At 43.2% G+C, this 60,948-nt stretch overlaps 3 protein-coding genes across 5 annotated transcripts in view; 1 reads left to right on the top strand and 2 right to left on the bottom strand.

Moving 5' to 3' along the window:
* The window catches only part of LOC106609961 (transmembrane protein 134), a 3,134-nt gene extending 1,536 nt beyond the window's left edge, over positions 1-1,598 (bottom strand). Inside the window, exons 1-4 of the mRNA XM_014209030.2 lie at positions 1,387-1,598; positions 425-690; positions 242-309; positions 18-104 (exon numbers count right to left, since the gene is read on the bottom strand). Of these exons, the coding sequence (XP_014064505.1) occupies positions 18-104; positions 242-309; positions 425-637 (368 nt within the window). The 5' untranslated portion in view covers positions 638-690; positions 1,387-1,598. The remainder of the gene's footprint in view (positions 1-17; positions 105-241; positions 310-424; positions 691-1,386) is intronic.
* A 3,449-nt stretch (positions 1,599-5,047) lies between these two features.
* LOC106609962 (plasma protease C1 inhibitor) lies at positions 5,048-12,666 on the top strand. Of its 2 annotated transcripts, none has more exons than XM_014209032.3 (10): positions 5,048-5,126; positions 5,573-5,620; positions 6,024-6,312; positions 9,671-9,994; positions 10,216-10,431; positions 10,649-10,792; positions 11,018-11,221; positions 11,368-11,507; positions 11,612-11,834; positions 12,202-12,666. In XM_014209032.3, exons 2-10 carry the CDS (start codon positions 5,573-5,575, stop codon positions 12,447-12,449), a joined length of 1,836 nt encoding a protein of 611 aa, XP_014064507.2. In that variant the 5' UTR covers positions 5,048-5,126; the 3' UTR covers positions 12,450-12,666. The 2 variants fall into 2 exon arrangements, with proteins under 2 accessions (XP_014064507.2, XP_014064508.2); XM_014209033.3 differs by having other exon boundaries at positions 5,081-5,219.
* Positions 12,667-15,537: 2,871 nt separating this feature from the next.
* LOC106609963 (double C2-like domain-containing protein beta) lies at positions 15,538-58,362 on the bottom strand. 2 transcript variants are annotated; one of them, XM_014209034.3, is made up of 11 exons: positions 58,212-58,362; positions 51,662-52,112; positions 48,846-48,925; positions 47,612-47,686; positions 37,390-37,499; positions 32,374-32,500; positions 32,133-32,189; positions 31,599-31,723; positions 23,179-23,260; positions 20,738-20,834; positions 15,538-18,237 (listed from the first exon to the last, which is right to left on the bottom strand). In XM_014209034.3, the coding sequence occupies exons 2-11, from the start codon at positions 52,092-52,094 to the stop codon at positions 18,098-18,100; spliced, it is 1,326 nt and encodes a 441-aa protein (XP_014064509.1). In that variant the 5' UTR covers positions 52,095-52,112; positions 58,212-58,362; the 3' UTR covers positions 15,538-18,097. The 2 variants fall into 2 exon arrangements, with proteins under 2 accessions (XP_014064509.1, XP_014064510.1); XM_014209035.3 differs by lacking the exon at positions 23,179-23,260 and having other exon boundaries at positions 18,105-18,237.
* Positions 58,363-60,948: the final 2,586 nt, after the last annotated feature.

Genomic DNA, 60,948 nt, shown 5'->3' on the forward strand with positions numbered 1-60,948 from the left:
TGTGCGTGGTTAATTACCCGCAGCAGTGTGCAGAGAGCTGGGTGACAGAACTCAAAGTGCTGAACGACCACTGGGAGCTGCAGTAAGACAGAGTCGCAGGATCACTGAGGGGGGCAAAAAATTGGAAGTTGAACATCTTTATTGATATCATAGAAAATAAGGAACACACATTTACATTTGAGGGTGCCATTCTCATCTAGGTAAAGCCAGATGCAATCACAACACGCCAATGAAGACAAACCTGATTTTGAAGAAGTTATTGAAAGAGGAATTGCCACTGCTGCCCAAGACGTCTTCATTTTCCAGATTCTGTGCGAGCAGAGAGAAAGAGAAAAATGATAGGTCACCACCACACATCATCACACCCTGATATCACTTCTATGTGTGTGTTACATCTATACGTGCGTGTATGATGGGGCATCACCTGGTACTTCAGACTGCTGCTGTGGTCGGGGGAGCCAGCCACAGCGGAGGGCGAGTGAGTCTGGGGTTTGGCAAAGGACAGGGGACCGAATGTCATCTCTCCCCCCTCTCTGTCTTTCTCTCTGCCCTTCCATCCTTCCTTCTCTCCATCAGACACCCCTTCATCCTCTCCCTCCAGCACAAACGCGTCATCGATGCTGAACTGCGTTTCCATAGCTGGCGTTTGCCAATACTCTCACACCTTGCCGCTGCTTTGGTTGATATACACTGTGGGTTGAGGGGGAAATTCAGCAAACAATGGAAATAAAATCAAATGTACAAAAGCAGATTTTCTATCCAAGGGCCATATGTGGATGTCAACATAGGGCTCTGATTTAGGCTAAACTAATAGCTATAGTGGACTATAGTTAAGCTAATAGTTAAGTGGACTCGTCTTGTGTTAGCAGTTCGACATGTGTGAAATCGACATCATACAGCCAGCCTTTGGGTTAATGATTAACCACATTGAAACTTAGGCTGCATGTCGTTTTCAACAAAGAAAATTCAGCGATATTTATTTAATTATTTTCCCTTTCGTATTTGTAACATTCATCTGAATTAAACAGATCTTGCGTAGATCTTTGATAAACCAAATTGTTTACAACTCCATCTCCACTGTACCCTCTAACCCTGCGACTTGCAAACACGTCTTTCGTAGATAAGGACATTAAGCGGCATACTAGTAACGTTATCCGGTTGAAAAACGTTAGCTTTGTGGTAGAAACAACATGAACAAAGAACGTTGCTAACTAATAAACACAAATGCGTTTACGTCAACGTACATTATTATCTGAAGCTCTTTATGAGATAATTATTGGAAACATTTAAAAGCTACTTTTAATATCTACTTTATCGGTTATGTCTACATTGTTTGGTTGCACTGCTCAGCTAACAGCTAGCAAATTATATAAGGAATAAACTTACTCTTTTTCAGGCAATTTGACTTAAATTTCACGTTTCCATGTGCACATTCACATAATTACATTATTTGCTGTAAGCCTTTGTTTGTAATATGTCATACGAATCAATACTGACTGCAAAAACTTCCCAAAACTTTAGACTTTCCTTATGCATCCGGTTTCCGATTGGACATGACTGAGTGAAACGTAATCGGATTCTAATACGCCCAAATAAAAAGGCTCTACTAATCGATCGCTGCCTTGCAATGTCGATTTATCATGTACTTAATAAGGGAAAAATGTATTATCCATAAAATAACACGAATGTTCATTTTTATTCGTTCATGTTTGTTCATTTTCATTCGTTCATGTTATGGTTATAGCGTAACAACAATCGGCACGCAGAAATATTATATTGATGTATATTTTTAAAAAGTTGACCTTATCAATGTTAATCAAGATGAATATACATAACTATAAAAAAAATACAAAGATAAACTATACTGAACAGAAATATAAATGCAACATGCAACAATTTCAAAGATTTTACTGAGTTACAGCTCACATAAGGAAATAAGTAAATTTAAATAAATAAATGTTGCCCTAAAATCGAATCGTACAACACTGGCTCCGACGCTCGTCGGATGTGGCAGGGCTTGCACACTATTACAGACTACAAAGGGAAGAACTGCCATGAGCTGCCCAGTGACACGAGCCTACCAGACAAGCTAAATTACTTATATGCTCGCTTCGAGGCAAGTAACACTGAAACATGCATGAGAGCATCAGCTGTTCTGGACGACTGTGTGATCACGCTCTCCGCAGCCAATGTGAGTAAGACCTTTAAACAGGTCAACATTCACAAGGCCCCTGGGCCAGACAGATTACCAGGATGTGTACTCCAAGCATGCGCTGACCAACTGGCAAGTGTCTTCACTGACATTTTCAACTTCTCCCTGTCCGAGTCTGTAATACCAACATGTTTCAAGCAGACCACCATAGTCCCTGTGCCCAAGAACACTAAGATAACCTGCCTAAATGACTACCGACCCATAGCACTCACATCTGTAGCCATGAAGTGCTTTGAAAGGCTGGTCATGGCTCACATCAACACCATTATCCCAGAAACCCTAGACCCACTCCAATTTGCATGCCACCCCAACAGATCCACAGATGATGCAATCTCTATTGCACTCCACACTGCCCTTTCACACCTGGACAAAAGGAACACCTATGTGAGAACGCTATTCATTGACTACAGCTCAGCGTTCAACACCATAGTGCCCTCAAAGCTCATCACTAAGCTAAGGACCCTGGGACTAAACACCTCCCTCTGCAACTGGATCCTGGACTTCCTGACGGGCCGCCCCAGGTGGTAAAAGTAGGTAACAACACACCCGCCACGCTGATCCTCAACACGGGACCCCTCAGGGGTGCGTGCTCAGTCCCCTCCTGTACTCCCTGTTCACTCATGACTGAACGGCCAGGGACGACTCCAACACCATCATTAAGTTTGCTGATGACACAACAGTGGTAGGCCTGATCACCGACAACGATGAGACAGCCTATAGGGAGGAGGTCAGAGACCTGACCGTGTGGTGCATGGACAACAACCTCTCCCTCAACGTGATCAAGACAAAGGAGATGATTGTGGATTACAGGAAAAGGAGGACCGAGCACGCCCCCATTCTCATCAACAGGGCTGTAGTGGAGCAGGTTGACAGCTTCAAGTTCCTTGGCGTCCACATCACCAACAAACTAACATGGTCCAAGCACACCAAGACAGTCGTGAAGAGGGCAAGACAAAACCTATTCCCCCTCAGGAGACTGAAAAGATTTGGCATGGGTCCTCAGATCCTCAAAAGGTTTTACAGCTGCACCATCGATAGCATCCTGACGGGTTGCATCACTGCCTGGTATGGCAACTGTTCGTCCTCCGACCGCAAGGCACTACAGAGGGTAGTGCGTACGGCCCAGTACATCACCGGGGTCAAGCTTCCTGCTAGGACCTCTATACCAGGCGGTGTCAGAGGAAGGCCCTAAAAATTGTCAAAGACTCCAGCCACCCAAGTCATAGACTGTTCTCTCTGCTACTGCACGGCAAGTGTTAACGGAGTGCCAAGTCTAAGTCCAAGAGGCTTCTAAACAGCTTCTACCCCTAAGCCATAAGACTCCTGAACAGCTAATCAAATATGGCTACCCAGACTATTTGCATTGTCCCCCCAGCTCCCCCCCACGCTGCTGCTACTCTCTGTTATTATCTTTGCATAGTCACTTTAATAACTCTACCTACATGTACATATTTACCTCAAAGCCGGTGCCCCTGCACATTGACACATTGACTCTGTACTGGTACCCCCTGTATATAGCCCCGCTATTGTTATATACTGCTGCTCTTTAATTATTTGTTATTCTTATCTTTTACTTTTTTTAGGTATTTTCTTAAAACTGCATTGTTGGTTAAGAGCTTGTAAGTAAGCATTTCACTGTAAGGTCTACACCTGTTGTATTCTGCGCATGTGACAAATACAATTTGATTTGATATGATCTATAGATTTCCCATGACTGAGAATACAGATATGAATCTGTTGGTCACCGATACCTTAAAAAAAGGTAGGTGCATGGATCAGTATCTGGTGTGGCCTCATGCATCTCCTTTGCATAGAGTTGATCATGCTGTTGATTGTGGCCTGTGGAATGTTGTTCCACTCATCTTCAATGGCTGTGCGAAGTTGCTGGATGTTGGCGGGAACACACTGTTGTACGTGTCTATCCAGATCATCCCAAACATGCTCAATGGGCAACATGTCTGTTGAGTATGCAGGCCATGGAAGAACTAGTTAGTTACTCTATAAATTACATTTTCAGCTTCCAGGAATAGTGTACAGATCCTTGCGACATGGGGCTATGCATTATCATGCTGAAACATCAGGTGATGGCGGCAGATGAGTGGCACAACAATGGGCCGCCAGGATCTCGTCACAGTATCTCTGTGCCTTCAAATTGACATAGATATAATGCAGTTGTATTAGTTGTCCGTAGCTTATGCCTGCCCATACCATAACCCCACCGCCACCATGGGGCACTCTGTTCACAACGTTGACATCAGCAAACCGCTCGCCCACACAATGCCATACACGTGGTCTGCGGTTGTGAGGCCGGTTGGACGTACTGCCAAATTCTCTAAATTGACATTGAAGGCGGCTTATGGTAGAGAAATTCAAATAAAATTCCCTGACAACAGCTCTGGTGGACATTCCTGCAGTCAGAATGCCAGTTGCACGCTCCCACAATACTTGAGACATCTTTGGCATTGTGTTGTGTGACAAAACTGCACATTTTAGAGTGTCCTTTTATTGTTCCCAGCACAAGGTGCACCTGTGTAAGGATCATGCTGCTTAATCAGCTTCTAGATATGCCACACCTGTCAGGTGGATGGATTATCTTGGCAAAGGAGAAATGCTTTCTAACAGGGATGTAAACATATTTGTGCACAACATATTAGAGAAATAAGCCTCTGCGTATGGAACATTGCATTTTATTTTATTTCAACTCGTGTAACATGGGACCAACACTTTACATGTTGCGTTTCTATTTTTGTTCAGTGTATTATGGGAGCTTTTGCCAAATAACCATGTGATTTTCGGTAAATCAGCCCGTACAAAGTGCAAACACACAAGACCACTAATCAAACAATAAACAGATAAGTCATTATTTTTGGTGAGAGGAGGGAAGGGAAGGACACACACATACTGAACACACGCAGTAGGTGAACCCTTTTTTTTCCAGTTGAGAAAATATATCATCATCATCCTCAGACTATTTCTGATGCTGTAATATTTGCAAGTGACCTGCAGTGTGAGTAAACTTTTTAGATGCCTTTTTAAAGATCTACCAATGACTCAATCACGATAGGCCTACTGTCATAGGGATATCATGGTTAGTTACTCTAGAAATAATATTTCTGATATTGCTTGTCTATGTTGTTATAACTGCAAATGCCATGTCTAATATTTTGCTTGTTGCACTGAGATATAGAGCACGAGTGAATGACCAATCGGATTAGGAAAGAATCCATGAATATGTGCCAAACTAGTCTTGTTTTTTTTGTTCTATTGATTTTTTTCATTCCCACTGCCCCTTTGCCCGCTGTGTCCCGCCATCCCTTCCTACCTCTTCTCTCCCCCTCTATCTTTCTTCATCTTCCCTAGATGGGAATTTCAGTCCTATCGTGTGTCTCCCTCCTGCTTGTCGTTGAGGTAAACACAAAGGGCCAGTTTCCTGGAGAAAGATTAAGAACACTCCTGGACTGAAAAGCATGCTAAACGGAGAATCTCTGTTGAAAATGCTTTTTAGTCCCGGGTCCGTTGCCTGCATTTACAAAGAGTAGGATTGCTGTTCGGCTTTAGCTTTTAGATCATAATGAATATGATAATATGGACAGGGCAGACCTGACGCTAGATCCGCACTCCTACTCTAAGATACTTTTTGAATAAGGGCCCAGGAGTGTAGGCTTAAATCTGGTTCTGGGAAACTGGCCCATTTTGTTTTGTAATATCAAACTCTGTTTTTTAGGACAAATGCTAATGTGGCGCAGACACCTCATGCACCTTACTGCCTCCACCTTCTTGTTTGGTTGTCCATCTCTGTCTCTCTATCCAGCTTTTCTCTTCCTCCGTTGGGGTCCTGCAAGGTGTACCTGGCTCCACCCTGGTCTTCCCATGTCTCCCCGGCCAAAACCAACAAAGCTTTGCTGGGGCTAAGATCACCTGGAAATACAACGACTCCCCGATTCCCGACTACCCAGAATCCTCAGAGCAACTCAAGCTCTCCAAGGATGGCTTCTATCTGGAAATCTCTCCTGTCAGTGTTGCCAACGAGGGGGAATATGAATGTGTGATCAAGCAGAATGATATGGAGTTGCAAAAAGTCCACATAGTTCAGGTTGATGGTGAGGACACATACTGTCACCTCCTATTTTCATCACAACTGCCTGTGACGTGATGTAGGCCTTTCTTGAAATAGACACTCCACTTCATTTTTACATTTTTCTTTTTAATCATGTTACAAGTTCAAACTCAATCACTGGTTCACTTTTCATTATTCTTACAGAGTGCCTACATGTTTATACTTAGTAATTCATCTTCAAGTCTATGTTGAGAAGAGAAATAGGACGACAACTTTAGCAGAGTGTCATGTCTTGGCTATCATTAATGTTACGACGATTGTTTTATCAACTCGATTAACTATGTTCAATTATTACGATGATTAAATGAATCCTGTAACAATTTACTCATTACCAATCTTGGGGCACCACGGAAAAAGTTTATTTAACGAGTTACCGTTTTTCGAATTAACGCTCATAGATACAAAGATCTCTTACATTTCAGTCATCAATCAGTCATTAATTAATTGTTACCTTCTATCAGTCTCATTCTGAATGTCGCAAAATCCTTGGATATCTGCACGAACCCTAGCATAAATGATGAATCAGAGCTATATACAAATTGGCTTAATTTTTATTTACTAACTAACTAAATAATCACACAGAAATGCATAAACAAAAACAGAGTAGCTTACACATTGATTACTACATAAAGCAATGAAAGGTCCCTAGGGTAATAAACCGATATGACGGCTTGCTACACAAAATGAAAAGGGAGAGGCATGTAAGAAAGAGCGGGAGAAAAGACAAAGGACTTCACTATCATACATACAGCTGATAACTATGCTCATGGAAATGCTAATACTTTGCACATGAACGGTCCGTTCATTCGAAAATAATTGCAATGTACATATTTACAATTGTATGCCTTTGTCTCTCTGTTGAAATTGCCGGTCCATTTTCTGGAGAGTCAGTCGACAGAAAGTCTCTGGTTGTCCACCAGAGGTCACCATGTCCTTTGCAGTCGTAGCTTGTCCAGCGGCTCTGTTCCTTAGAATAGGGTGGTGAGAGGAAATTGATCGAGTTTCCTAGACTATTTTACATATACAGCTGCAGACTGTGGATGTGTAGTCTTTAGTTTTGTAGATTTCTGAACCATTTGTAACGTATTCAGCTGGCGCTGCACATAGCTGGTCTATAGAGTCTAACCATTTGTGATGTCTGGTTCTCGTGATGTCTGGTCTTGTTGAGATTTTCTTCTTCTCTGATGAAAGTTTCAGAGTTTCTAGCCATTCCGTACCTTTCAGCTCACGCTGTCGGTCTCGCTGGCCTAATGTACATTTTGTCACGAGTCCTATTTAACCTGTCTGGGCTAGGGGGCAGTATTTTCACGGCCGGATGAAAAACGTACCCAATTTAAACAGGTTACTACTCTGGCCCAGAAACTAGAATATGCATATTATTAGTAGATTTGGATAGAAAACACTGAAGTTTCTAAAACTGTTTGAATGGTGTCTGTGAGTATAACAGAACTCATATGGCAGGCAAAAACCTGGGAAAATTCCAAGCAGGAAGTGGAAAGTCTGAGAATTGTAGTTATTCTTTTGATTCTCTATCGAAGCTACAGTGTCTGTGGGGTGACGTTGCACTTCCTAAGGCTTCCATTGGCTGTCTAAAGCCTTCAGAAAGTGGTTTGAGCATTTTCCTGTCACTGGGCAGATAATAGGAGCTCAGTTTCTGAGTGGTCTGCCTGGCAACAAAGGGATTGGATATGCTCGGTCCCGCGAGCGCGCCCCTCCTTCTTTTTCTTCTTGAATGAATATGCTATTGTCCGGTTGGAATATTATCGCAATTTCACGTGAAAAATACCATAAAGATTAATTTTAAACAACGTTTGACATGCTTCTAAGTACGGTAATGGAACATTTTGACTTTTCGTCTCTTGTTCCGCGAACAAAACAGAGGTATTTGTACATAAATATGGATTATTTCAAACAAAAACAACATTTCTTGTGGAAGTAGCAGTCCTGGGAGTGCATTCTGATGAAGATCAGCAAAGGTAAGAGAATATTTCTAATACTAATTCTGAGTTTAGGTTGCCCCGAACATGGCGGGTGTCTGAATAGCTCACCGTGATGGCTGAGCTATGTACTCAGAATATTGAAAAATGTGCTTTCTCCGTAAAGCTATTTTAAAATCTGACACAGCGGTTGCATCCAGGGGTAGTCTATCTATAATTCTTTAAATAATTGTTATATATTTTGTCAACGTTTATGATTAGTATTTTTGTAAATTGATGTGCACATTCACCGGACATTTTGGTGGGAATACATTTTCTGAACATCACGCGCCAATGTAAAATGCTGTTTTTGGATATAAATATGAACTTTATCGAACAAAACATACATGTATTGTGTAACATAATGTCCTAGGAGTGTCATCTGATGAAGATCGTCAAAGGTTAGTGCTTCATTTAGCTGTGTTTTGGGTTTTATTGACACATGTCCTTGCTAGGAAAATGGCTGTGTGATTATTTTTGTCTATGTACTCTCCTAACATAATCTAATGTTTTGCTTTCGCTGTAAAGCCTTTTTGAAATCGGACGATGTGGTTAGATTAACGAGAAGTTTATCTTTAAAATTGTGTAAAATAGTTGTATGTTTGAGAAAGTTGAATTATGACATTTTGTTGTTTTTGAATTTTGCTGATATTTCACTGGCTGTGTCCCGCTAGCGTCCCACCTAGCCCATAGAAGTTAAGCACTCTAGGAAAAAGGGGCGTTTCCCTCATTTTGTCGTAATGTCTGTGCTCACGTGGGTGTGGTCACTGACTGGTTAAGACTTCATATGAAAAACAAGGCTAACATCAGATTACATCTTCTCACAAATAGTTTCACATTTAATCATATAAGTTCCCCCAACATTTGGGTGTGACCCTGACAACTGGGAAATATATACATTCAGAGATACAGTTAGGTTGTTATACTGTCCTTCATGAGATCCCAAAACACAACTGATCTGACATAATTGTTCTTTAAATACCACGGACCATTCCAACTCTTTGAATTACAGAAATATTGTTTCATTCCCCACTTTTGGATGATGGAGTTTTGGCAAAGAGAGGAGAGAGAAGGGGGGGACAATCTGGCGCCTATGATCCTTACCTTAAAGGGCAAGTCATGACAAGAGGTTTTAGATCACAATGAACAAGGCATTCAGTCGATTTAAACATACAGCCCCAGAACTTCAGTGTATTCATAGATTGTAATTCTTAAAAACTGGTGAAATATGGGGCAATTCTTTTGTTGCAGTTTAGCAAACTCTACAGGTCAGCAAACATTGCATGCATTTTGAGGTTGGCTCCAGAAATTATTTCTACTGTTGTGCTGTCTTTCTGTCTTCCATCTTGGTCTCTGTCCCTCCAGTGTTCAGCAGCTACATTCTCAAAGTAAACGAAGGGTCCACTGTGAATTTACCTTGTGATCGCCCACCATCCAGCAAAGACCTGGTCCATTGGTACAGATATGATAAAGGAATGACGAACGGCACACGGAAGCAGTTGAATCCTGCAGAGACTGGAGAAATGGTGGATGGTGACAGACTAGAATGGCTTTTTGGCCCCCTTGAAAAAGATATGACAATCACACTTAATGCGGTCAAAATGGAGGATGCCGGCATATACTACTGTGAGACAGCTGAAGAGGGCAGAGACAGCAGCAACTTTAATACAATTGAGCTAATTGTGGAAGGTACGTTTAGCTAACCTTCTTCTTCTTCTTCTTCCATTACACTCTCAAACCTTTGCATATATATATACACGTTTGTTAAATTGGTGTAATTCGCAAATGTAACATCAATTGGTTCCAAATAGCCATAATGCCCAAATGTTAGACTCTCACCCGCAATGTTCAAGACACTGTCACGCTCTTGATTTGTTGAAATTATAATCTTCGTTCGCCATCTCTTTCAGCCGCGCCCACCGTTCTTCCTTACTCCTGCGTTGGGTTCATGACCCCCTGGGAATTGTGTCAGGACGAGACCAGCAGGTCGTGGGAGGCCATGCTAGGAGAATCCCTCAATGAGTTCTCCATGAAGCTTTATGCCCACCTCAGTCAATCACAGCCCATGCAAAACCTGCTCTTCTCTCCAATCAGCATCAGCGGGGTGTTAACCCACCTGTTACTAGGTAAGAAAGAGAGGGTGGGGTTTCTTTAAAATGGAACATGGGGAGGGGTTGTCCAACTGCACTCATACTCTAGACCTGAGTTCTTTTGAAAAAAAGCAACACTCTTGATATAAACTCTCACTGAATGATTGATGCATGAAAGGCCAAGTAAAATACATACTGTATCATCCTCTCTCTCTCTCTCTCTCTCTCTCTCTCTCTCTCTCTCTCATATTAGGGGCTCGTGGCAAGACAAGGAGAGACATGGAGACGGCTCTCTGTCTGTCTCACGACTTCTTCTGTGTTCATTCCGAGATGAAGAAACTGAAGCTGAAACTTCAGGACACACTGAAGATGGCCTCCCAGATCTACTACAACCCCAGTACTACCAGAGCACAATTAATACTCATGATAATTATAGCTTGTTCTCCACATATAATTTCGAATTCTCGTCGTAAATTGTCAATTTAATCATGAGTCGCCATCCCTCCTTAACTCACTGTCTGTCTGTCTGTCTGTCTGTCTGTCTGTCTGTCTGTCTGTCTGTCTGTCTGTCTGTCTGTCTGTCTGTCTGTCTGTCTGACATTCCCTCTCTCTCCCCCCACAGATATGAAGTTGAGTGAGTCCTTTACCAACCAATCCATGCAGTTCTACGATGCGGATCCAGTCAAATTGACCAATAGCAGTGAGGTAAACGTGGAAATGATCAACAGTTGGGTTGCAAAGCAGACAAATAATAAAATCAAAGAGCTGGTCGACTCTGTTCCCGCCCACACCAAACTGCTACTCCTCAATGCTGTGTATTTCAATGGTCAGTATCCTGTGTGTGTGTGTGTGTTTGTGTTTGTGTGTGATCAAAGCAAGCTCTTGGTAAGCACCGATGCTCAATCTATCTGATAGGATATAGTCTATTTTAGCGGATATGGAGTATGTGGATTATAAAAATATCTGTTTCAGGTCAATGGAAGATGAAATTTGATGCAAAATCCAACAAGTTTCCATTTGTGAAACTGAATGGTGATACTGTGAAGGTGCCTGTCCTCTACAGTGCCAAATACAAATTGGCTGTGCAATATGTCCCGGCAGTGAAGGCACAGGTAACCATTTTGATTACACACACCCACACTTACATACACAGATACACTATAAGCAATCACACACACAATCTACGTAACATTCTGACCTTGTCTATCACCCATAGGTGGCGATGTTCCCTCTCTCTGGTGCAAGTAGCCTGTTCATCTTGCTCCCGCCCACTACCAAGCTCTCAGACCTGCAATTGGTGGAGGGGAAGATGACGGACAAGGCAGTGAGCCAGATGGTGGAGCAGATGAATCAGGTGTCTCCCCAGGCCACCGAGGTCACTCTGCCCAAAATCAAACTGGACATCTGGACTGAGATGAACACCCTGCTCAGGAAGATAGGTCTGTCTGTATGCGTGTCTATCTGTCTGTCTTTTAGCTTACCTGCTGCCTGACTGTTCGAACTATAAGACTGTGCATTTTGTTGTAGCCACGTGATTCAACTAACCACCAAGCCCTTGATTGGTTGAACCAGATGTTTGTGCTTGGCTACAACAAAAATGTCTTCATCCAGAAGCAGGAATGGATTTCCCCAGGTCGTTCTAAGTCAACCTAAACCAACAACTCTGGCTTTTCTTGATTTGCCTCTCTCACTTCTCTCCCTCCCTTTCTTCTATCTCCCTCTACCTTCTCTTTTTCCTTCTGCCCTTCTTCGCTCTCCTTCTCCATATCTCCCTCCTCTTACTCCCACACCTCTTTCTTCCCTTAGGTTTGTCGGAGCTGTTCGACAGCGCCAACCTGTGTGGCCTCTACCCCGACAACGAGTTGCTCCTGACGGAAGCCCGCCACCGGGCCTTCCTCACCCTGACGGAGGAAGGTGTGGAGGCTGGGGCGGCCACTTCCCTCGCTTTCTCCCGCTCCTTCTCTTCCTTCTCAGCCCTCAGGCCCTTCCTGATAATACTGTGGAGCGACCAGGCCAAGGCCCCACTGTTCGTGGGCCGAGTGACCGAGCCGTAGGAGTAGGAGTAAGAGAGAGGGAGAGAGGGTAGCATGCATATAGAAAAAAAGCCATGTTTGCAAATGAAAAGAACAACTTCATTCTATATAGTTACATGTTCATTGTAACTTCATTGAATGACTATCAAAGTGTTTAAAAATAAATACTTGGGAGGGCTTGCTATAGGTTGTCACAAAATGCATGACTTATCAAATAATAAACGTTGACATCTCTCCACATGTGGTATGGGCATCTTTTTGGACAAATGTGCTATTTAAATCACTCTTCTGTCCAACAACGTACACAGTAAGTCACCGAAACGGGTTCAGTTTATTTAAAAACAAAAGTAGTTTCACAAACTCACCACAGGATGGCAATCACACCGTATGTTCCACATAGAGATAGCCATTACGTCAGTGAGGACACAGGGATGCCGTAACAATAGTACTCCCCCTACACCCTGTCTCCCCATTCCTGACGATAAAGGTTTAAAAGCAACTGCGGACCGAGTAAAGCATAAAATTGAGCAACTTACCCTGAATTATCCCTTTTTTTTTTACAAACAATAAATTACAAACCAACGAGTACACATCAGCGATGATAGCTCTAACAGATTTGATTGATGATACCATGTCAATGATATCAACCATAAAGAAATTGACATTGATCAACGTTAGTTATAATGTTAGTTACATATGCATATATATGACAATCATTACACATGCAATTCTTTATTAGAATGGTTATGATGCATATGGTTTGTTTTTGTCACACGATGAACAAAGTCGAGTTCGCTTGACCGACAACAAGTAAAAAGGCAGAGATAGAGAGAATCTGAGTGAAAATAAACCATCAGATCACCTAGGCAAGATAATAAATATCTCCAAGTCCAAGCCTGGCTTCACATGATAAGGAATATCCCGGAGAGGGAAGTACATACATACTAAGTAACTTGTGGAATAGACACCGGCTGGAATGCGGTTTTAACCAATCAGCATTCAGGATTAGACCCACCCGTTGTATACATACTCAGTATTACATACAAAAAAAAAACATGAATACATCTTTGACAACATATCACGTAGTGACATCGGAGATGTTTATCATTTGATTATCAATTTCACTGTTGTTGCTGCGCGTGGAGAGGCTTTCTGTGTCGTCATTGGTGTGCATAGAGAAGAACAGATTCCGCCCTCTCCACTCCACCACCATCTTTGTCAAGGTCCCTCAACGTGTGTTCTTGGTGACCACAAAAAGACCAGACGAGCTGAACTTCTCACTCGTTGTCTCAGAGTTCAGTCCCTAGCTTTGACAATCCATGAGCCGGGTCACATTTGACCTCTTGCCGTGTTGAATCGTCTTTGTTTTTTTGCTATCCATCAAGATGCCTTCATTCACACCTTTGTCCAAGTACAGAATTACAAACACAGAGATCCCAGACAACGATTAGAAAGTAAGAAAAAGTCCAGGAAACTGTTGACTGACTGAGATGTCTAATTCACACTACAGGGCTGACCCAAACCATACTGTGCTGGCCTGGATATTTTATTTTCACATTGTCCTTTTTTCATTCAAGCAACTACAGTAGATGAGTTACCAGGCCAGTGCAGTACAGCTTGGCTTGACTTGGCTGTGTTTGGCTCAGTAATGTGAACAGGGTAATAGTGTGCTTTAGTGGACCAACGTTTGAACTATAAGGTATCCAAACTGTAGCCAGGGGCCACAGGATTGGGCCTCTGTCCTTCGGGTGGTTAACCCCTCGAGGTCTGTCTCTGGTGAAGGAACCCATGGTGAGAGGTCACTGTCTACTTTATGCCAGTGTTTTATTTGTTGCAAGGGAGGGTGGGGGGAGTGGGGTGTCCATGAGTGTGTTGAGATTCAATGCATGAACACGCACACACACACACGGACATGTACACAACGTGCACACACTTGCAAGCATGCACACACACACACACACACACACACACAAACATTGTGTCGGTATCCTTTGATCCTGCATGTACATTAGTCCATGATTGTCCACACAGTCCAGTGGTCAAGCCTCTGGGAGGGATTGTTGCCATGCTGAGTATAATTCATCACAGCCAATCTCTCTTTCTTCTGGGGTCTTTGTTGTCCATCCCCGGGATCTCTGTTGTCCAACCAACCCATGGTAGTGTTTTAAGCTCCATGGGTAGTCCTCTCTCATAAAAACAGCCTGGGTAGTCTCTCTCGCATAGTTCCCTAAACTCCTAGACCTAGCCACTCCTAGACCTAGCCACTCCTAGACCTAGACACTTCTAGACCTAAACTCCTAGACCTAGACACTCCTAGACGTAGACACGCCTAGACGTAGACACTCCTAGACCTAGACTCCTAGACCTAGACACTCCTAGACCTAGACACTCCTAGACCTAAACACTCCTAGACCTAGACAGTCCTAGACCTAGACACTCCTAGACCTAAACACTCCTAGACCTAGACACTTCTAGACCTAAACACTCCTAGACCTAGACACTCCTAGACCTAGACACTTCTAGACCTAGACACTCCTAGATCTAGACACTCCTAGACCAAGACACTCCTAGACCAAGACACTCCTAGACATAGACCTAGACACTTCTAGACCTAGACACTCCTAGACCTAGACACTCCTAGACCTAGACACTCCTAGACCTAGACACTTCTTGACCTTGACACTTCTTGACCTTGACACTCCTAGACCTAGACACTCCTAGACACTTCTAGACCTAGACACTCCTAGACCTAAACACTCCTAGACCTAGACACTTCTAGACCTAAACTCCTAGACCTAGACACTCCTAGACCTAGACACTCCTAGACCTAGACACTCCTAGACCTAGACACTCCTAGACCTAAACACTCCTAGACCTAGACACTCCTAGACCTAGACACTCCTAGACCTAAACACTCCTAGACCTAGACCGCACCTCCTCCTAGACCTAGACACTCCTAGACCTAGACACTCCTAGACCTAGACACTCCTAGACCTAGACACTCCTAGACCTAGACACTCCTAGACCTAGACACTCCTAGACCTAGACACACTGCCCTAGACCTAGACACTTCTAGACCTAACACCCTGCCTAGCACCTAGACCACTCCTAGACCTAGACACTCCTAGACCTAGACACTCCTAGACCTAGACACTCCTAGACCTAGACACTCCTAGACCTAGACTCCTAGACCTAGACACTCCTAGACCTAGACTCCAAGACCTAGACACTCCTAGACCTAGACACTTTTTGAATTCCTCCTCTTAGACATTGATCAAATGTCAAATGAACCTATTCCTTTGGCTACAGATGGAGTTTTTGCCATATTTTTCATACTAATAGTTTTTTTTCTTATTTTTTCTCCAAGATGGAACATTTGAATGTCTACAAGAGACTCACCGAAATTGAAAAAATCCAGTCATTTATAAATAAAATCTTAGTGTAAGGGCGCAGAGAACTAGGAAGAAACTTTCTAAGTCCTCGAGAGCTACTGGGATGTGCATGCTTTTGTTCCAGCCCAACATGAACACACCCGATGACACTTATTGTTGTCCAGACTGCATTAGGCTGGAGCTGGAGCAAAAGCCTGCACACCCAATAGTTGGTATTTGATAACCTCTGATAACCCCTCTTTAGAGTAGGGGGCTAAAGTTTGTTTGAGACTGCCGCAGAAATCTCTCTGTGCTCTCTAGCTTTCAATTCACTAAAATTGAAAGGTCAAGGGGCACAGAGCAGGGGTCAGAGAAGAATTCAGACTGAGGGTTATCTTGTGTGACTGTCACCAAGGAAAAGTGACTCACTGGACTGCCAGCCATACTGTTGCACATGTGACAGGACATCAGTGTGTTAGACCATGGGGACATCCGGGGAACATAGGAGTGAGTCTCGTACTGTAGGAGTGAGTCTCGTCTCTTTTGTTCTGTCTTTCTTCACAGCTCCATGCTTCAGGGTTCATGGATGGAGACATTTGGAGAAGGACGTGACACGCTTACAGTCAAACCCACACGCGCGCAAACACACTTAAACACACGTCCACACACAGACATTTGTATGCAAAATGTATGCACACAAAAAAACTCACTCACACACAAAGACATACACACAGGAGGATATGGGGAGATACATACGCCCATTGTCATCACGTACAGACATCGGACACAGAGACAGTACAGTCAGATGAATCCTTTTGTGCTTTAACGCTATGGTGTGGCAGTTTTCATCAGAGCGACAACCACCATAATAAAAAATCTATAGCAGGTGACTTATCCAACTTGTCCTCATCACTTGTGTACTTTGTGAAGTAAATCAGGGTTGCAGAGGAGGGTAAACACATGCTAATGCTGTTAACGCACCTTGGTGAAAACTGTTTTCACACCTACTACGCTAAATTAGCACTAGCACTGTTAGCGCTGTTAGCACTATTAGGGCTGTTGGTACTGTTAGCACTGTTAGCGCTGTTAGTACTGTTAGCATTGCTAGCACTGTTAGTACTGTTAGCATTGTTAGCACTGTTAGTACTGTTTGCATTGTTAGCGCTGTTAGTGCTTTTGGCACAGTTAATGCTAGAACGGAGTCATGGGTAACTGCATACGTGGAGTGTGTCTGAAAGTGGACGTGAAGTGGTTGGATCAACACAAGAACACAAAAGAAGTGGTTGGATCAACACAAGTGGGTTTATGGAAAGCGAATCAGCTAATTAGGCAGATTTGTTGGCGCTAAAGATCGTTTTGCGTGGCTGATTGGGCCGCACGAGGAGTATAAAGCCAGTGAGAATGACTAGTGCACCGTTACCGTTGTATCGAGGTTTCTGCCAACCTGAGGGTGCTTCCCACTGGGCAGCTGTATCAGCTGTGTCGCCAGCAGTAGATAACGTGGCCATGTTTTTCCCTCTCATTATTTTATTTCAAGTAGGATAGCAACCTACACAATACATAACAAATATTGAGAACTATCTAGGTGTCACATTGATACGGTCTACTCAATAGGGAGGGCATGAACGGCAACAACAGCGGGACAACAGTGTCCTTCGCTTCCCCTCGCTAAGCACTTTTGTCCCGCAACGGTGTGGGAAGTAGTTACTTAGTTACAAGTTACTGTCGATCCACCCACTTTATTCGCCACGGCCACTTTCAGAGACACACCAAGTATGCAGTTGCCCATACTTCCTAGAACAGTTAAAGCAGTTAGCATTAGCGTTGCTAGATGCCAGTCATCTCTTACCCACCTTTTTCAACTACATCCCTAGTAGAAACAACCTGGCGATTACAACGTTCATAACGAGACCTTGTTGGGCAATGGGCCCAAAGGTGCTTACAGACTGTTCCAGTATTGTAGTTACAGTGCAAGTAAGAGGTTCTACACTATTCATGTACATTTGAATGACTGAAATGCAAGTGACTTCACAATATTGAGGGATAAGGTAAAATTTGTCAGCACTTTCACATTAAACATTTCAATGAGGGACATTTTCACAAATGCATTTACTTAGAAAAAAGCTGAATTGGGATAATTACCCACTATTGTTATTTGTATTATTATTGTATCATCATTATCCGTATCATTATTGCATGTTTTATCACTATTATTACTTTATTACTTTATTATTTCTTTCTTTCTTCACCGTTCATTGATTATCATTTAATAATTGCGATAAAGTGTGTGTGTGTCAGTCACTGCGGTGGGGGATCTGGGGGGGCTCCTTGCTGCGTGAGAGTGTGCCAGTACTCGACTTTCTTGCCGATGTGTTTGAGACACTCAAACCAATGTTTCAGCCTCACTCCCTTAGCATTTATGCCCAGTTCAACTCCACCTGTGAGAGAGGGAGGTAGAAGGTGGAAGGGAGAGAGAGAGAGAGAGAGAGACACGCAGACCCGCAGAGAAACACACAGGGAGACACACAAGGAGAGAGAGAACAGAAAAAAAAGAGGAGAGATTAAGAAAGGGGGGGGATTGATAAATAGCGATAAATTGACAGATAGGAAACGAGAGAGAGAGATGAGGAGAGAAACAGTGTCATCCCTGGGAGGGTCATCAGACAGATAGTGGTTTTCCTGGCTGTGATTGCATAGTTGATGGAGTGTGACGTTTTAAACACAGTATTTTGCAGACGCCGGCTTTCACAACACCTCAAACACTCTCAGTAGCTCATCTGTGGCCCCACTAAGCCTCGGCATTAAACTCAGATACAGTGAGAGGGGTGAGGGAGGTTAATACTGTTCCCTTACATAACTCACACTCCCTAAGAACCAGACAGACACATATCAAGACACAGACACATGCAGTCCTCACAAGTAAAAAAAAATACAAACACACACACATCTCACTGAGCACAGACGTCAATTCAACGTCTTTTCCACGTTGGTTCAACGTAATTTCATTGAAATGATGTGGAAACAACATTGATTCAACCAGTGGTTTGCCTAGTGGGATGTGTGTAATTGTACGTGCGCAAACACACCTCGCCCCCTCTTTGAGCCCAAGTTTCAGAGAGCAAGTGTGTTTGCATACTCTTCTCACGTACCTTCCTAATGACCCCTTCTCATTCTTGCCACCCCCAAACACAGCACACACACACACACACACACAGTGGTACACACACACACATGACCAGTTTGCTGAGTTTTTCTAGGCCACTCACGTACCCTCCAATTCCCTTTCTCCTTTCCCTTCCCTTCCCTTTCCTGACACCCCCCCCCCTACACACATGCACAGATTGCGATACCGTGTTCCCTGAGCCCGGAGGGGTGTGGGTGACAAACGGCGGGCGACATTGTGACGCGGCGTGGGACGAGAGAAAGAAGGGCGAGAGAGAAACACTGAGGGATGGGATGAGACGGATGAGGGAGGACCTGGCGGGGGCCATCCCACTCCCTCTCTCTTTTACTCCTCTTTTATTCCTCCCCTTCTCCTCCTTCCTCGACACCTCTGTCTTTGTGCAAAATGAGAGGTCCCTTCCGCACATCAATTGCTCCCACAAATCAGGGGGGGACACTGCTACTCTCGCGCCGTCTATCCTCCTATCTCTCTTCCTTCCATAATTACTCTATTTCTTTCTTTCATTTTTCTGTCCCTTCTCCTTGTCTTCTTCTTCCATCATTCTTCCTGACCTTTACAGAGAGTATTTGACACCGCATTTGTTTTTCCCTCTGCTCTATCCGTCTTATCCCTTTTTTTCCTCTCGGTCACTCCCCCCTTTCTCTTTCCCCCCTTCCTCCTGTCTCTCCCAGTATCACAGGCATTTTCCGCAGTGCTAACAGATTTAGGCCGTTGTGTATGTTGGCCATTACACCATAATGATAACAGTCTTAGCCGGACCAGTGTGTTAGAGTGATGGCCTTTTCCCCCTACTCTTCTGGCGTGGGTAATAACTCACAAACATTATGGCCCCAGCTTGAGAGAGAGAGAGGAAGAGAAATAGAGTGAGAGAGAAAAAAGCATGAGAGAGAGATGGAGAGAGAGAGAGATGACATGAGGGGGTGAGAGAGAGAGGGCATGAGGGAGAGATTGAGTGTGCATGTGCGTGCGTGTGTGTGTGTGTGTGTGTGTGTGTGTGTGTGTGTGTGTGTGTGTGTGTGTGTGTGCGTGTGTGAAAGAGAGAGCAGGCCTGGGATAAAGTGTGAGGAGAGAGAGAGAGAGAGAGAGAGAGAGAGGAGAGCGAGAGGAGAGAGAGAGAGAGAGAGAGAGAGAGAGAGAGAGGGCACTAGGGAGACAGTCGGAAAGAGAGAGAGACTCAGCCTGTTACAGGGAGCCTTCAGACGGGAGTAAAACACTTTGATCTCAAGGCCTTCCAGCTCCCTGGGAGGCAATCCATTCTCCCCCAGCTGCCTCCCCACTGATTCTCCCTCACTCCCTCGCTCCCCCGCTCCGAAGCGCCTGCCTCCTGTGATATACAGTACACGCCGGGCCCTGTCAGAGCCGTTTAGTGCCTCACAAAGCAGTGTGAATCCGACGTGTCACCCCGTCGAGGGTTTGAGGATTCCTTTCTGTCGCTCTCATTTTCATTTCCCAATGCTCTTGCTTCTCCACATAGACTTCTTTCCCTCTTTTCTGCTCGTTTTCATTTCATCCCCCTCTTCAGTTCTTCCTTTCTTTCACTACTTCTTCTCCTCCTTTCACTCCCTTCCCCCTCTTTTACCTATAACGTCATTGCTCCCTCCCTCTCTTTTCCCTATGACGTCATTGCTCATCACACTGTGGCACGCATTGCTCTCCTCCTCGCACGGCAAAATTCTATAACAATTATTTTCTTTAGCTATATTTCTAGCTCTCTACCTCCTCTCCTCCTTTCACTCACTCCCCCTTTCTCTTACCTATGAAGTCGTTGCTCATCCCCAGATCGTAGTCCCATACGGAGATCTCCAGGGTTTTCTTCGCCAGCTGGTCGTGTGGAACTTCATACATAAACTCCTGTAAGGAATAGAGGTAGAGAGGAAGGTATTCATGTATTCACACTTAGCCTAAAGTTATTCAGATTATGTTTAACATTGAATGTGAAATATGCATTGACTTAAATTCAAATTGACGGTAGGGTAGGTAGTATTCCTCTACGGGATCGGTGTCCCCTCCCACGGGATGGTTGAGCTAACGTAGGCTAATGTGATTAGCATGAGGTTGTCAGTAACAAAAACATGTCCCAGGACATAGACATATCTGATATGGCCAGAGAGCTTAAATTCTTGTTAATCTAACTGCACTGTCCAATTTACAGTAGCTATTACAGTGAAAGAATACCCTACTATTGTTTGAGGAGAGTGCACAGTTATGAACTTGAAAATGTATTAATAAACCAATTAGGCACATTTCGTGAGTCTTTTGAACAGAAATGCAATAGTTCATTGAATCGGTCTTAAACTTTGCACATACACTGCTGCCATCCTGTGGCCAAAATCTAAATTGCGCCTGGGCTGGAATAATACATTATGGTCTTTCTCTTGCACCCTCGACAACTTCCATGTCGTCCCTAGGAGGGGTGTGTCACTTGAGTGGGTCGAGTCACTGACGTGATCTTCTTGTCCGGGTTGGCGCCCCCCCTTGGGTTCGTGCTGTGGGGGAGATCTTCGTGGGCTATACTCAGCCTTGTCTCAGGATAGTAGGTTGGTGGTTGAAGATGTCCGTCTAGTGGTGTGGGGCCTGTGCTTTGCCAAAGTGGGCTGAGTTATATCCTGCCTGTTTGGCCCTGTCCGAGGGTATCGTCGGAAGGGGCCACAGTGTCTCACGACCCCTCCTATCTCAGCCTCCAGTATTTATGCTGCAATAGTTTGTGTCGAGGGGCTAGGGTCAGTCTCTTATATCTGGAGTATTTCTCCTGTCTTATCCGGTGTCCTGTGTGACTTTAAGTATACTCTCTCTAATTCTCTCTCTCTTTTTCTCTCTCTCTCTTGGAGGACCTGAGCCCTAGGACCATGTCTCAGGACTACCTGGCCTGATGACTCCTTGCTGTCCCCAGTCCACCTGGTCGTGCTGCTGATCCAGTTTCAACTGTTCTGCCTGCGTCTATGGAACCCTGACCTGTTCACCGGACGTGCTACCTTGTCCCAGACCTGCTGTTTTCAACTCTCTAGAGACAGCAGGTGCGGTAGAGATACTCTGAATGATCGGCTATGAAAAGCCAACTGACATTTACTCCTGAGGTGCTGACCTGTTGCCCCCTCGACAGCCACTGTGATTATTATTATTTGACCCTGCTGGTCATCTATGAACATTTGAACATCTTGGCCATGTTCTGTTATAATCTCCACCCAGCACAGCCAGAAGAGGACTAGCCACACCCCTCATAGCCTGGTTCCTCTCTAGGTTTCTTCCTAGGTTGCGGCCTTTCTAGGGAGTTTTTCCTAGCCACCATGCTTCTACACCTGCATTGCTTGCTGTTTGGGGTTTTAGGTTGGGTTTCTGTACAGCACTTTGTGACATCAGCTGATGTAAGAAGGGCTTTATAAATAAATTTGATTGATTGATTGTATTATCTTTCACAAGATCTAATGTGTTATATTCTCCTACATTAATTACACATTTCCACAAACTTCAAAGTGTTTCCTTTCAAATGGTATCACGAATATGTATATCCTTGCTTCAGGTCCTGAGCTACCGGCAGTTAGATTTGGGAATGTCATTTTAGGCGGAAATTGAAAATAAGGGTTTGATCCTTAGCAGTATTGAAGGAGATGGAAAATGTATTCAAATTATGGCACATACTGTATACAGTATTGGAATTAAATTATGGCATTAAATGCATGGGACAATATCCTTTCACAAATGCATGAGAAAGGGTAGGCTATAGATATCCGTCACATCCAAGGGCATACAATTCAACAAACAGCGTTAATATGATATATTATGTATTTTGCACATCTGGTTGCCGAATGTGAGTCAGAGAAATGGGTTGCCAGATACAGATGTTGGATCTTAATTTTATCACCCTTCTGTTGCTGAGGATTTTCCTGCACAGCAGGAAATGCAAACTTGTAATGTATTTGACTTTTTTTTTTAAAAAAGCTTCTAAAAACTTGATTTCCACTTTTACATTTCGGAATTTATTTCCCATTACAAGCAATGTATCAACCCATACAAAAATGTTCATTAATTATAATCCACATAATAACTAAAATGTCTTGTTGCTGCAGGATTATTTTCCTGCTGTAGCAAACTGCTCAAATTAAGATCCTACATCTGTATGTGTTTATTGGAAAAATGACAGATATTGGTTTATGTATTAGGGAGAGTGTATTGTGGTGCTCGGAGCGGGTGGAAGGACCTCATTAAACTCGGGATTGAGAGTTTTCTTCTTCACTGTGGTTTTGTACTTGGACTTTTTCCCCATATCAGGCTGCAGCACACTGAGAGAGAGGGGGAGAAAAGAGCGAGGGAGATAGAGAGTGAAAGAGAATGAGGCATAGGTAGAGAGAGTTAGAGGGCAAGGGAGAACACAGATGAGAAAGAGAGCAAGCGAAAGCGAGATTGAGAGGGAGAGGAAGAGAGAGATATGAAGGGAGAGCAGGAGAATGAGAAAAAGAGGGAATCTTAATTAGACAGTTGACAGCATGACCACTGAAAATGCCGCATTTCCCCTATTTTTCTGATTCAGGTCTTTTATACAGGTCTTTTATTACTTCTGAAACATCAAAGCCAATTATATGGCATTTTGTCTTCCGCCACGGCGTGACATTAAACCCCACTGGAACGAGGGAGGAAAATAGAACAGAGAGAGACAGAGGGTTAGCAAAATTCTCAAAGCGTGAAAGAAAAAAAGAGGAAAAAAAACATTCATTTCATTTTTTGGGGGAGAAGGCGAGAGAAATCGGTGATGAGAGAGTCAGAGACTCAAAAGCTCAAGCCAAGAGCGGGACAGACGGCTTCCCAGAAGGCCATTGGTTTTTATTGGAGGAGTCATCAGCATAAATTCAGGTGGAGAAGTCAAGATGTTCTAGCGGGGGAGAGATATCTTACTCCCCAACGCCCCCACCTTCAGCCCAACGTCATTAACACGTACTCGCTGACAAGCTAATAGATGTGCCGCTAGGGTTGGGGTTTGTACACAACAACAACACAGGAGAGAGGGAGAGAGGGATGAGAGAGAGAAAGAAAGATCCAGTATGAGAGAGTTCTCAACCAACCCAGTGAAAGAAAGAAACAAACTTGGTTTGTTTGAGAAGTTGGAGAGTGGGATGTTTAGAGAAAGAAATAGATAGAAAGATGGAAGAGGACTGGCCACCCCTTGGAGCCCGGTTCCTCTCTAGGTTGCTTCTTAGGTTCCTGCCTTTTCTGGTGAGTTTTTCCCAGCCACTGTGCTTCTACATCTGCATTGCTTGCTCTTTAGGGGTTTTAGGCTGGGTATAAGCACTTTGTGATAGCTGCTGATGTAAAAAGGGATTTATAAAACAAATTTGAATTTGATTGATTGAGATAGAGAAAGAGAGTCCTCAACCAACCCAGTGAAAGAAATTGGATTAGAGAAAATTTAAGCTAGGAGAAAAATGAAGACAGAGAGAGGGATGGAGGGAGAGAGACAAGAGTGAAATAATGACAAAAACTGCCAATTTCACACAGAGAAAGAAGACAGAGAAAAAAGGAGTGACAGAGATAGACAGAGAGAGAGAGCGAATGAGAGCAAACCAGAGTGAAAGAGTAAAAAAAAAAACAGCCAATTTCACACAGAGACAGAGGATAGAGAAACAGAGTGACAGTTGGACAGCGGGGAGAGGGGAGAGCGAGGATAGAGAGGAGCAAAACTAACTGCCCAGTTCAGCGGCTCACACATCAACTCAACACAGACTAAGATGACAGTTTGCTTACTCAGCACCAGAGGAACAGGGTTTGCATCCCAAAGAGCACCCTAACCCCTAGTTAGTGTACTTCCTTTGAACAGAACCCTACAGGCCATGGTCGAAAGTAGTGCACTATATAGGGAATGGACTGCCATTCGGGATACAGAAAAACGGACATCCTTGTTTCAACTATATCATGTCTCTTTATGGCGTCTGGTTTGAAGCAATTATCATCTGCATTAACAGAGAGAGGAAAATAGAGGAACGGCAAGTAGGCAACACACCAACACTACTGGAGAGGCTTATATTGGTCTTTAAAATGTTGATGGAACGTTGCTCTGATATTTCAGTTGATCTGTATCCGAGAAGAGAGGAAAACAGAGGAAAGGCAGGCAACCCACCAAGAGCAACTGACCTAGAGGTCAATAGTGGTCTGCAAGACTGTAACGTCTGCTTCCAACTCTCACTCTCAAACACGTAGATCCCCTGAACGCAGCTCACTCTCCAGATCCCAATCACCTGAATTCTGATCACCTGTTAAAACACCTGTATGTCATTATCGCACACTATTTAGTTCAGTTCTTTGCACCCCATCATTGTGAGGTATTGTTTGTTTTGTGACACACTTCTATTTGGAGTGCTGGTTTTCCTGTAATTTAATCCTCCCGTGTATGATAGTTTTTGCCTATTCTCTGCCTGGACTTCAGAGTTCCTGTTATCAACCTATTGCCTGATCTCCCAGACAACGTTACTAGCCTTTCTCCTGCCTGTACTGTTGCCTTTTTGGACCCCCTGTGTATGACCTTCTGCCTGGCCCTGGACCCAGCTACCTGCCTCCTCCTGTGTATGACCTTCTGCCTGCCCCTGGACCCAGCTACCTGCCTCCTCCTGTGGTCCTTTACAATAAACACCTGCTGCGTCCTGCGCTTGAAACCAGCACTCTGTCTCCCCTCGTGTTCATTACAAAGTGATGGAATAGCCTCTTGGTCGTTCTAAACAATGCCGAAGGGGTTGTGTGGATGATTGGGATTTTGAAATATGCTTAAGTGATTTGTAAAGTCCAGTAGTAGGCGGCTCAAACCATACGAGCCAATCATATCTCGGAAAGGATAGGAAAAGGCCCCCTGGACATTTGTAATGAGAAGTTCAACGGCATAGAATTAAGTACAACATAATGTATCTCTATGGTTATTATAAGAGTGAGGAATCTCCTAGTCCAAGATCATCCATCAAATCTTGGATGAGCTACTGGGTGTGCAGGCTTTTGTTCTGGCCCAGCATTTATTTTTTTCAAACAGTCAATGATGATCATACTCTTGTTTAAATAATCTGTGTGGTTGCTACTATTGACATTACTGACATGCTTGATTGACATGAGTGGGACCCTCCCCTGCGAGGGTATGTAGGTGCCTTCCACATTCTTCCTACTTAAGGCTCTGACAAATGCAATTCATGCCGAAAGGTGGTTGGTTCTCCCACCAATAAATCATTCAGATTTACCCAGCAACAGAGTGCTCCTTTTTCTTCATTCTCCCGGATAGTCAACAGTTGAAGTATCCTGGGGTAAGGAATGTGTTTTGGAGTCAACGTTGATTGTTTGAAACTGACATCCTTGTTTCACACAGCTCTGCCCCGTCTTTTTTTGGCTCGGGTTGAAAGCCCCGGGACATTTGTAATGAGAAGGTTATTAAGAGTCTGACTCAGGAACTCTGGGAACCCATTTGTCTTGCTCTTGGCTCCAGCTTTTGACTTGCTCATCGATGATTAGCATATATATATATTTTTTGTCTCCCTCCCCTCTAAAACGGCTCTGAAATAATGTCATGCATTGACCATTTTGATCACGCTCTGTCTGTTGTTGTTCTCTTTCCTCATGTTAGAGGTGTTAGTGCTGGGTTGGAGCAAAAGCTTGCACACCCAATAGCTTTCCAGGACCAGAGTTGGAGACCCCCAGACATAAGTTATGCTGTGTCCCAAATGGCACCCTGTTCTCTGTAAAGTTTACCCTATGGGCCCTGGTCAAAAGTAGTTCACTAAACAGGGAATGGAGTGCCATTTGGGATGCGGCCAATGTGTAAGTTCATGTGAGCCCAAAACTGAGCCCTATTTAATCTCTTAACACGTTTTCTGCTGGGGTATGTGAAACTGCAGACAGCACACAAATCAACTTCCAGCTTAGTGTACTGTAGGCTATATCTATACGTGTTGATATCACATGCACGCGCACAGACAAAGATGCACCCACACACATGCACGTGTGCATACACACACTCTAAGTCCCTGACCAGCAGCCAACTACTGCTGTGCAGGTGTGTACGAAGCAATGCATTCTGGGATGCCAGGGGCATAGCGGATCTTAGCTGCTATAAAAGTAGGTTCAGCGACACACACACTGAGACAGAGTGAGAGAGAGAGATGGTGGCATCCACACGCACTGCAGTTACTCTCCTACAGACAGTGAGAATAAGTCTGACAGGTAAGAATCACACAGGCCGCATCCCAAATAGCACTCTATTTCCTAAAGCACTACTTTTCCCCGAGCCATATGGGCCCTGGTGAAAAGTAGTGCACTAAATAGGGAATAGGGCGTAATTTGGGCGTCCCATAGGGCTCTAGGCAAATGTAGTGCACTGTTTAGGGAATAGGATGCCAATTGGGCTGCACACCTTGGCTGTGTTTCAGAGCATAAATTCTGCTCAGTCGCTGATCACTGACTCACTGAGCAGACTGACTGATCTACAAATCACCCTTGCCTCCTAAATAACTACTCTATCTGTAATTTGTAGATCAGTCAGTAGATCTAGAATGATACTCTCAAATACAGCCAAGGAGTCAGGGTCACAGTTTGCAAGCAAGTGCAGGGGCAGCACTTATAACTGTAGAAGTTACAGACCGCCATGAGGGGAAAATGATGACTCACCAGTCTTATGACGATGAAACGTCAATGCTTTTAACCGAAATAAACATATTTTATCACTTGAAGAGCAAGAGCTGTGCCTTTTTCCACTCATGTAAACCTTACATTTCAGCTGCACCACCACTCAGTTTTGAGCACTGTCTTTCCCTTACAGACTTACAGTGTATGTCTTTAAACCACCATCACAAACAGTACAGGCAAATAGTTACTCTCTTTGAGGAACAACAAAAGATCACAGACAGGATTAACAGGACTCCTCGCTCTGAGGCAATACACCAGCAGCCGCAGTTGCAACACTCCGCTGCTTCTGATTCTACCGACTAGCTTGACTGAACACACTTCAAACAAACACACAGAACAACTCCCCACTGTACGAGAAGAGAGACGGTGTCTCAAACGCAGCTCAGACATAATAGGCTACTAACTAAAAAAGCAGGTGGTGAATTTCAAAGAGATTGGAGACTGTGAAAGAAGAGACACTGTCTCGAACGCAGCTCAGACATAGGCTACTATATAACAGGCAGTGTATGGCAAAGAAAATTCAAAAGGGAGCGGTACAAGAAGAGAGAGCGAGAGGGTCGAACGCAGCTCAGATACAGACCTCGCTCCTGAAAAGACAGAAAAGACAGAAAAGATGAGGAACTAAGAGAAAAGAGACTTGAACGCAACTCAGACAGAAGCCTACTTAATCACATTGTGTGGATGTCGTAGACAAATAATTGGATTTGTGACTGTAAAATAAGAAAGTGCCTTGAACATAACTCAGATGCTGAACTGCACATCAAAGACAGCAAAATATGAGAAACTCTCAAATAAGAGAGTGCCTAAAGTATGATTTGTGACTGTAAAATAAGAGAGCTCCTTGAACGCAGATCTGACATACTAAACAACAGATACTGCATGTCACAGATTAAAAAAAAGAGATTAAAATAGAAAAACAGAGACAATCTCTTGACTCCAGGACTCTATCGCGCCGTACATCAAAATAGAGGCAGATAAGACACCCAGCTCTGGCTCCAAAGAACAGGAACAAATCAATGAACAGCAAAAAGTGGAGAAAAACGAGGAAAGGGAGAAAAAAAAGAAGAAAAAACAGCTCTTTTTTCCCCCCCCACGGGTCTGCTTACTGCTTCTCTGCTTCGTATCTTTGTGTGATTATAGCCTTCGATTCACAGCTCAATGATCTCAATGGCGAAGTTGGAGGAGTAGAACGAGTTTCAGGGAGTCATGAATGAGAATGAGAGTATATGTAGTTAGGGATAGACCTCTTTTTTGCCCCGTTGACTAACCTCTTCTCTCCATCTTTTGGTCTTTAGATTGAGTTCCTACTTCCTACCTATTTTCCTACATTTCAATAGGAATGGGGGAGGAGTGTAGAGGAGGGAGTCATCAATGAGAATGAGGATATACGTCGTCATTTATAAACCTATTTTCCTCTCGACTAACATCTTCTCTCCATCCTTAAGACCACTGACTTCCGAGATACTGTACAGTCACAGGTATTGTGTATGATTCGATATGATACCAGAAGCTCAATCTCTCATATGGGTTGGTGATGCGTTAAACATATCTATATCACTCCAATGCATGCGCGTCTCTCTCTCTCTCTACCTCTCTACCTCTCAATGCTTGGCTTTGAAAAGCCAACTGACATTTACTCCTGAGGTACTGACCTGTTGCACCCTCTACTGTGATTATTATTATTTGACCCTGAACATCTTGAAGAACAATTTGGCCTTAATGGCCATGTACTGTTATAATCTCCACCCGGCACAGCCAGAAGAGGACTGGCCACCCCTCAGAGCCTGGTTCCTCTCTAGGTTTCTTCCTAGGTTCCTGCCTTTCTATGTAGTTTTTCCTAGCCACCGTGCTTCTATATCTGCATTGCTTGCAGTTTGGGGATTTAGGCTGGGTTTCTGTACAGCACTTTGTGACATCGGCTGATGTAAAAATACCTTTATAAATACATTTGATTATACATTTCTTATTATTTGTACCGTTGTCCGTTGTCCAATCTCGTCTTTGATTTACACACTTGGATGTATAGTCTTTCCATTCAAGTCCCACCCTTCCTCACCAGTTTACAAACAAGTGAACTCAGAGCCCTATACTATGAATCAGAGGGGTATACTACGAAGGAAGCTAAATCTACTCAGCTAACTGAAGCTAGCTAGCTGCTAGCAGATTTGTAACTGCACGTGAATAGTCGAACGCCAAACTCTTCATTGAGACAACGCCAAAACATCAATCCATGGGCGAGTCAGTGCCACATTTACATTTGTGCCAAAATCTAAATGAAAGAAAAGTTATCTTGCAAATTCAGCAGGCTATGGTGTGAAGTAGGCTTTTAGAAGTGCTGTCTTTATTTTATTACTTATCGTGAATGACGTCTTTGCTGTGTTTTGGTGTTTTCCCCCGTTCCTATCATTAAAATATTTGTATTAAGTCCTACAAAGGTTTTTACTATGGGTGAAGATTTAAATGCATTCTGTCGTTATTAAATGTGTAACATGATAGGTATTTTAACGTTACTCTTTTTTTAACACGCCAATTTTTTAAAATTTAAAATCTTTCCTCAAACGAAGGGGAAGATGGCGCAACCTTTGAGAGCGGGAGGGAATCTGATTTCATTGGTTCTCAACTCGCAGCAAAGACATTTTGTAAAAATCTAAAGTAGATATACCACTCTGTTTCAATCGAAAGTTACAGATTATGCTTTTAGAGCACCATCTCATCAAAATCAACACTACAAGCAAATAGCAAAAAGGACATTTGTTTTTTTTATGAAACCATGTAGGAGTAGAAACTGAATCTAATGACTGTTGGGGATTTTCATATTCAGGTGTGAAGTGTATGAATAATGATTAGCCGTTTACGCCGAGAATGCGTCCCAAATGGCATCCTATTTCCCTAGTGCACTACCTTTTTGACCATGGCCCATAGGAAATATGGTGCCATTTGGGACTCTGGCTCAGCCGGAATGCTCTGTCAAGACATGATGCCGACAGTATATGTACAGTACAGGTTGCCATATGAATAACAATGAATCCGCTAGCTTACATAATGCCACCGCAGTGATTCCCAATGTGCTCCTAGGAAACCTTTCACGACTGCACATTTTAGTTGCAGCCCAGAACTAGCACATCCAGCACCCCCGATTCAACCAATCAAAGGCTTTAACGAGTAGCTGATTAGTTGAATCAGGTGTGCTATCTTGCCAAAATTGGAAGAGAAAATATGCAGTCGAGGGGGTATTGTAGGGCCAGATTGGGAAACATTGACTAGCGACAGTGTAGACTCCAGAGAGTAATGGCCGTTGATTATTTATTTATGTTGCATGTATTAATTTATGCCAGTCAGTCTCCCTGTCAATTTGTACGGAGCATAAATAAAGTTTTAATGTGTCATGACTCATACACTAAGGTTGTGGTAGAGTCTGTCAATGTGACATACTGTATAAAATATATATATACTGTATACAACATTCTATTGGTTGCAAGAATTTTGTATAATCATTTAAATTGAAAAACTCTACGTTTTGAATCTGCCGCTGTTTTTTGGAAACGGTAAAACAAAAATCTCTTCCCAACTATGTTGCAATCTATGTGGCACAGCTGTACATTTTTGGTCCTTGAATGAAACTGGTATACTTTTTTATTCATCACAATTTCCTTCAACCAATTTTGGTCTTTAATGCAGGGCCGACAGACAAGTTCTTTACTTTCTCCCCCTTCCACTTGTCTCTTCCACTTTTGCGGTAATGCTAGAGAGCCTTTGTTGCTGCCCTATATGTTCCAGCTGGCACAACAGGGATGACTGCTGACTGGCATCTAGCAACAGGACACCACAAGACCTACTAATGTATAACAACAAGTAATGTGAAACAACAAGGGACAGCAACAACAACCTCTCCTCCATCCGTTCCTCCATCCGTTCCATCCATCATCACATTATCATTCCGTCCTTTGTGTGTGTGTGTGTCTCAAGACTTACATCTTGACGAAGGGGTCAGAGTACCCATTGGAGTCCATGGCGGCGAGGTGGGCACAGCGTACGATGCCAACCAGTAAACAGCTCTTTTCTGGGCTGTAGCAGAGCGACACCAGGATACGACCACGCTGGGGGAGGGGGGAAACAATTAGCCATGACACCACTACAAATTTAAAATCAACTTTATTCATAGTGCCCTTAATGTATGTCAATTAAATGTCAGATTTAAATAATGTATGTCAAATTAAAACCAACACATGCAAAACAGGCATTTAAAAACATACTACAAATTAAAATGATTATAAGTTATAAAATGAATGAAAATAATAAGATTAATTCAATTGCATGTTGGGAAATCAGTCACAGGACTGTCAATAACCCTGGGATTAGTACTACTGCTATCATCGTGGCACCACTGTTATTACTACTACTACAGTACTAGTAGTAGCACAACTACTGTTACTACTCCTGCTACGGCCACTACTATCTCTATATGACAATCTCTACTATTTATGACACTGATGGTCATCTTCGTACCTCTTCCTCAGCCACAGGTGTTCCTTGCTCCACGGTTTCTTTGTTCATGTCTTTGTTCTGAGTGGGAGAAGGGAGGTTGATTTCAATACACATCTTGTAAATCATTAGAGCCCATTGACGAACTGACACATACACGCGCGCGCGCGACACACACACACACACACACACACACACACACACACACACACACACACACACACACACGCACACACGCACACAAACGCACACATCCACTACATACCTGTGTGATTCTCTCCAGACCCATTTTGAATCTTTTGCTCTCGCCCTTGCTCAGTTTCTTCAAGGCGACCCGGACCTCTCCGATAAACTCGTTACGACCGAGCCTGTCCATGTCGCACACACACAGCCTACACGCACGCGCACAGGCACACACACAGATACACACAGACAGGCATGCCACACACACACACATACACACGCAGAAAGTGAGAAAGATACATGTCCTCTCAAGAGCTAGCAGTGAGGAGTACGCTCATTTTGATCAGTGTCTATCAGTAAACTCTGGGCTGCGCCAAGCTGCAAATAGAAGCCCCACTGATCTACAGGTAACTGCCTAAATAATGGAAACACTTGAGTAAATGAGGGATACAAAGTATATTAAAAGCAGGTGCTTCCACACAGGTGTGGTTCCTGAGTTAATTAAGCAATTAAACATCCCAGCATGCTTAGGCTACCATGGCCATGCCTCCATAGGATGACAATGCCCCCATCCACAGGGCAGGACTGGTCATTGAATGGTTTGATGAGCATGAAAATGATATAAACCATATGCCATGATCATGTGACCAGATCTCAACCCAACACTTATGGGAGATTCTGGAGCGTCACCTGAGACAACATTTTCCACCACCATAAAAAAATTACAATTAAATAATGGTGTTGCATCCCGGGTTAGGGTTTGGCCGGGTTAGGCCGCCATTGTAAATAAGAATTTGTTCTTAACTGAGTTAAATAAAGGTTCCATAATAATAATAATAGAAATAGAGTTCCAGACACTTATAGAATCTATGGCAAGGTGCATTGAAGCTGTTCTGGCTCGTGGAGCCCCAACGCACTATTAAGACACCATATGTTGGTGTTTCCTTCATTTTGTCAGTTAACTGTAGCTATACTCTGTCCTGTACATGTCTGTCTGTCTGTCTGTCTGTCTGTCTGTCTGTCTGTCTGTCTGTCTGTCTGTCTGTCTGTCTGTCTGTCTGTCTGTCTGTCTGTCTGTCTGTCTGTCTGTCTGTCCTCATTGACAGCAGACAGACAGACAGACAGACAGACAGACAGACAGACAGACAGACAGACAGACAGACAGACAGACAGACAGACAGACAGACAGACATGTGTGTTGCACAATAGCTCTGCTCGGAACCTCAGTGTGAAGAGAGTAGTAGAGTAAGCCTACATTTGGCAAATCTTGTGTTGAAGAAATATGAAAAACAAAATTGAGAGTACATTTGTGCCTCTATAGTGCACTTGAGATGTTTCAAGAACTGAGAATGGCCTAAGGTTTGGCTCATGTCTCTATGACAACTGCGGTATGCTAGTCGTGTTTACTCTCTCTCTCTCTCTCACACACACACACACACACACACACACACACACACACACACACACACACACACACACACACACACACACACACACACACACACACACACACACACACACACACAATTTCACCCAAACCGTGTTCTCTGCATCTTTATCAGTGTGAGACATACCGCAGGGTTGCAGTAACATGCATTTGACCAATTTTTATATAACGGATCAGTAACCATTTTATGTGTCATTCTATATTAAATGATGGTGGGATGTTTGTTGGACCACATAACCCCCTTTTGCTCTCAGAACAACCTTATTTCGTCGAGGCATGGACTCTACAAGGTGTCGAAAGCGTTCCACAGGGATGCTGGCCCATGTTGACTCCAATGCGTCCCCCAGTTGTGTCAAGTTGGCTGGATGTCCTTTGGGTGGTGGACCATTCTTGATACACACAGGAAACTGTTGAGTGTGAAAAACCCAGCAGCGTTCCAGTTATTGACACAAACCGGTGCGTCTGGCACCTACTACCATACCCCATTCAACAGCACTTAAATATTTAGTCTTGCCCATTCACCCTCTGAATGACACACACACATAATCCATGTCTCAATTGTCTCCAGGCTTAAAAATCCTTCTTTAACCTGTCTCCTCCCCTTCATCTACACTGATTTGAGGTGGATTTAACAAGTAACATCAATATGGGACCATAGCTTTCACCTGGATTCACCTGGTCAGTCTACGGCATGGAAATAGCAATGTTTTGTATACTCAGTGTAGAGAGATACAGTAGGACCTCAGTGATAGGAACATGTTGGATGGAGGTCTGAATTGAAACGTCTGTAACTGTGAAATCCACTGTGCATCAAACCGTTATAGAAAATATTTATTGTGTAGTTACAAGTGTTCTCTAATAATTTAGCCAGATATTGCTACACTACAATTCCCTATTCACATCCACTGCCAAGGCTACGCTACAATTCCCTATTCACATCCACTGCCTATGCTATGCTAATTCCAAATTCCCAGTTATTACTCTCTCCCCTCAATTTTTTCTGTCTTTAAAAGTTTGCTCTGCATCCACTCCCCCACTGTCTATCTATTTCTATATAACTCTCTCTCTTTCTTGGAACCCCAATTCTCTCTTCTATCCTCTCCTCCTTTCCTTTCCCCTGTCTGTCCTCATCTATACCCTTATTTCTTGGCATCCCGCTCTCTCTTCCCTCTTTCTTGGCATCCCCCTCTTTTCCACATTTTATCCTCTCTTTCTTGGCACCCCTCCCTCTCTATCTTCCGTTCTGTCCTCCCTTTCCCGACTCTCCCTAGCTTCTGTGCTGGCCTGTGTCTGGAAGCTGTATCCTTGGCTGGAGGTCTGGTGGGTTCCCCGGGCATTCAGGGTCTTTCCTGAATCCTTATCTACAAAGAGATGGAGTGTGTGTGTGTGTGTGTGTGTGTGTGTGTGTGTGTGTGTGTGTGTGTGTGTGTGTGTGTGTGTGTGTGTGTGTGTGTGTGTGTGTGTGTGTGTGTGTGTGTGTGTGTGTCTGTGTGTCTGTGGGGCGCTACATGGCTTCTCTGCCCTGTGTCTGCCCTTGACTGCATGGCAGAGGATATCTGTCCAGCGCACACTGCAGGCCGGATGCATTAGAATAAGGGGTGAGAAGTGTGCGTGCAGTGCTTTCAGAAAGTATTCACATCCCTTGACTTTTTCTACAACTTGCTGTGTTAAAATGGATTAAATGGAAATTGTGTGTCAATGGCCTACACACAATATCCCGTAATGTCAAAGTGGAATTATGTTTTTAGACATTTTTTACAAATGAATTCTAAATAAAAAGTTGAAATGTCTTGAGTCAATAAGTGATCAACCACTTTGTTATGGCAAACCTAAATAAGTTCAGGAGTATAAATTTGCTTCACAAATCACATAATACATTTAATGGACTCACTCTGTGTGCAATAATAGTGTTTAACATGATTTTTGAATGACTACTTCCTTTCTGTACTCCACACATACAATTATCTGTAAGGTCAGTCAAGCAGTGAATTTCAAACACAGATTCAACCACAAAGACCAGGGAGGTTTTCCAATGCTTCGCAAAGAAGGGCATCTATTGGTAGATGGGTAATTTTTTTAAAGCAGACGCTGAATATCCCTTTGAGCATGGTGAAGTTATTAATTACACTTTGGATGGTGTATCAATACACCCAGTCACTGCAAAGATACAGGCGTCCTTCCTAACTCAGTTGCCAGAAAGGAAGGAAACGGCCCAAGGATTTCAACATGAGACCAATGGTGACTTTAAAACAGTTACAGAGTTTAATGGCTGTGATAAGAGAAAACTGAGGATGGATCAACAACATTGTAGTTAATCCACAATACTTACCTAAATGACAGAGTGAAAAGAAGGAAGCCTGTACAGAATAAAAATATTCCAAAACATGCATCGTGTTTGCAATAAGGCACTGAAGTAAAACTGCAAAAAATATGGCAAAGAAATTAACTTTATGTCCTGAATATGGAGTTAAGTTTGGGTAAATTCCAACGCAATACATCACTGAGTACCACTCTGCATATTTTCAAGCATGGTGGTGGCTGCATCATGTTATGGGTATGCTGGTCATTGGCAAGGACTGAGGACTTTTTTGTGATAAAAATAAATGGAATAGAGCTAAGCACAGGCAAAATCCTAGAGGAAAACCTGGTTCAGTCTGCTTTCCACCAGACACTGAGAGACAAATGCACCTTTCAGCAGGACATTAACCTTGAACACAAGGCCAAATATACACTTGAGTTGCTTACCAAGACGACATTGAATGTTCCTGAGTGGCCAAGTTACAGTGTTGACTGCAAGACTTGAAAATGACTGTCTAGCAAGGATCAACAACCATCTTGACAGAGCTTGAAGAATAAAAAAAAAACTAATGTGCAAACATTGTTCAATCCATGTTGGCAAAGCTCTTAGAGGCTTACCTAGAAAGACTCACTGCTTTAATCACTGCCAAAGGTGATTCTAACATGTATTGACTCAGGGGGTTGAATACTTATGTAATCCAGATTTAATAGTGCTTTTATTTCATATATTTTTTTAACAAATGTTTGAAATTTTCTTCCACTTTGACAGAGTATTTTGTGTAGATTGTTGCCAAAAAAATGACATTTAAATCCATTTTAATTCCACTTTGTAACGCAACAAACAGTGGAAAAAGTCAAGGGGTGTGAATACTTTCTGAAGGCATTGTGTGTGTGTGTGTGTGTGTGTGTGTGTGTGTGTGTGTGTGTGTGTGTGTGTGTGTGTGTGTGTGTGTGTGTGTGTGTGTGTGTGTGTGTGTGTGTGTGTGTGTGCGTGTGTGTGTGCCTATGTCTGTGTATATCCCTGAGGCATGGGTTTTACATTGCTGCATTATCATGACGGCGCCAAACACACAAACAAACACAGACGCACAAAGTTGCCGCGCTCGACCTACATCACTTCAGCGCTCTGTATCAAGAGCACTTGAGGAATGAGGGGGCTGAGACTCTGAACGGGAGCCAACACCTGAGTGGGTTATCGCGACGACTGCTAATGGAACAGTTGGCCAGTGTGTGTGGCAGTCCGCTGGATAATTAATTGGCCAGATGGCCCTCTGGGAACCGTTGGCAAGTTGTTTTATAAAATATGCCAGTATAACATACACATAGGAGTTGTAGATCTCTGTAGTTCAGTACCTGAGGGTTTTGGTGGTCATGTCGATAGCGGTGATGCCGTGGTACATCAGCGTCTCGCTCCACACCGGGTTCAGAGTGTTCTTCAGTGTTTTGGTGCGGAGCTTGTTCGCCTGCAGGGGACGAAAGTGAGAAGGAGAGAGGGATGAGAGATGGAAAGGGAGAAGGGAGGTTCAAAAAGGGGGAGGGAAAGGATTTGTTGAAAGAGGGAGAGATGAGAGAGAAATGAAAAGTATAGAAAATAGTGGGTGTGGGAGCATAGGGGAAAGAAATGGGGGACTGAGAAAGTGCCAGGTGGGAAGAGATAAGAGAGAGAGAGAGGTGAGGCAATAAGTTGGAGAGGGAGAGGGCAATTGGGGTGGAGTAACAGGGAGTTGAGATGATAGAGAGATATGAGGGAAATAATTAGGAAGGGAGAGAGACACACAGAGAGGGTAGGATGAAGAGAGGAAGTGATAGATAGAGTGAGATGATACAGCAAAGGACAGAGAGAGACAGAGAGAGCGAGAGAGAGAGGAAACTTAATTTATCTCCTTCCCCCAGGAAATGGTAGACATCTGCTCACCTACTTTATAGAGGAGAACAGGAGGACGTGAGGCTTCCCCGCGTCACCTGTCTGTCTGTCTCCCCTAGCCTGTCGCTAGCACCACTACCGGCCAGACCTGCAAACAAGCACTGCGCTAACGCTAACACACCACACCTGTCAATTATCCCGCGCTAACACAATTAGCATGAAAAATCTAAGAAGAAAGGCCCAGCGTTAGCGTCCGATAATGCCACGCTAACTTCCCCTTCATGAATGATTGAGAAGGCAGGGTTATTACATTAGCCAGCTCTAGCTACTATTTTCCATTATATGCTGCCTCCAGGACGTGCTGCTGTTTTACATATTTCATTTATTTTCTTGGTTACACAACGGCTGTTTCTTGTTTTGATGCCGAGACCAGGCACGCTTCCTCACTTACTCAGTCTTGAATCCCCCCAGTGCCCACACACATACACACACACAAACACACACACACACGGACACACATGCACACGCACACATGCAAGCAAGCACGCACGCACGCACACACACACACACACACACACACACACGTGCACAAACACACCAAGAGAGAGGAGAACTGGATACTCTCAAGCCGCTCAAGCGCGAGCCTAAATCCTGACTCCCCGGGGCATTCTGGTGCTCCGGAGCTAATTACCTATCTCTCTCCATCCTTCTGTCTCTCTCTCTCTCTCTCTCTCTCTCTCTCTCTCTCTCTCTCTCTCTCTCTCTCTCTCTCCATCCTTCTCTCTCTCTCTCTCTAAACCTTTCTCTATCTCTCTTTCTTCCTCAAATCTCTCCCCGTCTCTCTCTTCCTCATTCCTCCCTACCTCGCTTCATCTCATCCTTCACTCTTTTTCCCCTTCTTTCTCATCTCCTCTTTTCGATCGACACCCCCAGGTACATCCTGTCCAAAACAGCATATGGTGTCATAAAAAAAATCACCTGCCTGGCTCCATCTCTCTTTCTCTCCCCTGCCCCTTTCCCCCCGTCATCAATGCTGTTACATGTTTCCCTAAATATTTCATTCTTAGCCTCTCCCTCTCTCCGCATCCGTCTATATGGACCCTCTCCCCCTCTTCCTTTCCCTCTCTCCCCTGTTCCCCGAGCTCACACACACAACTGGCTAAGACTGTGACTCAGAAATCTCATTCTCCATGCGCCACAATTAGGACAGGGAGCAGATGAGAACGTTGAGCCCGGGAAGATACCTAGAACCACTCTCACTGCTCTCTCTCTCTCTCTTTCTCAATCTTTTCACCTCTCTCTCACTTTCTCTCTCGGTTTCTGTCTCTGCCGTCCTCTCTCTCTCGCTCCCTCTGTCTTTCTTTCTCCCTCTCTATCTCTCTCTCGTCATCTCTCTCTCTCTCTGTGATGTGTGAAATGTGTGAGTGCGTGTGAGGAGGAGAGAGTGTGTAATGGTGTGTGTTTTGTTTTTGTGCATGAGAGAGTGTGTGTTTCTGTGGAGGTGTGTTTAGTCAGGTGTTTCTGTCCATGTGAGTCCGGCGGTCCTTTAGTATGAGGAATCAGCTTGTGCCCCTGTATGTGTGGAAGCTGGTGTGTGAAGGAGTGGGTATCTATGTGGGAGACTCTCTCTCTCTGTGTGTGTGTGTGTGTGTGTGTGTGTGTGTGTGTGTGTGTGTGTGTGTGTGTGTGTGTGTGTGTGTGTGTGTGTGTGTGTGTGAGTGTAAGTAAGAAAAAAAATAGAAAGGGGGAGAGGGAGAGTGTGTGCTCGTGCCTCTGTGTGTGCAAGATGGTGTGTATGCGCGTGAGTCCCTCCCTGCCTGTCTGCCAGCCCGCCTGTCATCCTCTGTTTCACACTCACGTGCTCCCCACTCCTCGGCGGCGTAGACTCATGTGGTTGATATTTACCAAACGGGGGTTTGTGGGTACTTACGTATGTGCTGACGTATATCCCCCCATCTACACTCGCCTGTTGACGTGAGTAGTGTAACAATCGGCGCTGTTTCCATGACAACCACCTGCTGCTGCCCTCCCCTCATCCATCTCCCCCCTCCTAGTTCCCTCCTTCTCTCACCCCTTTACCTCCCGCCCTTCTCTTGGCACTGTGTTGCTATTTCAAGGTCATAGAGGGTCACATAGAGATAGAGAGATAGTGACAGAGATGGGACGGAGGGCGGGATGGAGAAATATGGTGTGGAACAAAAGGAGGAGGGGGGGAATTAACAGAAGCAGACCTGGTGGCTTTTTTTGCTGTATTTTTTGGGTTCGACCACAGACATTGTGTTTATAATACCTGTCTGGCTCTGTCTCCATGCGGCTATCACAACTTACTTTGATGTTGACCCAAACCCAAGATGGCCGCCAGCAACAATCAACCTGAGAAGATTGTGTGTCAGCTGCCAAACCTCCCAACCATTCACAAAAACAACAACTCCAAAATCTAAACAAAGCCAGTAAAATGGGACCAAAACATTGCTGTTGAGCACAGAGAAATGTCACATTAACCAGCGAAGTGCCAAAACAACTCCTTTTCAATAGTCAACGTAGAGTGTCAACGTGCTACATTAGCTAGCTAGTTACATTTAGCCCTAAAGCCAAAGCCCAGTTTTTTCCAAGTATATGGACTAGCCAGCCAAATAGAAAAAATAGAGAGACAGAGAGTTCCCGGGCTAGGGTAAAAACAAATTTGCAGAACAAGCTCTATTTTGGTGGCCTCCACAGCTAAATTTATTTAACTAGATAAGTCAGTTAAAAACAAATTCTTATTTTCAATGACAGCCTGGGTTAACTGCCTTGTTCAGGGCAGAATGGCAGATTTTTTACCTTGTCAGCTCAGGGGTTTGATCTTGCAACCTTTTGGTTACTTGTCCAACACTCTAACCACTAGGCTACCTGCCCCCCAAAATGTTAATGACTTTAACTCCCAGGTTTGGAAAATAAGTTGTGGTATTGAATAGAAAGACATTCATTTACAATTAAAATGACTGAAAGTGTATGAATTCAGTCTGTTGTAAAAAGACACAAGAAGGAAACTTAAGAACAGGAAGCATAGAAATAGCGCACATAGAACATATTTACTGCTTCTTAGACTTGCGTTCAATGAGAATGACAGATCAAACTAAATTCTATGTGAATTTGGTAGGGTCGCCCAAAAAATAAAATTTTGCAGGTTTAAACCTGTCTTCTCTTGAGATGAAAATCATTTACAGTTTTACTGCAAGATATGAATTGCCACAATTATGTTTGTTCTTCAAATATGTATTTTACTGGCTCAGCTGCTGTGGACACTTAGGGTAAGGAAACCAATGTGTCAATTTGGATTGACCTTTAACAGTTTGGCCTGTCAATCAATCACTGTGGGTGGAACTGTCAGGAGAGGGGGCAGGATGTTTGTGAGTCACAGAGTTGGTAGGGGTTCAGACCTGTCAATCACTGTGCGTCGGACTTTGAGGGAAGGTGGTAGATTAGTAATTTGGTCAGAAAAACTAGTTTAGTTTACTCTTTCAGTGTAATTTATTGTGGCAAAAACTACATCTCAAAAACGACAGTTGAAGTCGGAAGTTTACATACACTTAGGTTGGAGTCATTAAAACTCGTTTTTCAACCACTCCACAAATTTCTTGTTAACAAACTATAGTTTTGGCAAGTCGGTTAAGACATCCACTTTCTGCATGACACAAGTCATTTTTCCAACAATTGTTTACAGACAGATTACAATTCCAGTAGGTCAGAAGTTTACATACATTAAGTTGACTGTGCCTTTAAACAGCTTGGAAAATTCCAGAAAATGATGTCATGGCTTTAGAAGCTTCTGATAGGCTAATTGACATCATTTGAGTCAATTGGAGGTGTACCTGTGGATGTATTTTAAGGCCTACCTTCAAACTCAGTGCCTCTTTGCTTGACATCATGGGAAAATCAAAAGAAATCAGCCAAGAACTGAGAAAAAAAATTGTAGACCTCCACAAGTCTGGTTCATCCTTGGGAGCAATTTCCAAACGCATGAAGGTACCACGTTCATCTGTACAAACAATAGTACGCAAGTATAAACACAATGGGACCATGCAGCCATCATACCGCTCAGGAAGGAGAAGCGTTCTGTCTTCTCGAGATGAACGTAGTTTGGTGCGGAAAGTGCAAAATCAATCCCAGAACAACAGCAAAGGACCTTGTGAAGATCCTGAAGGGAACAGGTACAAAGTCTCCATATCCACAGTTAAACGAGTCCTATATCGACATAACCTGAAAGGCTGCTCAGCAAGGAAGAAGCCACTGCTCCAAAACCGCCATAAAAAAGCCAGACTACGGTTTGCAACTGCACATGGGGACAAAGATCGTACTTTTTGGAGAAATGTCCTCTGGTCTGATGAAACAAAAATAGAACTGTTTGGCCATAATTACCATCATTGTGTTTGGAGGAAAAAGGGGGAGACTTGCAAGCAAATGAACACCATCCCAACCGTGAAGCACGGGGGTGGCAGCATCATGTTGTGGGGGTGCTTTGCTGCAGGAGGGACTGGTCTACTCCACAAAATAGATGGCTTCATGAGGATGGAAAGTGATGTATATATATTGAAGCAACATTTCAAGACATCAGTCAGGAAGTTAAAGCTTGGTCGCAAATGGGTCTTACAAATGGACAATGACCCCAAGCATACTTACAAGGATGTGGCAAAATGGCTTAAGGACAACAAAGTCAAGGTATTGGAGTGGCTATCACAAGGCCCTGACCTCAATCCTATAGAAAATTTGTGAAAAAGTGTGTGCAAAAAAGGAGGCCTACAAACCTGACTCAGTTACACGAGCTCTGTCAGGAGGAATGGGCCAAAATTCCCCCAACTTATTGTGGGAAGCTTGTGGAAGCCTACCGGAAACGTTTAACCCAAGTTAAACAATTTAAAGGCAATGCTACCAAATACTAATTGAGTGTATGTAAACTTCTGAGCCACTGGGAATGTGATTATTATTATTATTATTATTATTATTATTATGAAATGTCACATTCTTAAAATAAAGCGGTGATCCTAACTGACCTAAGACAGGGAATTTTTACTTGGATTAAATGTCAGGAATTGTGAAAAACTGAGTTTAAAGGTATTTGGCTAAGGTGTATGTAAACTTCAGACTTCAACTGTACATCTGGTCTACTCTTTCAATTTAGTTTGTTTGGCAAAACCTAAGAAAAAATGTTGTGTTCTGTCAAGTAAACACGTTGAGAAACAACAATATAGAATTGCAGGAAAGTGGTTTTAAAAATGCTGCTGTGTAAGTGACGTAGTACGCCAGGAACATACTGTATGTATACTGTAGCTAAAAAAGTAAGTGTATGTTGTGTAGTAAGCTGTTAGTAGCCCATGTATCTCACCCTAAGAATTTGGTCTCTCTCCACCTCAGAACTTAGCCTACTGTTCTGACTTGGTGGTGCACATGTAGCCTATAGCCTGTTTTAGAGAAATGTCATCATCGAATATTGTAAGAGCTTTCATTGTCTGCTTATGTTCCCCCGTTATTTATCCTACGGTTCTGACTTGGTGTACAGGGAGAATACTGTAAGAATGGCCCATGTTCTGAATTCTGTCGCTGTACATTCCCAAAGTGTGGAACGAATAGGCATATCATCCGTCTCAGCTCACTCATGTCTTAATCGAAATTACGGCTTGACTCTTATCCGCTCATCATTCCCTTACGCCATAGTCTCCATTGTTATATTGCTTATACATGTACAGGTCTATCGGATTGGTATATTATTCATCATCTTAGTCTATGTTAGAATGATGCATTTCATTGTTTTGCTTACTTTGCGTAGCCTTATAATACACTTATAATACACTTATGTGGTTCTCTGTATTCTCTATATACCAGACCATCATACTATGTGATGGTTTGTAACCATGTTTGCCAGTGACAATATCTTCGCATTCAAATACTTTTGTTCAACAAAAAGTTCATGTAATTCCAGTTCATATTGCAAGGGTTGTTGCAAGGGTTGTTTTGTTTGTGCAATGCGTTGTCTTTGCGTCAGTACATTGTTTATAAAAGTGGAGCCCCATGATTGTATTTTCCTTACTTTTAAGACCACACAATAAAATACTTCAAATGGTATGCTAACAGCTGAGATACTGTCGTTTTCTCTCTCTTTCTTTCTCTCTCTCTATCTCTCTCTCTCTCTGTGTGTGTTTGTGGTGACAAAGAAGACTAAAGTTAAGGCCTCACCATCTTGCTGGAATTTATCTGAACTAACATCTATCTGAATTTCTCTTACAGTTTGAAAGTGCTGAACGAATAGGCACTTGCTCATACATAGAGCTAAGTGTGATAATAAACATGAATTTACAGAACATAAATATAATAATGTTTGTGTATGGTTCAAAAGTCGGCATTCGTTATTATTGAAGGAGAATGCTTATAGAGTTACACAAATCCACAAGGAGTCAGTAGTAGCCATATTTACTTAAGCAAGTCAGCCATATCAGCTATGGTTTTTTAAAAAGCAGTAAATAAGGCTGACTGAACTGTTTCGCTGCCAGACGACGCCCCGCTGATCGCCAGGTGGTAAGGATTCACTCCATGGTGCTGAAAGGAAAGTTCAGCTGACGGACAGCTTTCTGTAGGCCCTAACAGTTCGTGGGCACTGTTTGTCACTGTTATAACGCATTAAATGTATTGTTTAGTGTTGTGTTGTGTAGTGGCTTTGCTGGCATGCATCTTAAAAACAATTGGTTGAGTTTTCCCCACCAGGATTTGTGTGCTAAAATTTCCACTGGATGCTTTAATCAAATCAGTCGGCCTATAGCAATAAGTATCATGACACTTTACTAACCTTCAATCTCTTTTCTTTTATCATATTTTGGAACAGAATGAGTATCTCTCTCCACTATCTATTGTTCCTGCAGTGACGATTGAATATAATATATCTGCAGATAATCGCCAGAAAGCGGTAATAGCCTGCCCATATGCAAATTAGGTAGCCAAATGAACGGCTATCTCACCGATGCGATTCGGTTCCGTTTACAGATAATATACATCTAGCTGGTTTTGTATGCATCGTCAAGTCCGCAAGGCAGTGTCAGGTAAGGTTGGGGGGGAAGTGGTGTGTATTTTTGCTAACAACAGCGGCAGCGCACACTCTAATATTAAGGAAGTCTTGAGGTTCTGCTCGCCTGAGTTAAAATACCTCATGATAAGCTGTAGACCATACTATACACCAAGAGAGTAGCTGTCTATTTACCACCACAAACCGATGCTGGCACTATGACCGCACTGAACGAGCTGTATAGGGCAAATACTAGCTGTATCAGTCTTCACTGATATGTTCAACCTCTCCCTGACCCAGTCTGTGAAACCTACATGTTTCAAGCTGACCACCATAGTCCCTGTGCCCAAGAACGCTAAAGTAACCTGTTTAAACGACTATTGCCCCATAACACTCACATCTGTAGCCATGAAATTGCAAGGACAGACGCTGGAGACGAGAAGCAAGTACAGGGAGTGAACATTTCATGAAACAACGGACATATAACAAAACAAGAACAGTGTCTGGACAGGGGGAACAAAACGACATTACGACAATAATGCTGACACAGGGATCTAACCGAGGAACAGACAGATATATGAGGGGAAATCAACGAGGTAATGGAGTCCAGGTGAGTCCAGCAAGCGCTAATGTGCGTAATGATGGTGACAGGTGTGCGTAATGATGGGCAGCCTGGCGCCTTTGAGCGCCAGAGAGGAGGAGCGGGGGCAGGCGTGACAGAAATGCTTTGAAAGGCCGGTCATGGCTCACATCAACACCATCATCCCAGACAACCTGGACCCACTCCAATTCGCATACCGTCCCAATAGATCCACAGATAATGCAATCTCTATTGCACTCCACACTGCCCTTTCCCACCTGGACAAAAAGGAACAACTATGTAAGAATGCTGTTCATTGACTACAGCTCAGCGTTCAACACCATAGTGCCCTCCAAGCTCAACACAAAACTAAGGACCCTGGGATTAAACACCTACCTCAGCAACTGGATACAACAGGAACAGGATCCTAACTGTCTACCTGTACTTCCCCATACCTTTTCCTGTTTGCCGGAAAATGGCTGCTGGCTAAGGACGCTGCTGGGACATATGCAACGTTTACTTTTTCACTCTTTACTTGAATTGCTGTTTAAACCGCTATTGGAATTGAGCAATTTTACCTGCATCTTGGTTTGTCTTCTCCCAAACTTTGACTGCAGCCAACCACAGTGCACAAGAATAGCACAGATACCACGAGGCAGAACAAAGAGCAGACTGACAAACCAGGAGTTTCCCAGTCATCACTCGCTTTGTGACTGCCACGCGCCTGTCCTATCAATAGATCACTAGAATATGCATATCGTTCATTCTAGCGGGAGAAGTCTATACCGACGTTTCCGTCTAGCTAATTGAATCTTTTAAATGAAAAGAAGCCTAGTTAATTGAAAAAAGTAGCCAGCTGACAATAGCTGTGTTCGAATACCCATACTAACATACTGTATACTACATACTTAATGAGTATATACTACATACTATATACTATTAGTTCATTTTAGTATACTGTAAACGAGCAGTATCCTTTCAATTGAGTGTACTAGCTCTTCGCCTGTCTACCGGAAGTTAATGCTGTTGCTATGCAACCTCTTGCTACCTTGTTAGTATAACAAATTACTAGCTAGACATTTTATGACTTCGGGTGTGTTCTTAAATTCTATCTGGAGTGCCATAGAGCACTCAGAGTGTGCTCTGGGCATTCGTAGATTCAGAGCGTTGTCAGATGGTCTGTTTGTAAATTCAGAGAGTTTCGCTCTCGGAGCGCACACTGGACGCTTGGGCCGAGGAGTAGGGTTGATTCGAGCGTTCTAACCTGACAATGGCAGTCAAGCACTCAAGCTAACGTTGGCTAGCTTGCTAGCTATTTCCAGACAGAAATGAGAGAACACCTCACTCTGACAATTTCACTCGCCCTAGCGATGAATTTGTATCTACTCTCGTTGGACTTCGGCCAGCATATTTTCCAGCATTTTCTTCAAATCTGAAAACGATGTGAAGCCACACCCATTTTCTGAAGAATGTCATTATGGGCCCTAAAAGTACGGGAATAGTGTCCACTGTTTGTATACTTCATATTTTGGCGAATGTAGTACGACATCCGGGAGCTTTTGGCATACTAACTATATCCATACTATGACCAATAAGCATTCTATATACTCAATTTACATCACAAATAGTACAGTTAGTGCAGTTAGTATGAGTATTCGAACACAGATAATGAGTCTATTATCATCTGTTTAGCCGACCGCTGGTGTTTATGGAAAACACTAATTAAGCCCAGTGCTTTGACCAACCTCACAGGTGGTATTGTCTGTCCAGTAAACAGCAGAGAAGCACTCCAAAATCAACATATTATCCACAATATACGCAACTGGAATCATTTCAAAATGTACTATGTCCATGAAAGTATGGCAATCATTTCTAGGAATCTTAAGTGCCATGCTATCGCAAAGCTGCAGTACTTCAAATTCGTTTTGGATTACAGTAAGCACTCTCCCGTCTATTCGATACGTCGTGGTGGTTTGGGTAGGACCATTTAGCGCTTCACTGTGAGGCAAGCTGTTTCAGTGGAAAGAAACACACACACACAACTAATAGACTGGGTACCACTAATGTGGAAGATGATGAGGGATAGGAAGGTTGTAGTGACCTTGCTTGCTCCAGGCAGGAGGTGGAGCTTGACGTATGGATCGGCCAGTCCGTTGGAGTCCATGGCCTTTAGTCCCTGTGGAGACACGCACACACACAGGCATGGTTACAGATGCACGCACACATGTGCATGCGCACACATACGCAGACACACATACGCAGACACACACAGTGAGAGACACACACACACACACACACACATACACGCACAGACAGAACACACTTGGTCAAGGTTTAGCTATCATACACATGGCATACAGTCATACACCACAGGCTGTACGCCAGACAACTTCAGGGCATGACAAAGAGCATTATGTCCTTTGGTGTTCAACTCTACTCTTGTTTTGTCTATTGTGTCGCATGCCATTCTACTCAACTCGTTTTCATTCTACGTCCATCATTTCTCAAGCTAGTCTGTTTATATGTAGGTGTGCCAGCACTACCAATGCTTTCCACTGGGTTAGGGTGCTTATCTGGGTATAAACATAGTCAATCGCCTTCCAAAAAAGAACAAATGATAGCAACTCCCTGATATTACATAAGTAGGAAGGCACATAATTACGGCTGATTCCCAAATCGCACCATATTCGCTGTGTAGTGCACAACTTTTGACAAGGACACATATAGCTTTTGTCAAAAGTAGTGCACTTTATAGAGAATGGGGTAATACTTGGGACGCACTTTTAGTCAGGGTATATTATTGAATGGGTGCATCTCAGCTTCACATCTTCCATAATACCCATAAGGAGTATATATTGAATGTTTGCCTGGTGTGGGCTGAATGCGAAATGTATCTTTCTAGCCCAGATCGCATCAATACTCAACTCTGCCTCATTGTTAAGAGATACATCTTGGTTCTTTCTCACAGAATAGAGTTCACGGGAATTGATTGTTTAGTTTTACAGCTTATCTGGGCACCCTGGAGTTCACCTTGCTCTTCGATCACGAGAACAACTGTCTACACTGTACAAGCACCATTGTCTTCATGACTTCATGGCTTGATGTGCTGGGTTAGAGCTAAGCCTGTCTCCGCGGAAAAGATATGTAGAGTAACTTTTGAAGCTTCAACGTTAACCTAAGGCTTGCAGTGGATTGGATGGCGCTTAAGCTAATTTCCCTTTGATTCTTGACACTTTGTGTGGAGGGGACGTGGCTTAGCTTAGGCTTGGGGTGTAAGTGGAGTCTTGTTTTCAAGCTTAGCCCTTGACGGAGATTAGAACAGTTGAGTTTATTACCTTGGCCTTGTGGATTGTACAGTGTAGACAGTTGTTCTCGTGATCGAAGAGCAGGGTGAACTCCAGGGTGCCCAGATAAGCTGTAAAACAAAACAATCGATACAGACGATCCATTATTGGCAATTAGTTTGGCCCCTGGCTGTGAATACAGCCTAGATAAAAGTGTGTATAAATGAATTGAATGAACATAAACAAATATGCATGCACAGATGGCCACACAGATACATGCACAGATGGCAACACAGATGCATGCACAGATGGCCACACAGATGCATGCACAGATGGCCACAGAGATGCATGCACAGATGGCCACACAGATGCATGCACAGATGGCCACACAGATGCATGCACATAAACATAAACACCAACACACACAAACCTTCCACCCCCCCACCTCCCCAAACACAAAAACCTGTAACTCCAGCCTCCTGCACAATTCTGGAATCTGGATACGCCGATGCTTATTTTCCTGACACTCTCTTAAAAAACACACCTTGTTTGTATTACTCGCTGTGAGTGGAAAGAAAAAAAGAGGCTTGAGGACTGAATAACATTACTCCGACACAGCAAAATAAATCACACAGTGTGTGTGTGTGTGTGTGTGTGTGTGTGTGTGTGTGTGTGTGTGTGTGAGCCCCTCTGTCGGAGAAACTCGGAGCGAGCGACAACAAACACGAGACAATGATGGTGGAGAAGATGCTCGACTCACAATTACTTCCCTTAAACACATGCAGTGCCAGCTAACACTGAGAAATGTACACAGAAAGTGGTTTTGACACAAACAAATGGCGACTTCGAGAGTCGGGATTAAACCGCAAGAATATTGAGGCCCGTGTTTGTTTTCTGATGATTAACTAGGATGCACATTCATTTACATAAATCACCGCACGGACCCCATCGGGTTCATGTGCGTAGACATGCACAAACACACACAATTTGACACCTGTACACACTGTGATAAACATGCCCATGCACACACTCAGAGACAAACAGAGAAACAGACATGCATGAATACATGACTTCACAACTGGAACATCATTAATTAACTAGCCTGACATTTTAACACCCACAGTTAAAACCATAACGGCATTCAGAAAGACAAACAAATGAAACACATGCCACACTGACTAAAGCCTTACACACTTTGACCAATCGATGTACACAATTGTCAAAATCGTTGTAATAAAACACACAGTGCCTTCAGAACATATTCACACCCCTTGACTTTTTCCGCATTTTGTTGTGTTATAGCCTTCATTTGAAATGTATTAAATTGAGATTTTTGTCACTGGCCTACACACAATATCCCATTTATATCAAAGTGGAATTATGTTTTTGGAAGTTTTTACAAACTAATGAAAAGCTGAAATGTCTTGAGTCAAAAAGTATTCAACCCCTTTGTTATGTCAAGCCTAAATAAGTTCAGGAGTAAAAATGTGCTTCAAAAGTCACATAATAAGTTATTAATTACACTTTGAATGGTGTATCAATGCACCCAGTCACTACAAAGATAAGAGTACCACTCTCCACATTTTCAAGCATAGTGGTAGCTGAATCATGTTATGGGTATTCTTGTAATTGTTAAGGAATAGGGAGTTTTTCAGTATAAAAAATAAACGAATTGGAGCTAAGCACAGGCAAAATCCTAGAGGAAAACCATGATCATTCTGCTTTCGACCAGACAGGTGGGAGATGAATGAACCTTTAAGCAGGACAATAACTTAAAACACAAGCCAAATATACACTGGTGTTGCTTACCAAGACGACATTGAATGTTCCTGAGTGGCCTAGTGACAGTATGACTTCAATCGTCTTGAAAGTCTATGGCAAGACTTGAAAATGGCTGTCTTACAATTTTCAACAACCAACTTGACAGAGCTTCAAGAATTTAAAGTACAATGTACAAATATTGCGTGCTAAGTGCTTAGAGACTGCCGAAGATGCTTCTACAATGCATTGACTCAGGGGTGTGAATACTTATGTACATTTGATATTTCTGTATTTCATTTTCAATCAATTTGCAAAAATGCAACATTTTCATTTTGTCATTATGTGGTAATGTGTGAATATGGGCAAGTTTTTTTTTTGTTAATCCATTTTGAATAATTTTTTCTGTAAATCAAGGGGTATGAATACTTTCTGAAGGCACTGTATATGTTTAATGAGTGTATGCACAAAAGAAACGTTTGCACAACCGTTGTGGCTAAAATACACCCAGAAGGTAATGGGCAATGGTTGTGAATGCGTTGTGAATGCGTTGTGTGGAACGTTTTGTAAATAAATAATATTGTCAAATGAGATTTCTCAATTTCTAATCCCTTCTGTCCTGTGTCCTCATATACCCATGAAACACTTAATTTGTGTTTGTGTATTGCTCATTCCTTTGAAATATACTTGGAATAAAACATGGATTTATGCGATATTAATTGGATGTTGTTGGAGATGTGAGAAGGAACATTTGGCCCACTTATCTTTCTTTAAAACCCTGGCTAATGACGTGTTACCAAGCGATGTTCTTAATTATTGTAAACATTGAGATGAATTGAGGATATGGCATCTTATTGAGAATGTTTGCGTTGGCGGTAGAATGTTTCGAAATAGATTCCCACACACACACACCACGCACGCACGCACGCACGCACGCACGCACGCACGCACGCACGCACACACGCACACGCGCACGCGCACACACGCACACACGCACACACGCACACACACACACACACACACACACACACACACACCATACTTGACCTGAAGGCCTTCCTTTCCCTAACCCCTGAACCCCACCAAACCCCCACCCCCCTCCCACTCACTTTCATCATCGTCGTCCGAATCCGCCCCTTCTTGCCTTTCCCCCCGGTCCTCTTCGATGGGTTTCCTCTCCTTCTCCTTATTCTCTCCGTCCGTCTCCCCTCCATTGCTCAATCCGAAATCTGGTTCCTTCAGGATCTTCTTCTCCCGGGGCGGGGGCGGGGTCATGGGAAAGTCGTGGAAGCGTGGGAAGAAGTCGGAGATCTGCGGGATAGGCATTATGGGCCCGGGGCACACGTTGATGGCAAAGTGCTCCTGCATGGAGATCTTGACAGGAGAGGGCGGAGGGAGAGATCTGGGAGCAGAGGAGGCAGCACGAGAAGGTGCGGGGGAGGATGGGGTGGAGGAGGAGGGAGGGATGGAGAGATGGGAGGTGGAAGAGTTGGGTGGGGGGGCGAAGTGGGAGTGGGGCGGAGGAGGTTTCGATACGCTCATGTGGACCGCCGGATGGGACTGTGGGTAGGCGTGTGTGTGTGTGGGTAGTTAGGTAGGTAGGGTGTGTGTGTGTGTGTGTGTGTGTGTGTGTGTGTGTGTGTGTGTGTGTGTGTGTGTGTGTGTGTGTGTGTGTGTGTGTGTTGTGGGGGGGTGGGGATGGAGATGAGACGAAGAGAGAGAAATAGAGAGGGAGATATGAATGAGAAGGGAGGAAAGGAAGGGTGGGAAACAGGGCGATAGTGTCACTCCCTTTATCGAGCATATCTCACTTCCTGGTTCTTTTGCTGTACTTTGTCCCTCTCTCTCCTACTGTTCATGATGCTCTTCTTTAAGTACCTGAGCTGATGTAAGCTACTCCCAATATCTCAATAGTCTTTCATGTCAAAATATTGCGCTACTATGTCAGATCTCCGAATATATATTAATGTTTGACAGTGCATCGTTCTACTCTCTCCATTTACTGTTATTTATACATCTACTGTACAAGTTAATACCTGCATCTCTCTCTCTCTTTCTCCCTCTACATCTCTCCCTAATCTTTCTTTCGCTTTCTCTCTGCATCTCTTTCTCAGTAAGGATATACATGCCTTCACGATCCAAGATGGCAGCATGTCAAGTCATTTGTCTGTGACTAGTAGATTTTAACCTACTAAAAACCTAATCCACAATTTCCTTGTTGTGTAGTGCAAACTATTTTGTTTTGCTGGTGTAAAGATCGCGTGTCTCCCACAACTTGGATCCATAATTTTTTTTCTCGCTATTTGCACTTCTTTACTTGAAGTTTACCAAAGTAACCCTATATCTGGCTGGCCTGGGTTCTATCCTCAGCTTTCTCTCCACGGAGTGTCTCGTCCAAGTTGCTCCTCTCCCCTCTCCTCCTGGCTGTCAGAGGCAGCTCAATAATCCCCAACCCATTCTCTCAATCGACCCCCACACTCAATCACCTCACACACACACAGTCCCTCTCTCCCCTTACCTTTCCTTGGCCTCTATTTCTTACATCTCGCAGAGAAAATGTCAATTTTCGTGGTATTTCTTTATGCACTGACTTTACTGAACTCTGGAGAAAACGAACAGTGTCGCTGGGTGAGTATATCTGACAATGTACTGTACTCTCCCGTCCATTAGACATTTTGTCTGCGGGAGCTCGCTCTTTTTCACTCGGTCCACTCGTCCAAGTGCCAATGCATTTTGTGGCATGATGTGAACAGTACGAACTTGTGTCACTACCAAAGTCTAATGGTTTTAAATGACTGTTTTGTATTGTCTGGAAACTCACTTGTAGAATTCGCTTGCAGTAGGTCTCTTAAAAAAGTGACGGCATGTAAGGTTATTAAACAGAGGTGCCAAGTTATTTTTATGTTGATGACATCAGGATATGTGCAACCTAACCCTGGCCCTGATATGCAATGTCTCCAACCTCCCTTTGATTTGAAATCTATCATTTTTCATTTAAATGTACGTTAAAAATTGATGGGGTTAGGATTTGGGCTAAATCAACGGATGCTGATGTAATTGTGTTTTCGGGAAAACCTGGCTCAGAAAGTCTGTTCTTGATAATGATATTTGTATAAATGGTTACAATGTGTATCGCACTGATCGAGTTAAGAAAAGTAGGGGTGTGGCTATATATGTAAAGACTAAAATCCTTGTAAATGTGGCAAAGTCTGAAACTATTTGTAAGCAGTTGGAATTTCTTGCTTTGAATCTTGAAGTTTCATAGGGTCTCTCTATAACTATGATTGGCTGTTATAGACCCCCCTCTGCTCTCGGTGATGCATTTTCTTCTCTGATGCACCTTATGTCTAAACTTCTTTACAGTGAAATGATCTTGATTAGTGATCTCAACTGGTGTTGGTTAAAGCCGGTGTCTGATGATTTAAAAATGTTATGTAATTCTATGAATCTCACCCAGTTGATTAACTCACCCACTCGCCCAAATCTCAAATGCCCAGAGACATCTACGCTGATTGATTTGATATTGACAAATGTTCCACATAAATATTCTACGGTTGGTGTTTTTTTTGTAGTGATTTAAGTTACCATTGTGCTGTTGTTGCTGTTAGAAACACTAAGGTTCCTAAGACAAACCCACGCTTTATTCGTAAGAGAAATTTGAAGAGTTTTAATGAGCAGGCTTTCTTTCATGATTTGTTATTGACTGGAGAAAGATTGAGCTTGCTCCAGGAAATTCTTTCATGATGGTTTTTTTCAAATAGTAAACAAACATGCCCCATTCCACAGGTTCAGGGTTAAAGGGCGAGATAATCCATGGTTTTCTTCTGAGCTGTCTTGTATTATTCACGACCGTAATCTAGCCTGGGCTAAAGCAAGGAAATCATGTTCTGATGCTGATTGGCTTCTTTTTAGGCAGTTACGAAACAAGTGTTCTTTTCTTCTCAGGAAGGCCAAGTCCGAATTTGTTATGTCTGTTACCACTGATAACCTGAATGACACTAAAAAGTTTTGGAAGGCTATTAAATCTATGTCTGGTAACAGTAATGCTAATGAATTACCATCATGCGTATTGAAGGACTCTGTTGCTGTATATGACAAAACTGAAATGCTGAATTGTTTCAATGAGCACTTTGTATCATCTGGTAGGCTGTTTGATTCAGTGTCTTCTGTGTCTGTACAACCCTGTGTGGATGAACCAGTGAGAGCTGGTCAAACATTTAGCTTTTTGCCATTCTCAGTGCAGGAAGTACATAAAGCGCTGAAATCCTTAGATCAGAGAAAGCCTGCAGGTCCTGATCTTCTTGATCCCTGCTTTTTAAATCTGGCAGCTGATTTCATAGCTGAACCACTTACGTATCTGTTCAGTTTAACCCTGGAATGTAAGGAAATTCCAAAGATCTGGAAATCAGCATTTGTCCTACCACTTTTAAAAGGGGGAGATCCAACTCTTTCAAATAATTATAGGCCAATCTCAAAGCTGTAACCTCTGGCGAAAATACTTGAAACCCTTGTGAGTGAACAGCTAAAATAGTTATTATATACTAACTCTATTTTCTCAATGTACCAATCGGGCTTCAGGAAGAAGCATAGCACAATTACAGCAGCCATGAAGGTTTTAAATGTTATCACTGAAGCCCTTGAAAAAAAACAGCACTGTGTCTCACTTTTTATTGATCTCTCTAAGGCTTTTGATACAGTTGATCATGCTATACTGAGGCAGAGATTGTCGAGCGTAGGTCTTTCGGAGCATGCAGTTGCATGGTTTGCTAACTATCTGTCTGAAAGAACTCAGTGCACTCAAATTGATGGGCTCATGTCTGTTAAATTGTCTGTTTGTAATAGTGTGCCCCAGGGCTCTGTACTTGGTCCCCTTTTATTCACTATTTATATAAATAATTTAGACAAAAATGTGTAAAATGCGCAACTTCACTTTTATGCGGATGATACTGTTATTTATTGTTGTGCCTCATCTCTCACAAAAGCTTTCCAGAACTTGAAAACTGCTTTTTATACTGTTCAACATACCTTGTGTCAATTGATGCTTATCCTCAATACTGACAAAACTAAACTAATGGTGTTTTCTAAAGCAAGAAATAGACCTCTGAACCTTTCACCTATTGCTACCTGTCAGGGCAATGAGATTGAGACTGTAACCTCATATAAATATCTTGGAATTTTAATTGATGATGGCCTCTCTTTTACATTGCATATTCAACAACTTACTATTTTTTTTAACCTGAAGTTGGGATTTTATTTTAGGAATAAGGCCTGTTTTTCTTTTGAAGCCAGAAGGAGGCTAGTATCAGCTACATTTATGCCTTTACTAGACTATGGGGGATATTTTATATAGGAATGTTTCCCACTCAGTGTTTGAGATCAATTGACATCCTTTACCATGGAGCTTTGAGATTTATTTTAAACTGCAAAACCCTTACACACCACTGCAATTTATATAACAGGGTTGACTGGCCTTCTCTTGTCAGTCGTAGGCTCAGTCACTGATATACTTTATTTTACAAAGACATTTTGGGTTTATTACCATTTTATTTGGGCATTTTTATTGTTCAGAAATGTGGTGGGTACACTCTTCGTTCGCAGGACTTTATCCTGCTAACTGTTCCAAATGTTTGAACTGACTTTGGTAAAAGGGCTTTTATGTACTCTGCACCATCGGCTTGGAACACCTTACAAAATACTTTTAAACTGAAATAACTTGTCCCGATTGGTGTTTTTAAATCATTGATGAAGGATTTAGGTCTGATTCCCTGACCAGTCAATGTTTTTAATTTGCTGTTTTATAGTTATGTTATACTCTTGTGAATTCTATGATTCTTTACAAGACTACCTGTAGTTTTTCATGTTGTCTGTCTGTAATTGTGTAATGACTTGGTGCTGCCTATCTTGGCCAGGGCGCTCTTGAAAAAGAGATTTCAAATCTCAATGAGCCCTTCCCGGTTAAATAAAGGTTAAATAAATACAAATAAAATAGGTTTGTCTCTCTAGCTCAATCTGTTCAGCTGTCTCTCTTGCACTCTTTCCACTTCTCCCTCCCCATCTCTCTCTAGCACGCCGCCTTGTCCTCAATGTTTACATAACAGTACTTGAAGTGTTATTCTCCAGTCTAGACAATGGCTGTCACCTATAAAATGAACAATCGTCTTCTAAATAAAGATCAATGATAAACTGTAATAGAAATGGTAATCATCCCATTATTTACCGAGGACATTTAATTATAGTACCTCTCATTTCATTATCCTTTAATACCTCTGTCCTGGTGCAAATTGTAATTGCTGAAAGACTACACTACTGGCTATTGAAATCCGTACAAAACATTGCTATAAATGTTGGTGTGTACTTAGCCTACATGTACACACACAATGTGATACACAGGCTACGTTTAGACAGGCAGCCCAATTTAGATGGATTGTTTCACTATTTGGTCTTTTGACCGATCAGATCAACTCTTAAAAAGATCTGATGTGAAAAGTTCTAATGTGATTGGTCAAAAGACCAATTAGTGAAACAATTCATGGGCTACCTGTCTAAACGCAGCCACACACACCACAGGAGGTTGGTGGCACCTTAATTGGGGAGAACAGGCTCGTGGTAATGACTGGAGCGGAATCAGTGGAATGGTATCAAATACATCATCATATGGTTTACAGGTGTTTGATGCCATTCCATTCGCTCCGTTCCAGGAATTATTATGAGCCGTTCTCCATTCAGCAGCCTCATAATAATGTCTGGAACGGAGCAAATGGAATGGCATCAAACACCTGGAAACCATGTGTTTGATGTATTTAATACGATTCCACTCATTCCACTCCGGCCATTACCACGAGTCCCTCCTCCCCAATAAAGGTGCCACCAACCTCCTGTCCTCAAGACACACACACTCCCTCAAGACGTACACGCAGAGACACACAAATGAGCAGACACACAGACAGATCACAAACCATTTGTTTTTGATTCAAATTAAGCTAGCACCAGAATGCAATCCAGAATCGTTCATCAATGTAAGAAACGGTTCAACAAAAAGCCCACATTTTACCACAACAACACCTCTCTGTCTTTCCTTAGGAAACCCAAACTCCTACGCACAGGCTTAAGCATACCTGTACCCTCTCGCATGCACCCACTCTTAAATGAATTATGCACACCCACTCTGACTCAGTCAGAACTGCACAGAGGGAAAAAACTGAGACTTACAGCGTCTTGAGGATACACACGCACTTACTCTTTCACAGACGCACACCGACCGCCAGACACACACAAGCTCTCACCAAGTCAGAATTAATGCACAGACGTCGCCTAAACTCAAACTGTCTGACTTACAGCTTCTTCAGCATTCACACGCACACTCACTCATTCACACACGTACACACAGACACCCTCACTCATTCACACACGTACACACAGACACACTCACTCATTCACACACGTACACACAGACACACTCATTCACTCACACGTGCACACACAGACACAGTCATTCATACACACATGTACACATAGACACACTCATTCACTCACACATGCACACACAGACACACTCATTCACTCACACATGTACACACAGACAATCATTCATTCACACAAGCAGTCAGAGACAGACAGACAGACAGACAGAGAGACAGGCGGAGACACAGAGACACATACCCAGTGACAGTCTTCATCTGTTCCAGCGCTCCATCTTGTCTTCTCACACGTCCTCTGTCTCTTCTTTCACACACTGAGGAGCAAACAGAGCTGCTTTGACTCAATATATCCTTCCCCACTCTCTCTCTCTCTCTCTCTCTCTCTCTCTCTCTCTCTCCTCTCTCTCTCTCTCTCTCTGTCTCTCACACGATCTCCCTCTCCTCCACTGTCCCTCCCGTTCACTTGGTCGTGACGTTTCTAGTTCAATTCTCTCCCCGTTAGTTGTGCGCGCACACCATGGACATCGTACTGTCACTCAGTGGCTCCGCAGTGAGGGGGTTTAACTAAACAGAGAGAGGGAGCGGGGGAAAGAGGGGCAAAGGGAGAGAGAGAGAGAGAGAGAGAGAGAGGGAGAGCGAGAGATGGAAATTTCATTGCCCTTTGCTGACACGTTTCAATATAATAATAGTAATAATAATAATAATAATAATTATTATTATTATTATTAGGCGGGTGTTTATATTTGTCCTGGGCGTATGTTTCCTGCATATCCCCAACTCCCCCTGAGACACCAGCAGGGAGTGGGGTCAGGCCAGGGTCACCATCATACAGCGCCTCTGGAGCAATTAGGGTGAAGTGCCTTGCTTAAGGGCACATCGACAGATTTTTCACCTTGTCGGGCTCCAGTATTTGCACCAGCTGCCTTTTAAGTTGCTGGCCCAACACTCTAACCTCGAGGCTACCTGACACGTTTCAACCCATCGCAGCCATCCATACAGGCAATGAATTGGGATTGACGAGCGTCAGGGACGCTTCAACAGTTAATCATATCCCTTAGAGAGAGAGAGAGAGAGAGAGAGAGAGAGAGAGAGAGAGAGAGAGAGAGAGAGAGAGAGAGAGAGAGAGAGAGAGAGAGAGAGAGAGAGAAATAAATTCCACTGCTCTTTGCTGGCACATTCTGATAGAAAATTTCAACCAATAAATAAGGTAAGAGTTCATCCAAAACAATGGAAACGCCCCCCTGGTGGATAGAGCCAGAATCCCCCCATTGCTGGCCATCACAATTAGCCTACATTTAGGCTACTGTTTATATGTGTATTTCACACTATGTTGGGGTAGAAATCTGAGGATAATGCTGTATGGATGTCAACCCCAATACATGTTCATGTCATCATCACCAATCATCTGCATTACACTTAAAAACTACTTCGACTACCACCAACAATTTCTACAGTACATGGACAGCTATGCCCCTACTTATGCAAACAGGAGTTAGCATTTAGCAGAAATGTTTTCTAAACCCGAATGGGCAACTTCTAAATATTATGTAGTGAAAACAGCCAAATACATCCAAATCTGATTTTTTGTAGCCACATTGTGGGCCTGTTAGAACACATAAATCATGACGATTTGACGACTACCCATTTTGTTGGATCAGCTTCTTTGCAATGATGGCATCCTTGTTCTATCCACCATTATCTGTGTTCCATGAATCTCTTAATGCTCCATACAGTCAATGAATTTGGACGAATCGGTATCAGGGATACTTCAAAAGTTGAGAGCAAGAGAGAGAGAGAGAGAGATGAGGGGGAGAATGAGCTACAGGGAAATTGAAAGAGAATAAGAAAGAGAAGGAGAAATTGAGAGGCATAAAGAAGTCATAAGGAGAATACACTTCAAATGATCTGAGTCATCTACAGTACGTGGGTAAGAAAAGAAATAACTAAGAAGGAGCAACAGCAGTACAAGGGCAAAAACACTTTCTATATGACAGATAATAGAAAATGCTCTTTGATACTTTCACATGACAGGCTGGATAAAGGGAGAACGGTATGAACAATAATGAAGTAGTGCCCGGATTATATAACACCAGGAGACACATTTATTTGTCTAGATAGATAAATGTCTCCCTTTTCGTGTTTCATGTGATGAGAAAAACATGGTTAGCCAATCAAAGGAATGCATGGTCAAATTGAGAGAGAAGATTGGTTACGTGCATTATTTGGTTACGCTTTATACAGATTTTTTTTCGGTGGACTATTTACTCGGGTATCTACTTTAAAATCACTTCACAACATGTTCATTACGTGGTTATTAGGCATAGCTATTAATTGATATTCTTGTTTGGTTGGGATTCATTGAAAGAAGCACTGTTATATCGCGTATCATTTGATACCAGGTTACCAATGGGGTTGGATTCTACGAGGCTAATACCATAGTATAGTCCCCATTCTTCTAACGCTGTTTCTTAGCAGTTGGAAATAGGACTCGAACATCAAGCCATGACCATAACATTTTCATCCAATCACAATGCCCGAGCCCTGCTGGTGCTCTAGTAGCGAGACAAGACGACAGGCTCATGTTATCTCGGCGTGCTATATAATTTCACAACTAGAGCCACCCGTCACTGGAGTTTATATATGACAGACTGCGTTCACACAGCCTGGTGGGCAGACGACTGCCTCGCCGCCTTGGGCTCCTGCTGTCAGAGTGCTGGGCATCACCAGAGAATGTTATCTTTTTCTACGACCGCACACCGCTCCGAGTCTGCTTCGAGTCTCGACCCTCTTCACATGACTGCCAGCCGGGAGATGTACACTCTGAGCTGTATGCACTCTCGACACGTCTCGGGTCATGGGTGAAAGGCGGCAGAGTCATGGAGCTCGCTGTTATTAATGTTTTATGTCATGGGTGGGAGGGAGGGAGAGAGAGAGAAAGAGAGGGAGAGGGAGAGAGAGAGAGAGAGAGAGAGAGAGAG

Source organism: Salmo salar, chromosome 08, assembly GCF_965601325.2.
Source record: "Salmo salar chromosome 08, fSalSal1, whole genome shotgun sequence".
Taxonomy (NCBI): Eukaryota; Metazoa; Chordata; class Actinopteri; order Salmoniformes; family Salmonidae; genus Salmo; species Salmo salar.

Excerpts from the sequence above, each read along its gene's own strand:
- LOC106609962 (XM_014209032.3), top strand. The coding sequence starts at position 5,573 with ATGGGAATTTCAGTCCTATCGTGTGTCTCCCTCCTGCTTGTCGTTGAG. Across the intron at positions 6,313-9,670 it reads CCACATAGTTCAGGTTGATG|TGTTCAGCAGCTACATTCTC; the intron begins GTGAGGACACAT and ends CTGTCCCTCCAG. Across the intron at positions 9,995-10,215 it reads AATTGAGCTAATTGTGGAAG|CCGCGCCCACCGTTCTTCCT; the intron begins GTACGTTTAGCT and ends CATCTCTTTCAG.
- LOC106609963 (XM_014209034.3), bottom strand. The coding sequence starts at position 52,094 with ATGAGCGTATCGAAACCTCCTCCGCCCCACTCCCACTTCGCCCCCCCA. Across the intron at positions 48,926-51,661 it reads TTCGGACGACGATGATGAAA|CTTATCTGGGCACCCTGGAG; the intron begins GTGAGTGGGAGG and ends TTTGTTTTACAG. Across the intron at positions 23,261-31,598 it reads TCTGACCCCTTCGTCAAGAT|TGTGCTGCAGCCTGATATGG; the intron begins GTAAGTCTTGAG and ends CCTCTCTCTCAG.